Below are 72,089 nucleotides of genomic sequence, written 5' to 3' on the forward strand. Positions count from 1 at the left end.
GGGACCTCAACTCCCAAAATCAATTCCAACCTGCCTTTTGAGGTCATAAACTTTGTGTTTAAATTTCATTGATTTCTATTTACTCATACTAAAGTTATTGTGTGAAAACCAAGAATAATGCTTATTTGGGCCCTTTTTTGGCTCCTTATTCCTAAACTGTTGGAACCAAAACTCCCAAAATCAATCCCAACCTTCCTTTCGTGGTCATAAACCTTGTGTCAAAATTTCATAGATTTCTATTTACTTAAACTAAAGTTATAGTGCGAAAATCAAGAACATGCTTATTTGGGCCCTTTTTGGCCCCTAATTCCTAAAATGTTGGGACCAAAACTCCCAAAATCAATCCCAACCTTCCTTTTGTGGTCATAAACCTTGTGTTAAAATTTCATAGATTTCTATTCACTTTTACTAAAGTTAGAGTGCGAAAACTAAAAGTATTCGGACGACGACGACGACGACGACGCCAACATGATACCAATATACGACCAAAAAATTTTCAATTTTTGCGGTCGTATAAAAAAAGACAAACCCGGAACACTGAAGTACAAACAATAGACCATCAACTCTGAAAACTAAAAGGAAAATAGAAACATGGATAACGAAAAACATCCAGAGGATACACCAGAGAGTGAAGAGAACTTGCTTCTTGCAAGACAATTTGATATGAAAACAATCTTTTGTGTTTTTTTTTTTGAAATTTTTTACATGAGGCATTTGCCTCATTTGCCTCAATGTAGTTACGGCCCTGCAAAGTGTACATCTACTTTTATTTTATAGTGTGCATGGCATCAGAGACATATAATTGTATTATATGTCTCTGGTGGCATCAATGGCTACAAAGTATCAAGGTTTGAAAATAAAATTAATTACAGGATAAAAGTACCCTCTTAGTTTTAATCAAAACAATGCCACTCCCAAATCAATCCATGACATAAACAAATTAATAAACAAGTCAAAAAGAAAAGAAAACTCCCAACAAACAACGTGAAAGTATTTGGCAAACGATACCCCACCCAAAAGAACACCAAAAAAAAAAAAGAAGAAAAAAAAAAAACACAAGGATCATAAAGTTACATAAACAAACGTATATGTATATGGCCTTGAGCAGAGTACAACTGGAGAAAAAAAAATCATGGATAAAAAAAATAATCAAAGAGTATGTTTACAAGTGCGATATTTAAGATCGTCAGTTTTCTTTGACCTGAAGAAATATAAGCAGGGGAAAAAAACGTAAAAAAAACATGCCTACTGAAATATTAAGCTGTAAAACCCAGGATTTGTATACATAAATCCTTGGTGAAACTAACTTTTTACTATCAACAGATATATTGACACAGGTGTCACGGAATAGAAGTTCCTTCGATTCATAATATAATTTCCAAAGGGAAAATATATTCTGGAATATAATGTCCACATGAATAAATATTACAGTATATGTTCCTAACGGAAGGAATGATATTTGTTCCAACAGGAATAGATATTATGACAAATTGAATGTTTATATTAAACAAAGTTTCCATTGGAACTTCTCAGTGTCAGGTGGAACAAATATAGTACGTTGACAACAGAACATGCTTTCTTAAACATAATTATTTATTAAACCACCTTATCACGAATAAAAAAGAAGGTATATTTGCAGAACTGTCATGGAATTCAAGCTAAATATGTGTTGACGTTGTTTCTCTTGAGACTCGGACACTGGAGTCGACTTGATCTGAATATAAGACCAGTGACAACTTATAACTGTGTTATATCAAGGAGTTGTATAGTATTATTTGGGCTATACAAATCATTGGTTATATCAGAGACATATAATAATGCAAAAAATAGAAGTTTTTAACGACCTTGACTGTATCATGTGTCTCTGGTTATATAAAACTACAAAGACAATGGTTCTTCCATGTTTGTTTTTTATTCAAATTGTTTTTGGTTATTATCCATAATATTTCGATATATCAATCCGCATTATTTTCTAAATGTTAATAAAATTATTAAAGTTAAAACTGCATTTTTATTACTATTATATCAGTACAATAAGATTTTCAAATTGCATTTTCATTACAAATTAATTAATAAAGACGTATTAAATGTAATTAGGGACTAGATAAGAACTACTTTTCTTACATCGAGCCGGAAGACTATACGCAACCTATTTGTTGTCCTTGGATACAGGTGCTTGATGTTCTGAGTGAAAGCAAAACGCGGTTTCCCAAAATATTTACTAATCGTTCTACATAACCGTCAAGATACCACGAAAAAAGGAATCCTACATCCGCGTCCGTAGCGGAAAGATGAGTACGGAGGATGCAAAAACCTACCTGTCAAAGCGAGAGATTCCTCGCTTGTTTGAGGTGAGAAACATCTTTCAAGTTTCATTCCAGTTGACATCTGCATCTTTACAGATATTCCTTTATATCTTTGAAATAATGATTAATTTTATATATTTGACAGAAGTTTACTTATGCCAAAAGAAACAGTCAGATGTCTCTAATTTGTATAAACCTAAAACATGTGTAAAAATAAACCTGCTACATGTATATAGTCTATACATTTGATCATATGATATGAGAAACCTGATGAGTTCCCATAGATTTTTGTTTGTTTCATTTGTCTGCTGTGAAGTTACCTTTTGTATATGACTCGTCAATTGCTGCTTATATACAATTTTACAGTCTTATAAATTATATTTCAATATACATGACCCTTGTACATTTATACACATTTTTTAAGAACTGGGAGTAGTTTACTGTTATAATTCGTAGTTAATCTTTTATTTACTTGTATGTTCTCACACACCCACATATATATATGGCTGATGTAGGGTTGCTGACCTGTTTAAGATTTTCAGGGCCAATTAACATATGCAGACAAGAGCATCAACGTATCTTCCATTTGAGTTCATTTTCGGAGCTGATAATGATCATTGTTATACAATGAAATTGTCTATACTGCACGGTTTCATTCTAATGTACTATATATTGCTTCTGTTGTGGTTTAAAATTAGTTCTTATTTCACACAAGAGCAACAGAATGGTTGATGGCAACTGGAGAATGATCTGCTACCCTTCTTGGGCTAATGTTTTTGATCCTTTAGTTTTTTTTTTATCAATCTAATATGGAATGTTTTGAAGGCACTGTTTGAATTTGGTCTAAGTATTGTCTGTTTTTCTGAGAAATAATTTTTTACCTGTCTCTTTGTTGTTGTCCCTTGGAGGCTCTTTTATATATACCCTTGCTGGAAATTCTTAGCTACAATGTACCATGTAAAAATATTCTGATTAAGATCAGCCAGTGGTCATACATTGTACATTTTTACAATAGGCATGGATATTTCTAGCAATCCTTACGTTTTGAATTAGGACCCATTGACACTGTCAGAACCAATTTAAAATCAACCATAGTAATTTAGTTACAATGTACCTAAGATTTTAATACCCAAATGACCTAATTTAAAAACAAAATGAAATAAAATTTAAAAATCCAGAAATAGCATCAGACATGTCAAATAAGACCTACTCCAAAACATTTGTATACATCCCTTTATACTGGAATTTGTGTAAAGGAGATTAAAAAAAAACAACCAAAGAATATTACCATCATATGCTCATTTTTCCTTTTGTGTCTGAAATATCCTGAACAATGGAACATACTTGCAGAGTATCATATACATCAGATGATCTATTTGTGGTACATGTGCAATCATGTCAAGTATAAGATGTTGATAATTTTCATTTTAAACAGAAATGCATGATGTACATGTAATACAGTATATTTGAATGTGCTCAGTGAAATAATACTTTTACTGGACCTATAACAGATAAATTGTAATATTGAAGATAAAGGTACATGTAGACCACATATAGCTGTCACATACTGCACATTTGCTTTCAAATCTGCCATTCTGAATATCCACATGATTTCAAGATGAAAATGTAGGATGTTCTAGAAACAGTAGCCAGATTACTATCAAATCTTTGGTACTTCAGTTCAATTTGTTACATTTATATGGTACTGTCCATGTATAGGAATTACTAAATTGTTTGAAAAAACTTTTTTTTTTTTTTGCAGAGTTTGATGACTGGTCTGATGTACCACAGACCAACAGATCACATAGCTTATCTGATAGACTGTCTAGCTAAAGTCAGTGACAAAGGTCAAGAAAACTTGGCATGGAATTCATTCGTAGAAGCAAAGAGAGCAAAGACTCCACTGCCCCCTATAACTCCAGATAATGGAAAGCGTCCAAAATCCAGGTCAAAAACACCAGCAAAAATAGGTAATAGGATATTAAATATCTGTTAGTTTTACATGTACTAAGTTTCTAATTAGATTGTAATGAAAAGTTTTTAGTGTCAATTTTAAAGATCTATAACACATGTAGTTTCACATTGTTTTAAGTGTAATTAACCATGTAGAATTAAAGTATTGTATAGTATACACTTAAGAAATAAAATTCTGGTTGCTAGAGTTTTTAATAAAAAATTAAAATGGCAATTGTCTTTTTGATTTTATTATTAAGAGCAATGGAATTAACTTCATGCTATAATTTTATTACAAGTCAATTTTGTTTGTCAGGTCAAGACTACTTTTGGGTCGAAAGATCTGGCAAGTCTATAATAGGTACATGGTATGGAGTTATCTTCCCTAATCAATGAGTGAGAGTTGTCTCCCATTTATGATATAACAAATTGTAGAGACTTATCAGCCTTTTTTGATTCACATCATGTTTACTAACGGATGTAATGCTATCATTGGCTTTGATGTGACTTCAGCAGTTAATTTTACTCTTTCACATAAGTAACAGCTGACGATCATACCATTTACTCTGTTTAAAATAATGGTTTTTCAAAAAAATAAAATTTTACCAAACAGGCAAAGTATCATTAAGAGACTAACATTTCACCTAGCATTCACAATTTGACTTTGTGTACAAACATCTTGTTTTAATAAAAATATTAATGTCTTAGTTGTATTTGAATGTTTGTCTTTACAGGTTGGATAAAATTTTGATAAACCACATTGATTAAAGTTCTCTTGTGTAATATCCCATCATTTCTATTGAAATTAACATAAATGGTACCATTTTTTCTGCACCAGATGCACAATTTCAACAATCAATGTCTCTTCAGTGAGACTCGAGGCCAAAATTAGAACAATGCTGTAATCATTTTCCATTACATTATTAGAGAAACAGATTCTGTTGATTCAATACCCTATGTTTAAAATAATCATCCACTCTCAGTAAAAAAAAAAAAAATGCCATGTAAACCCCAAATATTAGATGTTGAAAATTTAATAATCCCTAGTGGATAAATGTATCATAATCAAGAGGGTAACTAGGCAAATTTTATATATATTGTTCAATCTCCATTAATTGATTTCCAGACTCCGAGAGAAGTAGCACACCAGTGGACAGACAAAGGTCTATCACACCAATTGATAGAAAAGGGTCTGTAACCCCAGTTGAAAGACAAAGGTCTTTAACACCTATAGATAGGAAAGGGTCTGTTACCCCAAGTGATAGTAAAAGGAAACAGGGTAAAACATTGCACAATTGCCTCAAAGTTATTTCTTAAGCTTTCATCTTATATATTTACATCTGTTTTCTTCCTGTCATTACATGCATTATGGTATTATGGAACAGCAATTAAATTTAAACCAAAAAGTAACATTTATTTGTCACATGTGGTCTTAGAATATCATAAATCATTTTTTTTACACTGAATGCCCTGAAAAGTAAAGTCAAAAGTTTTCATATAACTTTCATTTATTATATAACTGGAAAGGGATTACATTTTATGATTTATAAATAATATTTATTGGTGGAAATCCATGGTGGAAATATATAAAGTATGTTTCCTATTGGAATTTTGAAAACAAGGAAATCCATGAAACAAACAAAATTAAAAACCACAACAAAAATTTCTGCTTTCATCATGTTATATTTCTTTACTAAAAAATCAACTCTAATTTATATTTCTAAGTGTAATGTCAGTAAAGCTTTCTATTATATATTAGACATTATTAGGAATTACGTTTAGTATAATATATAAGAAAACATATGAATTTCTTTAAAATAGTCAAGATCGTGATATATATTTGGGCAAATGTGAAATCGTTCAGACCATGTTTAATTTACTGTATGATAAAGACTCATGGATTTTTTATTATTACAAATTGTCAGAAATGTTGAAATTGTCATTCAAGGTTTTCCATTGAAGATACAATATTATTTAAATATAGTATTTTCAAAGTCCATGCAAACACCAAAAAGTTATCTTCCATTTTTTGGATTTTCAAGGATAGGCTAATTTCAATATTATCTTAATTGTTTGATTTTACAAACATACTTTATTCAGTATGTTTGAAGACCTAACTTGGTGACCTTCTGCTGTTGTCTGTTCTATGGTCGGCTTGTTGTCTCTTTGACACATTCCCCATTTCCATTCTCAATTTTATTATTTAAAAGCACATATGCACATGATTGAATTGACATTAACTCACTTTTGCACACTTTGTACATACATTTCAATAGGAAAATATCTATATTGTTTTGCAATACTATCTTCTGTTATAGATATTTTATACAAATATGTACTTCTCTATGAATGTATAACTTGGTTCAAATTTTAATACAAAAAAAAAAATAATCATTACAAAAAATCCATGATAATTCAGTTTCATCCTTAAAATTTGTCTGTTTGTTGTAACATATTTTGTTAATAATATTTTATACTTTATACAAAAATGAGCTGGATATGCTATCAGTGGCGGATCCAGCCATTTAAAAAAGGGGGGTTCCCAACCCAGGACAAAGGGGGGGGTTCCAACTATATGTTCCGATTCAAATGCATTGATCAGCCAAAAAAAGGGGGGTTCCAACCCCAGGAACCCTTCTAGATCCGCCAATGGCTATATGTTGTTTTTTTCCCCTTTTTTCATCAGTTGATAACTTTGCACCAAAAATAGAAATTTTATCAAAATACAGATTTTTCATAATGCATGTTTAATTTTTGTCTTTCAAATTTATGTTTTTTTTCAGGATTGAAAAATTAATGTATCCTAAAAATCAATCATCTGCTTTTTTGTCTTCTAAAAATAAAATTTGTATGGTGTGAGGATGGTAGTTGACAGGAAAAAAAATATTTCAAATATTTGAAAATTGCATATCTATTTTAAACTTTATAATTATAATATATGAAAATCCTAGGAGTAAAAAAAGCATTTACTTCAAGTTAAAAAATGTGAGATTTTAATTTTTTAGAGAGCAATACATTATTAAGCAAATAAATCCACAGAAAAACCCTGTTTATTGGGTAGTGGTATTATATTTCATTGATTGCATGCATTTTAATGAAAACAGAGTTATAAACACAAAATTCATAATTATGAATAAACAAGAATACTAGTTCAAGCAAGAATTATAAAATGATTTTGAATTTCAGAATCACCTGTTCCATTGGAGGAGAAGAGAGGAACACCACTGCCACCTATTGCAGATCCAGCTGATTCTGCTAAAATAAACGACAAAGTCACATCAGACACAAAGGCTAAAACTGTGAACAAGGCTGACATTCCTGATGTTCCTATTGTATTTATCATGGGTGAGTCTTACAATGTCAAGGACATAGCCTTCAATTTGTGTTCATCATTCATACTTGTAAGTACCCATGACTGGAAAAGGTTGATGAAGGGATAAATATTTTCTGTAATTTATTAAAGTTTTTAAAAGCATTATTTCCTTTGGCTGTCATCCATGATCTAGAAAAGTTTTGTGTCTCAGGATTCTTTATTAACCTTTGGCAGATATTAAATAAAAATGAATCTTAAATTGTCCTTTAATGAACTTTCTTGTAAAAGATTCACTAACATTTAAAATCAATTAATTATACAGGAGGTCCTGGTTCAGGAAAACTGACACAAGTAAACAGCTTACTGAAGTTAGCAGAAGGATGGGTTCATTTGTCTATGGGTGATATCTTACGGAATGAGATTGCACAGAAAGGCAAAGCTGAGGATAAATGGAGTATGATTGGAGATCTTGTATCAAAAGGAGAAATGGCACCAGAGGTGAGATATTACATCAGTAAAAGACTTATATGCAAGAAATATTTTCCACTTGATTCATCATTATACAACCACACGTGCAGATCTATACTTTAAAAATAAACCTACAAAGGTATTTTCAAACTTGTTTATTGGTATAATTCCAATAAACCAGCTAAATTAGTTTATCTTTTACCTGAAATATAAAGTTTAAACATAATTTCATGGATCATATTCTTTTTTTACTTTGACAGGAAGTTACTGGAGAACTACTTTTGGATTCATTCAAACAACACAAGAATGCCAAGGGATTCATACTAGAAGGATATCCAAGAGATATGGAACAAGTCCAAGAGTATATGAAAGTGGTATGTTATTATTCAACTGAAGATGTTCCTAACTGTTTTGAAGCCTATAGCAACATATCACTGATCCAATGAACCAAACAAATCTATTACAAATCAAGATAGCATAACCAAACAGGGAGCTTTAAATCTCAACTATTTTATTATTTTTAACACAAAGTAAAATACGATAAAGAGAATGCTTTAATCTCATAGTTTTGCAGTTTTATTGAGTGTGTGATGTTTAATTTTACATATATATATAATTATATATTGTGTATATGAATACATGTACAAAACCAATGTTTTTATATATTCAGATTGGCAAGGTGAATGCAGTTTTCTTTTTGGATTGTGAGGAATATTATTGCACACAAAGACTTCTACAAAGAGGACAAAAGACAGACAGAATTGATGATAACTTGGGGGCCATCTCAAAGAGGATTACATTCTTTAAAGACAACACATTACCTGTGGTCAAATACTATGATGACATGGGAAGAGTGTTTGTGGTAAGATCTACTATTAAAATTTTCTCCATTGCAACATTCAGACTCTGTAACTGGGGTTGAAAATAGCTTCTTGCTTAAAGGATTCCTCGAAATCAGCATACATTTAGCCATATTTTTTTTTCTGTATTTTCATCTTTACATGTAATACTATGTATTTTGATGAAAAAAGATGAAGGTGACACATAGGGGGCAAAAGCAAAACTTTAAGACAGTAAAAGTCCAGTAAAAGTAGACCTGTGCAAGACACGCATCAGGACACAATATTCATACTGCACAGTAGCCAAATATTGAGCATAATGAATCCAACACAAAACCTGGGTTGAAATCAGATGCTCCGTAAGATAAGCCAGTTCCTGATCCACTATTGGTATCAACTGTGTTATTACCTGTAGGCAAAACTTCAAAATTTGTCAGAATATCTCACATACTGGTAGTTGAAAACCAACATAAATGTTCACCCTGGTTGAATATATATGCATTTTAATTATTTAAATAATTTGAATAAGTGCAGTGCAACTATAATTTTGTGTTTGAAATCAGAGAATGCCATAATGTATTTATATATTCTATTGCTTTTTAACAGGTGAATGGGGACAGAGACACAAAGGAGATTGCATTTGAAGTAGGAAATTTGTTCAAATTCCTTAAAAAGAACAATTTTGGTAAGAATTTCAAATACATGTAGCCTATAAAATGGTTTAAATTCTGATACAAAACAGTTTTCTTGAAGCATTAAAGATAAGATTCCTGTTACAATTGCTCATAAAGAACAATTTTGATCAGTACTTTTTAACCGGACTTTTGTGACAAAAATGTCGGTTATTGATTTGGGGATGTATGGCGGTCGGGCAGGCGGCAATCAAATGTTGTCAGTGCATTAACTCATGAACCGTTCAACCAAAGCTTTTAAAATTTTAATATGTTGTTACTGACAACTAAACGAAGGTCAAGTTCAATAATGGCGATTTTGACTTTATCGTTCAGGAGTTAGGCTTAAATTAAAATATCGTTTGTTTGCAGTTTACCGACCGACCCTTGAAAATCCTCCCGACTGGGAAAATTTTATTGCTTTAAATTTGAAGAAATTTTTTTTAATACCTCTATTGACGCGATCCGGAACTTTGGGTCCTTTCCGGAAATGATTTAAAGTCTGGGTCAATTACGCATTTCAAGTTCGGTTTTTCTTAGCTTCCCGTCAAGCGTTCATGTTACCATTTAATGATAAAGCACATGGAAATTGTTTACAGGTATCCATGAAGTCACGGAGGAGTACTTTACGCTGTCGTCTCGTGTCAATTTTAAGACAAATAACAAACAAAAAAGTTTATTAGTAAACTGTTTATACAGATTCAGGCACATGTAATGATGTGTGATGATATCGTTGACGATGATGCAGCGGATATTCATAACTGACACGATAACCATAATTTCTGTCTCAAACAAATCGGGTACAGAATGTGTGGAGCCTGACTTTATGGAACCAATTTCAGTGGTTAAATAATTCGACAGCAGCTTGAAGTATGGCATATTTTCTACAAATCGTTGTGAAGACGACAGAGATGAAACCACTCCTCCGTGACTTAAATCTTCATGGATATCTGTAAACACGCCTGTACGGAGGAAGGGTTGATTTGAAATGTTAATGGATATAGATCATGCCAAATCAATAAGAAGCAACCCTAACTACACAAAGATGTAGAGAAAATGAATGGTTAGCTTGAAAAATAAATATACTCTCTCTATATTAAATCTATCTTCGATTGCAATGAGTATGCTCCTTTAGGATAAGGGGGGCTGCCCCACTCATTGCAATTATTCTCTTTCTTACAATATTAAATATACCCAAACTGTGTGGCCTGTGTGAATTCAATTAAAACATGTCCTTAGGAGCTATGCTGCCAATTTTTTTTATGCATTAAAAACATTTCAGTACAGACCATTTACTTTTAATGGGGTGCTATATGGATTTCACCCCAAACTTTAGATTTCTTTGGTTTTCATTAAAGCCTGGCAAAAATATAACCTTATCACATATAATTAAATATTGTTAGAAATATGAAAACAGTCGAATGTCTTAATACTTTTTTTTCAAGTTGCCTTTTTTTCAATTGAGGAAGATTCAATGGTTATTTTATTAAAAATACACTCTTTAATACATTGTCTTATAAATCTTTAATATCTACATTTTTCTGATGAAAATACTCTACTCATGAAAACATTCTAGTCAAAAAGCATACATTTCTGAATATATTTCTTTAAAACAGTTCTAGTCATAATGAATGACATTCCTTGTTTATAAGTGTTCCAGTATTCAATAATTATACCATATTTTATGTCATAAATTGGATAATGACACTATGTTAAAGTTTCAGTTTTGGTTAAAAAGTTTTTTATCTGAAAATGCCTGTTCATTTGATGTTGGTTTTCAGCATGTCCAGTGTTTGTTGTTTTAAAATGTTTTTTTTTTTTCTTCACAAGAAACTTGGTTTAGTGTAACTGCTTGTTTAAACTGTATTTTGGCTGATAAAATAAAATATTTTCCCTACCTACCGACCCTTCAGTCTGAAGGTACAGTCGGAAAACTGCAAACAAACATATTTTTAAGGTTGGCCTTATGGTTCTTGAAAGATTGAAAAATGGAGTTTCCAGTTGTGTCCGTGCATTTACGCATGAACTGTTCTACTAAAGCTTCCCAAATTTTAATATGTTGTTACTGATGACAAAATGGAGGTCAAGTTCAATAATGACGATTTTGACTTTTACGGTTCAGGAGTTATGGTTCTTGAAAGATTGAAAAATGTAGTTTCCAGTCGTGTCCGTGCATTTATGCATGAACTGGTCTACCAAAGCTTCCCAAATTTTAATATATTGTTACTGATTACAAAATGGAGGTCAAGTTCAATAATGACGATTTTGACTTTTACCGTTCAGGAGTTATGGTTCTTGAAAGATTGAAAAATGGTGTTTCCAGTCGTGTCCGTGCATTTTCTCATAAATCATTCAACCAAAGCTTTTGAAATTTTTATATGTTGTTACTGATGACAAAATGGAGGTCAAGTTTAATAATGACGATTTTGACTTTTACCGTTCAGGAGTAATGGTTCTTGAAAGATCGTAAAATGGTGTTTCCATTCATGTTGTTGCATTTACTTAAGAACCATTCAATCTAAGCTTTTCAAATTTTAATATGTTGATACTGACTACAAAATGGAGGTCAAATTTGATATTGACGATTTTCACTTTCAGCATTCATCAGTTATGGTTCTTGTGATATTGCCAGGACACAAATAAATGTTAATAAATCCGGTTTGCTGTCGTTGTGACAGCCTCTTGTTTACAATTTAATTGAAGATTGAATCAGAAAGTTAGAATAGACCTTTAAAGACTGAGTGTTTATTAACAAATAAAATGTATTTTAACATTTTTTAAATACACCAATACATTGTAAATTTTGTTGTTGTAGAACTGAAGAATGCTAAACCATTGACTGCTCCACCCCCACAGAAGAAACGAGAACGAAGGCCTTCTACACCTAAACAAAAGGACAGTAAAGACAATAAAGACAGTACAGTCCAACCTGAAGATGTGATAGTACCATTAGCTACACGACCTCCAACAATTGATGTACCAGACACAGGGAGGAAAGATGGATTACCTACATGTCCTATCATTTTAATTGTTGGTAAGTTATCTCCCTTTTTTATTGTTAAGATTATTTCCCTTTTTGTAATATCATTTTTTAAACAGGATATCTTAACTAAAGGTAAACAAACTGCTGTAAGAGGAGTTAGTTATGTCAGCACTGTATAGAATGATGTATTAGTATTACAGCTCATGACATTTTCTAATATTTGATACATTTTTATGTCCTTTAATCTTTATAAAGGTTGGGTCATAAAAAATTCAAAACTAGCCTTCACTCGAATTTGCTGCTAATTTTGACTGTCCTATCTCTCAAAATTGTTGGCAGTTTATACTGTGATTTATGTGTTAGCTCTTTGTTAAATGAGTTTTTCATAATTATAAAATTTAACCAATAAGATGTAACAAATTCTGTATGCAATCAGTTAAAGTCATTATGGAGTTGTTAAATTATATACCTTGCCTTATATTTTTTTACTTTTTGCTGTAACGTTAATATCACTTTTGTATTTCAGGTGGTCCTGGGAGTGGTAAGGGTACACAATGTAAAAAGGTTTGTGAACGATATAAGGAAGTTATCCATCTTTCCATGGGAGACATTTTACGAAACCAAATTGCTACACAAGGATCAGCTGATGAGAAATGGGGTATGATTGGTACTTTAGTGCAGAAAGGTGAAATGGCTCCACAGGTAACTTTTTAAAAAATAATATAGATGTATTAGAAACTTAATTATTTTTTTCATTTTATTTACAAGTCTGTTTTTAGCCCTGCTGATTTTTCTGAAGTATTTGTAAATTGACATGAAGCTAAAAGTAATCAGTCATTTTCCCAAGTATTACATATATTTTGTGAAGTGTTTTTCAAAGCAGTTTGATAACATTGTTTCTCTTATTATCCTTAAGATTTTTTTTTCTTAATAAAACTATAAAAAATAAGTAAAGATTAAATCCTTTGAAAAGATGTTTTTACAATCTATTTGTCAAAAACAACTTATAATAATCTCCTGTAAATTTGCTTTGAAAGAAAAACAAATCATTTTTTGTTTTGAAAACAGGACAAAAACTTTACTTCTTTTTAAATATAAGTTCAATAAATATTTTGGCCAAAAAAACTAATTTTAATAACTTACTGATAATTTTGTCTCAAGGTCTAATGAATGCTGTGATTTGTATTTTTTTTTAGGAAGTAACAGCTGAACTCCTGATAGAACAAATAAAAAAGAACAAAGATGCTGCAGCTTTCATTGTTGAGGGATACCCCAGAGATAAACTACAATTGGAAGAATTTAATAAACATGTAAGTAGGCAGTTGTAAAGGGGAATAACTCTATTATCTTCAAGAAAGCTACTATATGAATCTGAAACATTGAAAGAATGACAAATTCTTTAATTCATAAAGTTTAAAACAATTAATTGAAAAAAAACTTAATTTAATTGTAAACTTTTCTTTAATACTTGTAGTTTATGACTTTCAATAAATCAATGTGCATGTGTTGGGCTTGGAAGGAAACTGACAAATTTGTTCATATAGTTAATGTATCTCCACCAATTATAACTATCCATTAAGTTATGTTATGAATTGTATACAAACTTATAATGTAACACATACTATTTGACACATCTATTTTTAGATTGGTGGATTAAATTTTGCAATATTATTAGACTGTGAAGAATATTACATGCAGAAACGGTTACTTGACCGAGGAAACGCCAGCGGTCGTATTGATGACAACTTAAATGCCATACAAAGTAGGCTAACATTCTTCAAGAATAACACATTACCAATATTAAAACATTTAGATGACCAAGGAAAACTTGTAGCAGTAAGTATTAGATTGAAATAAACAATTAATTTTCCCATAGGCGACAATGATAGCCTTTTGTGAGATACAGAATTAAGAAAGTTGATTTTTTTTAACGAAACCTTGCTAGAATTACAGAAAAGCTATTCGGACAGTATTTTTTGGTCCAAAAAAGATAGGTTTGCATTGCTTTTCTTAACGTATTTCGTACTTATCTCCCATGCCTATCAATTTTGCACTTACATGCAAATATGTGTCTCATTCTAGTGTTGAAAAGATATCTCATTTCCTTAAGGGCTAAGGAAAAAAAATTGTTTGGCCTTCGATATAATGCAGAATGCACTTAGTCCCTTGTGATAAAAAAATACGGCTGCACATATCAACCAATCAGAATTACCCATACTTTTAATGCTGAATGCTCATAAAATGGCTGCGCCAATACAATCTTATGGTGTATTGTAACCATTATTAGTAAACATGAGTCAAGGGAGATAACTCTACAGTTATATTGGTAAAGAAGAAAAGAGGTAAACATAAATGAGAGACCAATCTGAAGAAATACTTTGAAATAATCAATAAAGGAAACTAACGCTTTTATTGAAGATTTTCTTTATGGCAGTTGCTCGATTAAAATTAAATCATTCTCTCATAGTATGCTTTCTGAAAAAATTTATTACATAACTATTTCAAGAAATTTTCAAATGTATTACATGTATTTTATAATTTAATTGTTAAAAACACACCTAAAAATTGTCTCTTTGCTGATTAGCCTAGGCCTCAGGATCATGAACATATCTTGTAAGTTTCTCGTATTCAAATTTTGACAGGAAAAAAAATAGAATAAAAATTGATTGCAAGGAACTTTTAGTCTCCTTGAAATCCATGGAACAAAAATTAATTTAGTGTAGCCTTAATCCTGAAAAATATTCCATATGACAATTTGTAGGATGTCAAATCATAACATCCAGAGGTTGAGATAAAAACCAATTCACAACACTGTTCAGCATACAATCAGAAAAAAACCATCCATGCATCATAAAATTAAAAGAGTAAATCCCCATCTGAAGTATGCAGTGTTACATGATGCCAACATCAGGCCTGGGGCCATTACATTGCAATGTACTGCATTACATTACAATTACTTTGTGATTCTTTCATTACAATTACAATTTCTTCTTATAAAATATCATCATGTGTCATATCAACTTCTTTCTAATACAAAATAATGTTGGGCCAACAGTATTTTGTATTAGAAAGAAGTTGATATGACACATTATGATATTTTATTAGATGTAACGAGAAAAACCTTAAATTTATTGATTTTTTGAATTATTTTAGATTGATGGAGACAGAGACTTGGATGAAATATTCTTCAACATCAGTCAAGTTTTAGATTTTGCATTTTTTGGCAGAAAGGTAAGTTGTGAAATGTAAAGCCAACTTTTTCTTAGTTTGTTTTCTTTTTGTTGGAAGTTTTTAAAGAGTTAGAGATTAAAATTTAAAAAAAAACAAGTAAAATCAGGATTTTTATGCCCCCCGACATAGCAGAGGGGGCATTAAGTTTTACCCTTGTCCATCTGTAGGTCCGTACATTCACCTCTACCAAATGTTATGAAACTTATAAGCTATGCATATTGTCACATAATACAGATCAAGTTTGAAATTTGGTGGCATCACTTATACCGATCTTGAGTTATGCCCCTTTCTAGATATAAAAATTGGTGAAGTTTTTTTTTATATTTTAGAAGAAGGATTTGTAAGGGGACATTTGAGTTTTTGCCATATGTACCAGTTTGTCAAAAATCAATATTTCATTCAAATAAAACTGTCTATACTGATGTGTATTTTTTTTATAAACTTTATTTTAACATTGCATAAAACTGTATAATATGTTTTAATTTTTTTAATATTTGGTGGTAGGTTTTGAAAATTTAATGAGGTAAAACAGACATTGTTATAATAACCATGTATTTAAAAAGAAAAGTTAGATTTTTATCCAGTTTTGCCCTTGATTTTTCTGTTCACTGCTCTCACTCAATTGTTTCATTTCAGATTATTTTTCCTAGTTATTTCTTATTAAGATTTAAGTGACTCTGAAATTAAACTGGAAATTTAAACAGTCATTTAAATAATTTAAAAAGAATCTAAATTGAAATTAAAATTTGTCAATAAAAATCTTTTTGACCAAAGTTCATAAGATTTTAATTCAATTCTTAGAATGACACTGTAGAATCATTGCCTAAGATATACAGTTATTTCTTATATATAAAATTATTTCCTCATGAAACCTTCATACATTTCCCAGTAAAACAATGCTACATAAACATCACACTTATATTGATACATAATAATATACAGTGGGGATCAGAAAAGGAGAATCTTTTGCCTAATGTACACAAATATTTTCTTATCTATTTCTATAACTGCAATGAATTAATAAAATTGAAATACATTTTTTTGTTTTAATTAAATAACAAAATCTATATTAATCTAACAAAGATTTTTTAATCTGATTTTTCTCTAGGTATGCCCCTTTATAGCACATTGCATGCTTTTTATCACATTTGATCTGTAAATTATGATAAGGGTCCCCTTTTAGCTCACTGTTATAAGATCACCTGAAGAATTCTGTGAGATATTTACTTTCTGAAGACTTAAAATATTTACTTCTGAAAATGAATGTAAGTTAATATTATAATTATTATTTATTAATTTGTTTTATATCTTGAAGATTTTTAATTTTTGTTGAAATGTGAATGTTTCAAATCATATTAAAAGCATAAGGGAACACAAATTTAGACTAAAAATGTATTAGATTGTCCATGAATGTATCATTAATTTTGTTTACAAATTAACTATTAAATGATTGAGTTATCTCCCTTTAATTATATTATTTTAATTTCATGAATTTCAATTATTCATGACCTTAATGCTTTTAAAAGACTGATAGCACTTGGTAGCATTCTGTTTTTATTAAATAATATTTGATTTCAAACTTTCTCAAGAAGCTATAGTCATGTTTGCTAAATGTGATTTCTGAATAATTTAGTATAATATAAATCTTGATAAATTTTTATGTAGATATATGATGCAGGCTCTTGAATTAAAATTTGGTTGATGGTTATATTTTCCTGAGGAAATATTAGATCATGAAAAATGATTTGAGTGGTTTGCTGTTGATAAGATCCATCCCCCCCAAAAAATAAAATTGAATTAAAACTAAATAGATGAAAATGAAAATAAACTCACTAAAATAAAACCCCATACACATTTGAATAAGTTGGTTTTATTTTTTTTCAAAATGAAAATAAATTATGATTGTGTGTTTTTTTTTATTTTCAGCCACAGCCACCAGGAGCTGGTAAGTGTAATTATGTATTCATAAGATAATGCTGATTGGAATATTTTAGATTATATGTGTAAATCACTGATCACTTACTGATCTGTAAATTAATAATAAACTGCCATTGTTTACATGATCCATATAGCACAGTGAATTAGCGATTAACAGGCTAATTGTAAATAATGTGATTATCCATAGGTTTATAACAACCAATCTGTTTGTGGGCCAATATGAAGTTGTGAAGGTGATATGTTGTCAATCGCAGAAAGGGAAATAATCCATCTATATACTATCACAAAATTCACAAATTAGAGAGGTGTGTGTGGAATGAGTTACTTGGAATGAAAATTTTTTTTCAAGCATGCAAACGGCTTTCCTAAGACGGTATATTTATTTTTACTTAAAACACTTCCATGAAATCTATATTCTGATTTTAATCATTTTTTTTTACCAAAAAAAAAAAATGACATAAATTATTAAATCTGATGTCAGTGGAATATTGTATATTTGAAAATCTTTTATAGATAAAGCAAATTTAATAAAAAAAAAAAAGGAAAATGATAACAATATTTTAAAAATTTAGATATACAAATTAATATATCAAATTCACAGAAAAAAAGAAATATCAAACATTTATAGATATCATGTCATGAAATTAGTTTATTGTCCCAATAAAGTCTTAAAATTATAATGACATAATTTGTGGTAATATCTCTAAATGATTTGTTCTTTTGTCATATCTTCTCATAAATCATATATATTTTACTTTACTCACTAAATTGGTGGAAAATCACATATGATGTTAAGTTTTCATGAGGCCAAATCTTGGTCTATACTAACACCTTCACCTTTCTGTGTGATCATGAATCATCTTGCTTATGCACTGTGAACTGTATATGAGTAAATCACTACACGTACTAAGTATATAGCAGGCACTTTCAATTTCTCTAAAAAAGTAAGTGTAAAAATGAAAATTTTGATGGTCATATCGCTGAAGAGAGTAAATAGTTAAATAGCATTTCTTTAAAGCTAAAACCACCCAGCAGATTTGTAATTGCAATTATTCATTTGAAAAAAACCCTGTTAGTTTAGTTTTTTGCTGGATTTTGTTACTGATAGAAGACACAGAAGAAGAAATGCAATCTAGGTAATTGTGCACCTAAATTTTAAAAGGCCTTTTCTGAAAATAAAATATTGTTTCTCAAATGACCAGCAGAATTTTCATTTTTTAAAGTTTTTGTATGAAATCCATTTTTTTTGCAAAACTTTTCTGTTTTCTTTTCTCATCATAAAGCTCTTAAAAAACTAATCATTTTACATGTATAGTCATGAGTCAAAGTGGCTGAAGAGAAGCAATGCTTGACTTTCAGAAATGCCTGTCAAACTTTCTTTCTGCTTGTAGAAATTTTATAATGGAAAATCAGTTATTCTAAAATTAGAACACTGAAATGTCTAACTAGTAGATGCTTTAATTAAATTAGTTATTTGAAAAATAAAATGTAGAAACATGTCAGCTGTTAGACCATGTTTATTTCATTTGAGCCCTGCCTTTTAAGCATGACCTTTTTATCCTTTGACATAAGCATGACCTTGGAATGACCTTGCATGTTTGTTTAATTGCAGAAGTTGCTGAAGAAGTGATAGAGAAAGATATTGCACCAGAAAGCTCGACAACAACAGGTGACAAAGTCGCAAATCCATCACATACGGAAAAATTAGATGCAGCGGGTACCTAGCGGATAAACTTTTTCACAATGATTTAGATTAGCAGTAGATAGATAATATGTGTACGGATTTTCAAAAGCTCAGCCAGGATCACAATTAACCATGGAACATTGACATAAATTTTTAATGTTTCAAAACTTTGTCTATGTATCTCACATAAAAATAGGGAAATTGTCGTATATTGGTTCTATTCTTTAAAAAAAACCTTACAATTTATAATAAGTTATACTTATTCACACAGGACTAGAGACTTATTCTCTTAAAATATTTGTATTATAAGGGTCATTGAATATAAGAACTTATTTTTTAATGCTGGATATATGTTTGCCAGTTAACAGAAATGTTCATAAAGATTTTTTTCAAAAGATTAACATTTGATTCAAATTATTAAATCAGAGGATTTTATTTGCAACACACAGATTATGTTCATCTCTTATAACTATGAAACACCAATAGCTATCTTAAATGTAGATAAAAGGAGTTGTAGAGTATATCTCAATTTGACAGCAACACTTTGATAAGAAAAATACAAAAGACATCTGAAAGGTTAATTTACAGGTCTTCAATAATAGATATGCAAGAGTCTCAACAATATGTTTTGATCTACAGTCTAGAAAAGTTGCTAACAATTTGTTAGATCTATCAAAGGTTAGTCTTCAATCTCAATTTTCTATGGGACACAAAGATGCAATTATTTTGTGATAAAAACAACTTTTTAATTCTAATATTGACACTTGCTAAAATTGATGTCTCATTTTCCATATTTCTCACAATACATGTCTGTTTGATGAAAATGTGTATTCTCTATTTGTGGTTATAAGAATAATAACATTCAGGAATATATGTTTGTTAGTGGTCTGATACAAATATTGTGTAATACTCACTCTTGTGAAATACCCCCAACAATTATATGAAATATAAGTTCAGTGATACTATTGAAAGTACTCTAATTGCATGATATTTATGCAGCTTTGCTGTTGTTTTGAAAGAAAAAAAATACTTTTATAAATACATTTGTACCTCAAATGAAATAAGATCTTAAATAAGTTATTTGTTTTTATCACAACTATGGTTTAATTGTTAGATTCGTTATTCTATTGAATTGCAATTCTATAATAATAGTGAATTTGATACCTTTTTTTTTTAAATTGATGTTCTTGAAGAGATATTTTGTTATATATCTAGAGGGAAAAGAGAGTAGCATCTTTGAAAAAAAGAACCTTAATTTGCCATGTCAATTTTTAAATAACAACATATCTTCAACCTATCAAGGCTTGCATTTATAAGGCAGCAGTTTTTGTGTTATATTTGCCTGTCCAGTTCCACGTTTTTGTGTCTTGTCAATTACACATTGTAAAATCTAACTGTTTTGCTTGTATTACATATTTGAATCTCATTTCCCAAACAGTGTACACATTTTCACTATTTTATGATAATCAGAACATTTGTTTTCAATACATTTATACTAAGATACCTAAGTCTTTGGTTTCTTTAAATATCTGCTTTTTCCTTATGCTTATATTGGCTAGAAAAACAATAATTTATATATGGTCATAATAGTTTCAATATGATGGCTTTGACTTTTGTCATATTGACTCAAATTTATGAAAGTGCTCACTTTTAATTTGCTCATACAAATGTATAAGATTTATTTTAATCCCAGATTTCTATACTAAGATCAGATTCAATTTTATTTTTATAAACTGCTATGCCAAATTATTGCAAATCTGCATCATTTCAATCAATTTTTATAACTAAGCAATTTCATAAACACATATCTTTATACTTATATAAGACCGGTATTATATGCAATCAACTTGGATCAGCAAGGCATGTTGAAAAGGACTCTGGCATATAAACTTGTGAATGGTTTTCAGTTGAAGTTTCATAACATTTTACAAATAATATGAGTATGCTGTTCTTCACAGTACATTGTTCAAACTGGAAGAGTAATAGAGAATGACCATAATAAAAAAAGAAGGGATATGTATGTTAAGGTGGTACCCAACACTTTCACTAAAATAAATTTGGCTCGTTTAATTTTCATAAAACTTTGACAAATTATTTACTTTGACCCTTTTACAAAAATATCAAAAAATCAAAAAATTTGAACCAAGCGTTTTATCAGAAAAAACTAGCAGTTTAACAAACACTATTTTTGATCGTTGTGAAGCTTTATATTGCCTTCACAAAGCAACATAATTAAAACGTTAAGCTGATATTACAGAGTTATCTCCCTGTAGTGTTAGGTACCATCTTAAACCAAAACTCTTTTTGAGACAAATATTTTTATTTCATTGTTGATTTATGAAATGTTAAAATGGGTAAAAACCAAGTTAGAAACCATTTTTATTTTATCTCTCTTTAATATGTATGTGATATTCTTAGTGCTGTGATATTCATTTTATTTTTTAAATCTTTATTATATTTAGCGGCAGAAACATACATTATTTGTCTTAAAAGAACTGTGATTTATATTTTAATTCTTCAATTAATTGTCTTGCATATTTAAACACACCCATAACATAGTAATGGCTGCAGATGTAACATTGAAGATGAAATTCATTTCTTGACATTTTTTTAAGGCCTTTAATTAAGATTTTTTTGGGAGATAGATAATTTTTTATCAGCTCACGACATTTTCATTTTAAATGTCTTAATTTTGTATAACATTTTTATTGTAAAATTAACCAAAAAATTAATTTCAAACATTCTTGGAATATGATATCGGGATTCGATGGCTGTTAAAGCTTTTATTAATTGCCAATGAGAACATTTAAACTCTTTTGTTCAGACTCTTTGAGGTAATTTGCAATTACCAATGAAAAGAAAATAAAAAACTTCTATATATAGAACACAGTTGTAAGACCTTGAATGGACATCTCTTTGTGTATACTTTTTCATTATTGCAAGTATAAAAGCCAGTAACTCAATTGTTTTAAATTTTTGTCTTGTTAAAAGTTGTTTACATTAAATCAGAATGAACTTCTTCCAGTGAAATGGTTTTGTTTAATGAACAGTTTATGTCTGTTACAATGTATGGGACATGTTCCAAGTCATTTTCAAAGGGAGGTAATCATATTACTAAGGAAGTTAATCTTATAAACAATCAATCTTTTATCATCTTTAGGCTATATTGCTTTGTATAAAATTAATATATGTGTCAATTCTATTGTTCATATGCTATGTTGCAATTTTTTTTATAATATTATTGTTTTATTTCTATAAATAGAATATATATGATTATTGTTAAAATGGAGACATCTTTCATGAACTTTATAAATAAAACTAAGAAAATAATTGTGTATTTTAGAAGCCATAAACTGTGTTTGTTGTCGCATGGTTGTCTGTATTATAGAAGGTTTTTGGTTCTATCCATGGCTAGATCAAACTAAATCCAAGAAACTTGGTTTCTGCTGCTTCTCCAAGCATTAAACAGTAGTAATTAAAAAAATATAAAAAAAAAAGATGTGGTATGATTGCCAATGAGACAACTATCCACAAAAGACCAAAATGACACAGACATTAACAAGACTTTAAAGGCAAAAGTCTGAATGAAAGTGTCTGTTGGGGTTGTGGGAAGCAGTTTGTTTTAACAATGACTTGATCAAACTTGGTATCTGTTGCTTCTCTGCACAGCACATCATTAAGGTGCAGCACATTGATCATTAAGCAGTTACAGAAAAGACTGATAAACCCACAGATTCAAAATACATTTTATCTGTAGAGGTTGACCAGGTCTTTGTCAGGACTTTGGGCTTGTGAGCAACTGATTCAGTATGTTAGACTAGTACACAAAAGAGTGTATTTATTTAACCTTGTATGTCGCTGTGCTGGATATGCATGCAATAATTCCAGCATGACATTAATCAAGCAGCTGCATGTAATAATGTTTTTTCATTTGAATAATTTAAATCACAGACTATGATGTATTTGTGATTAAAATAAACGTATTTGGGTAGGCAAATCTACATATAATGCTTTCTTTATATAAATGATGGTCGAAGGCCTTCACAGGGAAGACATATATAAATGATCAGTATGGATATCTTGAATGCATATATCTGTTCAGCTTATATTCATTATCCATAAAGTTTATCTTGTCACTGTGGCTTATGTGTACATGTTTAATGATAATATTGGGTCACTTTGACCCATATTCTATGCATGAATGACTGGTGATTGTTTATTTGATGGTCAGACCTGAGCTAACAATGAAGTTACAAAAGGTAGAGAAATGACATTTGATTCAGGAGCATAAGTGACTCTAAAACCATATCAATACTTTAAACAACATTAAGGTCTTAGATATCATATTTTAAGACTAACTTTACCTTATGCTCATCATTAAGTATTTCCTCAGAAACATGCCAATCTCTGTATAATCTAGCTAAATCCTTTGGTACTATACTTGTGTTTTAATTCTCAACTCCTTTTATGGCTACAAAAAATAGTGTTCCATTCCTCGAACATATTTTTTGTTCATCATTGATGTCTTGGTCAAGCAGCCATGCTTTAAAAAATTTGCCCTTTCCTAACCATTCATATTGATTTTGTCCATCACTGATGTGTTGTGTTATGCTGCTTTTGTACAATACAGATATATTAAGCAAAAATAGGTTACCATGACTTACATTTCATACTTAAGTGCCTCAGTATGCTTAAAGGGGCACTAGCTGTGTTTAAATTCGTGTTCACCATTTAACTCAAATTCTCATATTTGATTTATAACATTGTAAATCATTTATCCAAATTATAAAATGTCTACAATAAACAATTCACAAGGCATGGGATCAATTATATGAAGCTTTGTTTCGTGTGTGTTTTAGTCTAGACACCATCTAATTAACTATCGAGTTGACAACCCACGACCTCTGATGACCATATAAGAGATATAAACATAAATATAGATATGAATAGATAGCGAAATCATGCAATTGGATTTTTTCTAGGTCTGTTTAATTACATTTTATAGATTAAAGATATATGTTAATCATCGTTTTTACCTGTATATGAATGATTTTTTGAGGATCAATTCAGACAATCAAATGATTTACCATTGTTTCACTTTCAATGTTGACATTCTTTTTCTTGAAATAACTTTTACACACACTATTAATGTCTTATCCATCTTTAGCTTAGGGGTTATAATGAAGTTCACATGAACAATGATGAATACAGATTCAATGAGGTCAAATTAGTCACTTGCAAGTGAATAATTTATCATCAATGTTTCTTAGCTTATTTTGACAAAATTGAACAATACTGGCTGCTAAAAGCGAATTATTATTTCACTTTTTTAATTTCTTTATTGATTGAACAAAAAAAAATCATAATTTGAATTTTTTATATCTCATAACAAGTGCAGCTTGATGCTTTGAGGTTTAGATAATTTGTTCATTTACTTCGGTAAATTCAATGGTTTGCCACAGTATTTTCAAACATGCAGTCCTGTTCAGTTTTGTGTTGAGGTTATTTCTCAGAAACTACGGGTATTTTATCATTAATATTTGGCTTCTACAGATTTTTTCTAGATTTGTTACATTGGGTCACTTTTTTTAAAAATTGGATGACTTGGATGAAGTAAGTTTTTCATTTGATCCACCTAAAAGGGATTTGATAAATAATAATCTTATTTAACAAAAGTGTATAGCAAAAATATTTGTAGATAACCAGTGCTTAGTTGACAGTTATAAATAAAACCCCTTACTGTGCCTCATTTAACTCATTTATTTAAAATATATGCCAACTGTAAATTTAAAGTTAATGGAAAATTAATTCTATCTATTATGTTTACCTTTCCTTAGATTTTTTGTTTTTTTTTTATCTGAGTTGCCGTTTATAATTCTGTTGGTAAAAGACTAAATATTAAAAAAAAATAAACTGTCAGAATAGGTAAAAGATAAAACTATTCAAGAAAAATTAAAATGTCAGCATAAATATTTTAAGTTTCAATTTACATTATATTGAACGATAATTACTTCTGTCTGAGACTTTTATGTACACTGGGCCCCTGGCTAATATGCCATAATGGGCATATAATGGTAGCTCATCTTTCTATGTTATAAAAAGATGGAGACATTCACATTATAATTTATAAAGTGATATAAAATAACCAACAAAGAAAGTATAATACTAAGGAAAGCAATACAATATAAGGGAATGTAAAGGAGAATAGAAACCATTAGATCTAGACTTTCATACTAAATTATGTTTTTCAAAAGCATGAATGTCATATTTAAAATAAGGTTAAGAAAACACTGCTATAAAAAGTAAAATGAAAGCTTTTTAAGGACATATATGCAATATGGGTTTTGCTCTTTATCCTCATACTTGCTCTTAGGTGCAAAGTTGTCTGATTGGAATTCATACCTCATCTCCTGTTTTATATCAAAAATTTTATTAGTTCTACATTGTGAATTAAATTAAGTCATGAACCTTGGCTTGAATGTCTGATCTAAAAAAAAAAACCTGATTAAAACTAAGCATCACAAAAACTTGAGCACAAAGCTAATCAATTTCAAAGCAGTGAAATGAGTTTCTGGCATCTACATTTGAAAATGCCTGTACCAAGTAAGGGATATGACAGTTGTTGTCCATTCGTTTGATGTGTTTTATCCTTTGATTTTGCCATTTGATTAGGCACTTTCAGTTTTAAATTTTCCTCGGAGTTCAGTATTTTTATGATTTTACTTTTTGATATTCATTGTGGATGTCCATTGTCATTTTGTTTAACAAAATTTTCTCATATAACTACTGAACTGATTGTAACATATTTAAACTAGCTGTTATTTTCAGTAAAGTGGTCAACTTCAAAATTGTGTTTGAAGGCCTCAAATACCTATTATTATGTAGAAAATTACTGTTAATAGTAAAATATGGGCAAAATGCAGGTCTTCCTATTTTCACACAAGATGATCACCATTTATACTATTAGTAGAAGTTTACGTATAATAAATAAAACAAAAAATATATTTGATTACTATTGTTTGCTTTTATCAAAGAACAAGCTTATTTAAGTTCATTGACAACCAAGATGACCATCTAAAAACTTGTGTAGAAATAAAATAGATGAAATCCAGCATATTAGACAATCACAATTTTAACAATCCTAAATGAAATGTTTGTAAAAGATGGTTCTATTTAATATGTCTGATTCCCTATCCACAAAAGCTTACATATTTTTCAGTTAAAGAAGAAGGCAAAAAAATAGTCAAATGCCAAATGTAACCCATCTTAGAAGGAATGTATTCAGGTTGTCTTATATACCTAAGACTATATCTTTTTCCTAGCAATCAACTGCTTAAAAATGATGTCTGATGCATGTACATGGCAAGTTTTCTGCAAATACTTAAATAACTATGTGATAAATCACTGGCAATTTAAGACTGATGTACTTTTGAAACTGCAAAGATTTTTAGTATTCCTCCACAATTAAGAAAATGAAAAAAATGTATATATTTATGTGTAATGGGAGATAATTCTTATTATAATTACAGAAGAAGCTTTAAAGAGCACCAAAGTGGTTTTTGTTCTAGGTAAGTCAGAGTTATTTCCCTTTTGTGATGAAGAATAATTTCAAGCAAATTTCAGTACACCATTTTTGTTTATCTGTTAATTCATAAATTAATGTTTAAGATAGTATTCAGAATAACTGATAACTGAAAAATTAATAGACAGATAATGTGGATACATATAAGTTACTTAGATTGATTGATTGATTGATTGATTGATTGAAAAATCCTAAAATTTCAAAGTGAATGAGACTTAGGATGCATGCATGGAATACCATAACAAATGTCTAAACAGGCACATGGATTGAAGTAGGTTGATGTTGTAATATGAATGATTTTGTATTGCCTCAATAAATATGGTTCATTCAAATTGTGACTTTTACTAAGACGAGCTCACTCTTGGTAGTATTTGATTATTGTTGACAAAAATAATAAGATAAGGTATATGATAACCAATGAGTCAACTCTCCACCAAAGACCAAATGAGTTGGGAGGTTAGCATATATAGGTCAATTTATGATCTTTAACAATGAGAAAACCCAAGCTACATAGCAGCTAGGCTATAAAATGCACTGAAATGTCAAAGAATTCTAAGGAGAAAATTAATGGCCTGATTTATGTATAAAACAATTAACAAAAAACTAAAATGATATACACCAACCAATGACAACCACTAATTACAGGCTCCTGACTTGGGACAGGCACAAAATATGAAGGGGTTAAAGATGTTTGGCAGTCAGGGTTGGAGGTGGGGATGCATGGGACACCAACCATCCACCTAACCATCAAAACATTATTATTTGCACATGTATAACTGCTTTTAAATCTGACTCACTTAATTCTTTTTTAAAGGCGGTCCTGGCAGTGGCAAGGGTACTCAGTGTAAGAAAATTGTTGAGAAATTTGGCTATACCCATCTTTCAACTGGTGACCTCCTTAGGGCAGAGGTCGCATCAGGGTCAGCACAAGGGAAGAAACTTACAGAAATAATGGAGAAAGGAGAACTGGTACCCTTGGTAAGATTTTATGTCTCAGATATGAAAATCATATTGCAATCATAAAAGTAACCATATTAACTACATCCTATTTATTAGGTCATAGGAGATGGCACAAAGTACTGTCACTCTCCTATGCATACAAATGACTAAAACAGTTCTACAATTATATTGGTAAAATGTCAGACAGCTTCACATGAGTGTTGGCAAAGTCTTCAAAATTGAAATTAACAATTTAACAAATTTTTCCATATGGTCATTTTAGAAATGCTTTGAGTTGACAAGTCATGAATATAATGGTGTATTGATCACGTTTGCAAAGAAACTAACATTTCCCTCACAAAAAAGTTAAAAAAAATTAGAAAGGGCACTTTTTTACCCCCCAAATTTTTATCATATTTTTTTAGTTTTCTTCTTTAATCAATTGAACATTCTTTTAAACAGGAATATCAATAATTTCAGAGCATATTAAAGTTTTCTACAAAGGCCCACTCAAAGATAATTGATCCCCAAAAGCTCAAGTGTTTCAATATCTTACCACAAAAAGATTGAAATTGAAGAAACAAATAACCTTTGCAAATAAAGATAAATAAAGAAGTCAAATAAGATTTTAAAAATTCAATTTTCAGGAGGTTTACTAGAATCATAGAAATGTTTGATTGTTTACTTCATTGAAACATTTTGATGTTTTCATTTAAAGGAAACAGTCCTTACGTTGTTGAAGGATAATATGATTGCCAGAGCTCCAACCAGTCGAGGATTTCTCATTGATGGATATCCTAGAGAAATGGAACAAGGAGTTAGATTTGACGATGAGGTACTACATATGAAAAAGAAGATGTGGTATGATTGCCAAAGAGACAACTCTCCAGAAGAGACCAAAAAAACACAGAAATTAACAACTATAGGTCACTGTAAGGCCTTCAACAATGAGCAAAGCCCATACCGCATAGTCAGCTATAAAAGGCCCTGAAATGACAATGTAAAATAATTCAAACGAGAAAACTAACAGCCTAGTTAGTAAACAAATTATAAAAAAACATTGAAGAGTATAAGAAGAAATAGTATACTTAGAAGATATTATGCAGAAATTAAATTTGATTACTTGTACATTTTCAACAAATAATATAGTTTATATTTATGCAGTACATTAAATACTTTTAATCATTATATACATAATTAAAATAAACACTGCTTTTGGGACATGGTAATCTTTGAAGACATTTCTTCTTCAGAACAATTGTTGAGGGTAATTTAATAGTTCTGTACCACATAAGGCCCTCTAAAGAGAATTGTGCAAAATATAGATATAATATTGGCTAGTGGCAATTAAAAAACAAAAAGGTATATTATAAGTGTTTACAAACAATCTTTCCTTTCTTATCTTTTTTTTAGGTTAGAGAAAGTGACTTTTTATTGTATTTGACTGTTTCCGAGGAGACAATGACCTCTAGACTTCTGGGAAGAGCACAGACAAGTGGACGTGTTGATGATAACGAAGAAACAATTAAACAAAGACTGAAGACTTTCAGTGAAAACAAAAATGCTATTATTGAATACTACAGCAAGGAAAATAAAGTGGAAAGGGTACTTTTCTTTTGGTATTTATATAGAAATCCAAATTCTGGGACAATTTTAACAGTTACTTTATACCTTTAGTGATTTCACGAATAATCTTACAACAAAAAAAATATTCTTTTAGTATTAAAGGTAACCTGGCCGGTTTCAAGAATTTTTAAAGGGAGAAAACTCTAACATTACATCAGTTGTTAAGATAATCAGAACTTGTTATACTGATATATATAAAAAGTGGGAAGTTTTGATGCATTTATATTCCTATATGGTGGCTAGTTATCCTGAAGCTTCATATATTTTCTTTTCTTGCAGATAACGGCAGAGAAATCAGTAGATGAAGTTTTTGCAGAGGTTGTGAGAGCATTTGAAGATAGAGGGATTACAGCCAGTAAGAGTTATCTACCATTTATACATTGATGTGAATTATTATAACATTGGTTGCTATGAATTACATTGATTTCCCATCAAAATAAAACAAATAATTTCACATGTGAAATAAACATGGTTATTTCATACCTCTGACATCATGCAGGGTTAGAGGGTTGCTGCTCTCAAGAATGCTATTAAACCAAGAGTTGGTTGACCGTTATGGTATAATCACAGATGGTATTGGATATGTTCCTTATGTCGTAACTACTTCCACTTCCCTTTTTACTACAAATGTGACCTACCGAATTAGACTATTTACTGGGTTTGTAATAACATGAGCAACACGACCAGTACCACATGTGGAGCAGGATCTGCTTACCCTTCCGGAGCACTTGAGATCACCCCCAGTTCTTGGTTGGGTTTGTGTTGCTTAGCCTTTAGTCTTCTATGTTGTGTCTTGTGTACTGTTTGTCTTTTTATTTTTATGCCTCATTTATGGGCATTATGTTTTCTGGTCTGTGCGTCCGTTGTCTGTTCGTTTGTCCATCCGTTCGTTCGTCTGTTCATCTGTTCGTCCGTCCCTCTTCAGGTTAAAGTTTTTGGTTGAGGTAGTTTTTAATGAAGTTGAAGTCCAATCAACTTGAAACTTAGTACACATGTTCCTTATAATATGATCTTTTTAATTTTAATGCCAAATTAGAGATTTCCCCCTATTTTCACGGTCCATTCAACATAGAAAATGATAGTGCAGATGGGGCATCCATATACTAGGGACACATTCTTGTTTAGTCTTGGCGTTGTCAGTTTATTTTCAATCTATGAGTTTGACTGTCTGTCTGGTATCTTTCGCCCCTCATTTTACAACAATAGCAGTGTTGTCAATAATGTCAGATCAAAACAAAATGTGAATGCATTGAAAAAGATATAGTTCCTTATATTTTCTTCGTTAATTTCATAAAAAAAACATTTGCCAATGTAATAAAAAGAATAACTAATCAAAGAATTCATGGAAAAATATTTAAGTCGTGACCGAACAACACTGATAATTACATGCATTCGTGAATTAATGTATTTTTCAGTCACACCTTGAATATTTTTCTCTATTTGAATTCTTTGATTAGTTATTCTATAATCATTGTCTTAGAGTATAATGTAACATTTTTTCATGCCATTCTTTACTGTATTTTGAGTACGTTGCAATTAATCCCTTGTCAAATGGCATAAATAACAGCATCTAAAATGGAATCAAAAACATATACCATCCCCTAATATAAAACTTGACTTCATTTCAGCAATCAGCTAGAATTCTTAAGTGTCTAACCTTTACAAATTTATATTCTGTGTCATTTTATGCATGGCATTAGTTTTATACTTGTTCAATGTACAATCAATTAAGCATTATAGAATTTATAGTGATATTTATGATTACAAGATGAAATCAAAGATGGCCTTCAAGGTTTTATCAATTCTAGATAATTAAAAAATGTTCTGAAAATTCATACTAAGAAAAATGATTTCATTTGATTTTTTTTACATAATGCTAGATAAAATAAACATGCAAAAATACACTGAAAACCTAATTTTAATGCATATAAAATCTGATTTAAATTGCTGATTTGCTGATTTGACAAAATATACTGGTTATCTTTGTTTCTTGTTATTATTCTTCCACATAAACATTAAAGGAACATTTACTTATCATTGTATATTTTTTCAAACTAGCATGTTGTCAAATTGTAAATTTTTTATTGGATTATTTCCCTTTGATAATATTAATCAACCAAGTCAATCCATTATGTAAAAATGCTGCTCTGTTTGCCAGACAAAATGTGAAGTATTTGAGTTATTTTATACATTTTATATTTAAAAAAAAACCAACTGGTTATCACAAAGGAAATCTGGGTGAAATTTCTTCCTAATAAAGTTTATGTTACGTCCCCTAATGAGTACACACACATTGTCATTTCAAATGTACTTTTGTAAAAAATATATCCCTTATTTCACCATTAAATAGGAATTTAAAACTACTAAATTTGATTTAAGGCTGTTGTAAAGATATAGAGACCAATAATGTGAAAAAAAATTCCAATGTTAAACTTTTAAAAATGATGAATTGCCACAAAATTGATTATGTATATAATGAATGAAAAGGGAGGAGTTGCAAAATTCATAAATTGGACTAAAAAAGGGGGAGGGATAATAAAATACATGTACTTCTATCAAGAAATTGTGTCATGAACAAGTATGGGGAATTTGCTACAGTAGACACATATTTGACAAAAAGCCAAGAAAACTAATATAACAGCTTAAGTTGCGTATTTCCTATATCATGTTGTAAATTGTTTGTAACATGATGTAATATAATTGATGATAGTAACAAATTTACACTAATCAAGATCTTAGTAATTATTGCTGAGGGGGGGGTGAATAATTAGATAATAGGTCATCAGGTCATAACTCGAGGGGGTGGTCTTAGCTTTCCTTTTTTGTGAAGTATTTTTCACATATTGTAATAGGATGGCACATTGCTATATAAGCAAAAATATTCAGAAACTTATATAAACCAGAAAATCTAGCAAACCCATGGTAACATTTTCCTGTCTAAACCAGATATAAGTGGAAGCATGTTCATATATCTAAAACAAAAATTACTGCATGGTAGCACTTTCTTGTCTAAATCAGACATAAGTGGAAGCACATTCATACATTGTATATCTAAAACAGAAATAGCTGGTAGCACTTTCTTGTTTAAACCAGCAATAAGTCAAGGCACTTTCCTATATAAGACAGAAATTACTGGTAGCACTTTCCTGTCTAAACCAGAAATTATTTCAATTCTTATTAGGTGGCTAGAATTTCCAGTATTTTTCTTTTACAAAAGAAACAATTAATTTTTTATGCAATATTCCTGCAACTTCTTCAAAAAGTGTTTAAATGTTATTAAGAACTATTCCAAAAAGTAAGGAATAGAAATCAATAGTCTTAGTGAAACAATTTTTTCTCAGAATTTTTGGTTTCTAACAAAATTTTATTTTTTAAAGCTCTCAATAAAGTTATTCAACGCCCTCAAGCAAAGTTGATCTTAGAAGGATTTGGATATTATCTTTTGGTACTTTTTTATCATTTAGAACTTCATCTGATTTTGTTCATTTTCATCCTTGGCTTTCAAATATTTGATTTTGAATGTTCCTGATGAAGTTGTATCCAGAAATTTGCCTCAGACGCATAAAATTTATAAAATGTGAACTTGTTTTTATTTTTACCGAAAAATTGACTACATGGACAAGAAAATGTTTAACACATGAATAGTTTCTGGTGCTTTGATCATGTCAATGTTGTAGTTATCTCTATTCTACCCTTCTACCAGTGCTTTAAAAAGGGTCAGAAAGGTTTTAAAAAAAATGGCCATGAGTGTGTTTTTACACAGCTGGTTTAGACAACCTGTCCCCCTAAAAAAGTTCACACAAACCATCAAGTAACCACTCAAAAACTATTTTTCCTGAATTCACTAAAACCCATAAAATTCATAATTCTATAGTAAATTTTTATGTTTTAGTTCAAGTTGTACCCATTATACAAATATATAAGAAACTCTTTTATATCTGTCTTTACACACCCCTAGATAAAATGAAATGAAAAATGTTAAAAATTACAATTTTCTATCTTTTCTGATTTTCATAGTTTTTTAGTTACCTTATATGATTAGTTGTACAATGTATAACTTTTGAACTTTCAGTGCAAAAACGTCCAAAAGTAAAGTTTGTTTTGAGTAAGTTTACAAGATTTTGACTACGCAATCTCTGCTTTACAATAAGTGATATAGTAAAACCATATTTAAATATCTGATAAGAAGTTTTTTAATGTTATTTTATTTATGTTTAAAAATATATGTTTCTTTATTTAAAATGTTTTAGTACTGCTTGATTCATTAATATCTCTGGCTACCAAAGAGTATAAAAGGGGTGAATAAAATCAGCAGTGAAGATTTTTAGTAATATTTTTGATTATATCAAGCTGAAATTTCTGTAAAAATAAGGCAATGAAATGTAAAACTTCAAAACTCATTTAGTTTGATATTTATAGGTTTTCAATAAAATATTTTATTGGGTATGCCTTTATCATTAAATGTCTAAGATTTTTAACATTTTTTACCAACCATTGGCAGATCCAATAAGCTTTCAATTTAAGGATGTTTCAGATAATAATTATAGGTTTTACTATGATTGAATTTGACAGTGTCACTCTGCATCTAACCAGAAGTCAATAATTAGGCAATGGTTACACATAGTGAACTTCTATTTAAACCAACACTTTGACACACTTTGTAAAGTAATATATTCACTTTCACTCTAATAGTCAAATGCAGTTTTGCAATTTTTGTCCATGGAATCTTTTTTAAATGGTTCTAACTGTTACAAATTTAGATTTGGTAAAGTAATGAATATGGACCCTTTTATCTACAAAAAAAACCCATGTCCATAGGTGTTTATTAATCAATTTATTAATGAAAAAATTAATTGATTCCTTTATCTATATTTTCTTTTCATCATTGATCTTATTTTATTATTTGTGTGTGTGTGTGCACATTTTCTTTTTTTTATATCCCTTTTCACTGTTGAAATAAAATTCAAAGGAGCAACATAGTCATTACAAAACTGCAACTGTTTGTAGATTTTGTAACTGAAAAAGATTTACATTAGCTTATCTGTTTTCTCAGTTCTTAAATTGTGTTGTGTGCAGGATAGGGTATACAACATGCTAGAATTAATGATGCTTTTACATATGAAATTTTGAGTTGCTAATGTTATATATTCTAGGTGTATCAAATTTGCATTGATCTCAAAATTTCCTAAAGCAGGTACTTTATATATCACCTGATCCAGTAATGTTTTAAACAATTTCTTGTAACCAAAACAACTGACAAAATATTTTCTGGTTTGTAGTAAAGCACTTTGTTTTTGTTGTTGCATTATTACCATAGCAACAGAAAATATAAAACAAGTTATTATACTGAAAAAATGCATGACTCACAATTTTCATAGACAGGATTGTTCTATTTGTAGATGAAGGGTGAACAGGTTGTACTATAACTATAGGTTAGTGTTACAGGGTGAAGGTCATTAACTCCACCTTCCCTCTCAGTTAGAATAGATTGATCATCTTCAGGACAATCATGGGGTGTATTGGTGTGTATTGATCTGTTAAGGTCTAATTATTGATCTCTAATCAGCTGATTTATTGGAATTTATTGATTCTATTTTTATCTTCTTTAGCTTCCAAGCAGAAAGAGAAGTCCACAGGTGGATTAAAGGATGCTAAAGTTCTATTCATTATTGGTAAGTGTATATATATATATATTCAAGGGGAGAGATTAAAATATCAGGAATATTTTCTTGGATTATTGACAAAATAAATTGCATTTCAAAGTAACTTGAAGTATATGAACTAAAGTGAAAAAAATGTAAAATGTTCAAAGCAATTTGTGAAATTATTGATAGAAAATCAGAATTTAACAACTACTGTGGAGGGTTAAAATTCTTTACATTTATTAAGTGTCCATTTGAGCAATTACCATCATTGATTATCAATACAAATAACTTTAAACTGGTTATCCTAAAAGTAATAAGATATTTATATTTCGCATTAATGGTTGTAAGTTATCTGTAAACAACATTTTGTGTGTGCCTATAAATAGTCAGTAATAATATTCATCATCTAAAAATAACTTGATAAATACTATTACCTGTAGCTGTAAGGGACATTTGTCAACTCATCAGATCTTTATTATAAAGTTGAAGCCTTCCTATATTTATAAGTTTTTAAATCTCTGTCTAAATGCTATTTATCTCTTATTTAAGAGATATAAAATCTATTGCCTCTGGAAAAAGAATTTTCCTCAACTTTCACATTGTACTATTTGATGATTATAAACATGATAAAGAGTTGCATGGTAAGTTGGATTCATTCATTGTTTTGTTGGGTATCATTTTTTGTGGATTATCCAAAAGTTACCCCTTTTCAGCCATTTTGAAAAGGGGTGGTTCCAAACCCAGGAGTAAAAGGGGAGGTGTCCAACTGAAAGTTCCCATTCAATTACATTGATTATCAAAAAAAAAGGGGGGGGGTTGGGTTGGGTTCCAACCCTACAGAACCCTGCCACTGGATTGGCCACTGAATAATGCATCCACAGTAATTTACATAATAAAGAGCTAGGGACATGTTGCTTTACTCATTTAAATAATATATTTTAGAAAATTAGGATAATCATTCAATCATGCTTATATTATTATAGACAATACTTTATTAATAAACCTCAGACACATAGGTGTACATGATGTTGTCTTGTATATGAATGTTGTATTTCCCACAAGCTGTTAAGCAGCTATCAATTAACCTATCAATCAAATGTTCTTTTTAATTTTTCAACATGAGTAATGTTCATGATGTTACTTCATACCCTAAGAACATGAAGTAAGATAAAAGTTATAGAGAACATTGCTAATAAGTTCTTAACTTTGCTACCAGGAAAAAAATTACAGAACGTGAGATATCCAATTTGTACACCTAACATATTGAACCCAGTTAAGAAAGTGGTTATAAAATTGAACTCATTGAAGCACCACTTAATAGATAGACAAGTTTAGATTGATAGATTAGGGGAGATCATTGTCCTGCAACTTTTATGTCATTAAGACACCATTATGTAACATTCTTCACTGGTTATTCCCTTCTGAGAGTACATTTTTAAGATTTAACTTTATACAAGGAATTATTTGATTCTGGAACAATATAATTGCATATGACCACCTTCAGGTGTTATCAAGTCCTTGGTTGGGTTGTCATGGTTGTTGTCTCTTTGACATATTCCAAATTTTCATTCTCAATTTTATTGAATTCCAATAAATTGATAAGAAATTTTTTAATGAAAACTCATAGATGATATACTTATTCCAGTAAGTCTGTACACCTGACTATAATTAAGCTCAATTCCAGTTACAATTATCCTAGACTGTATGACACAAATCAATGGTTTGGAGTCTTACATTTCAATTTAGCAGATGGTAATATCTTATTACTATTTTGATCCTTTAATCCAAATACCTGATGTCTAACTTTCTACAGGTACATAGTTTGTTTCTCACATTATTATATCTTATATTAACAGGGTACACATACACCTTTTTGCTCACCTGTCTGTTTTTAAATGACTGCTGTCATCTTTATTTAATATATTATATAAGAATTGGGAATCACTTAAGCATGATTAGAGCAGGCCCAAACTTAAGGCAGTGGGCCTTCCTTATGAAAACTTTTGGATCAACACTGAATTAGACAACTCTGCCAGAGTACAAATGAAGTGCCGTAGTAGTAAGCAATTATAGGCTACAGAGCAGCCTTTAATAATGAGAAAAACACATACCATAAAACCAGCTAAAAATCCCTGTGAGGGTTTAACGTACACTCTCCTAACCTTCATTTTGACCTTGGACAGTTTTATAGCAACACAACATAAGAACAAACTGTAAAAATTTGTTGCAATTGTCTTAAACTAAAAAAAAATTGATATGAGGCACAAACATAACTATCATATAAATAAAAGACACATTATTATGAGCATCAAAATAAGAGTACAATTACCTACTGAAAGCTAGTTAAAAGCCAATAACAATGATCCCAAATCATGTACTAGTAAAGACTGACAACTTTCAAAATGAAGTCATCTTCATGTGGCTCTGAATTGAATTTATAGAATAGAACCAAAAGGGCGAAAAAATAGAAAAAAGGGACCAAAAAAAATAGAGAAAAAAAGGGAATACAAAAAAGAACAGAGAATTATGAAGTGCAGGCCATAATAAATAATAGGTTTGTTTGCCCAAACATCTGATACTTCAATTTCTTTTTTTGAAAAAAAAAAAAATGCCTACCTACCTACCCACTGTCTCAACCTTTGGGTAGGGTTTTGGCAAACCAAAATATTTTTAAGTGTGGCTTAATGAACAGAGAACAATAGTCAGACAAATAAAGAAAACAGAAACTAGCTTTAGTTGAGACATCCTAAAAAATAACTATTACAAAAGTAAATAATGGTAAAGAATTATGTTATAAAATAATAGTGAAGATGAAAAATCAGCAGGAATGCCAAATGCTAAGATGTAAATTGTGTGATAAATAGATAAATGAACTGCTGGTTTCCTGGTCTTGACATTTATGACATAACTATTTTGTTATTGTTTAAGTTGTACACTTTTGTAACTTTTAGCAAACACAGTTTGTCAAATCCAACTGCATTTGATACAATGCCAGATTCCTTTAGTAACCCTCATCAGAATTTGATGGATAAAACAATACAAAAAAAAGATCACAATCAATAATAAATTTAACCCTCATCTGTTTTAATGTCAGATGTCATTGTTTTATTATCTGCTGACAGTCAGATAGTTTTGCTCATTCATTACAAAATATGTAGCAGCTTTTTGTTTACTATTTTTTAAAGTCAGATCCAAAAATATCTAGCAAAGTTTTTTGGAATTTTTCACATTGATCAAATTATTGTTAAAGATTATAAAGCAGTTGATGATATCAATACTGATTGTCCATCAACACATTAGCCAAAAATAAGACAACAGCACCAAAAATAGCCGTCTAGAAATCAGCATCTGGTCTTCCATATTATAGGCTAGTGTAACCCATGTGTTATTAGCTCTAAATTCCTTGAGTCAAAATCAAAGTTGTGAAAAAATTAAGAAAGACAACCATATATCTACCATTAACACTTAACTTTTCCTAAAAAACTTTTGACCATGTTAATATATGATTATGTTAAACTAGTTTTTCGAGGACTCAATACATTTTTTTTAAAGGAATGAAGAAATACATACAAAACATTTTTTATTACCTAGGTGGGCCAGGCAGTGGTAAAGGTACACAATGCGCGAAGATCGTTGAGAAGTACGGCTTCTGTCACTTGTCGTCAGGAGATTTACTACGAGCTGAGGTCCAGTCAGAATCTGATCGAGGAAAGCGTCTCAATGAAATAATGGAGAAAGGTGAACTGGTTCCCTTAGTAAGTGACTTTTAGATGGTAATGTTGATTAAAATTAAAATGCACTTATCACCCTAATTGTAATAGTTGTGAGTCTGTTTATGTACAACAGAAAGTTTTGAGGCAAAATAATTTTTGCATTACTTCCTTTCTATTACTGTGGATGCATCATTATTCATGGGATATTAATTTTCATGAATTTCTTTGTTAAAGATAAACCTTGAATGAGCAGACTTCGACAAAACCACAAATCAAATATCTAAGAAACTAAAATGCAAGTTGTCCTCAATCCATGAACTTGATGATACAGTAAAACCTGTATAAACCGGCCGGCTACGGGACTATGAAAAAGGGCCGGTTTGGACGGTGAGCCGGTTTATTCAGGTTTCCGTTTTGACCGGAAGTTAATGACTTGTGACGTCCAATATTTTGCATGTAAAAGTTCTCTCTGATTGTAAATTGTATCTGATAAATTTTAAAATACTTTGTTTTTCATTGTTTGCATTTGCTTAATGATGCTCGCGTTTTTTGGATTGTCAGACGAGAGTTTCGATTTACTTCCATGATCATTAATTTGAAATGTTGGAATGGCCGATTAAAAAGCCAGAATATTATCAAACGTAATTTCATCACTATCGAAACGTTGACGTACAGCTTACAATACCCATTGATTGTTGTTATCCGGGTGTTTTTCATTATCAAGGTCATTTGTTTAGGGGTTCATATACTCTTAATTACATTAATTATTACCTGTCAAAACCGGTTTGTCTAATTAATTTCAATGATCGATATGCAATCAAAACATATGAGTATTTGAACTTCATAATTAGGCCGGAATTCGAGTACACAGGGTCCGGTTTACAAATGGTATTTTAACAAAAACTTTGAAGGGGAAAAATTTGGACTTTCATTTTCGGCTGGAATAGACAGGAAATCATGGGATATTAATTTTCATGAATTTCTTTGTTAAAGATAAACCTTGAATGAGCAGACTTCGACAAAACCACAAATCAAATATCTAAGAAAATGCAAGTTGTCCTCAATCCATGAACTTGATGATATATCCTGATTGATTGTTGGTGTTCTAATGGCAGTATTAAGCAACAGCCATTTTTATTGGTGGAGAAAGCCGGAATGCCAGAAGAAAACCACAGACCTTCCATAGGAAAACTGACAATCCTATTCAATTAAGAATTGAGTCAAGTGCACTCGCATGAGCAGGGTTTGATCTTACAACCTCAGTGTTGACTGGCAAGTGATTACAGTAGAACTACTTAAACCACTTGGCCACTGAGGCCCCATGAACTTGATGAAAATACCTTCGTAAATGAATCCACAGTACTGGTACTCTAAAGTATGCAGGAAAAGATTTTCTGCTTCTTCGCATAATCACATATTGATAATGATTCTAAAGATTTTGTACTGTGAAATAAAATTTCCTCTAAAAGTTGGCAGGAAATGTTTGATTGTTTAATGATTGTTAAATTTTTGAAATGTCAAGCCGTTAGTAATGATCCCTTAAACTTCACAGAAATTGGCAGGCTTTTAAAAGTTTTACTGTGTGCCTTGAAAATTGAAAAATCATATTATGATATTTCAAATTTCAAGGCACACAGAGTAATCAGAGGCAAAAAATAAAAGATTTGTATTCTGGGACAAGCCAGAGAAAAAAATCTTGCAACATATATTTTCAAATGTTTGATTGTTTAATGTTCGTTTAATTTTTGAAATGTCAAGCTGTTAGAGTGGTAATGATACCTTTAACTTCACAGAAGTTGGCAGTCTTTTCAAAGTGATGATATTTGAATTTTCAAGGCACTCAGAGTAATCAGAAATTTCCTGTTGCATAAATTGTGAAGAAAAATGTTTGGGTGATTGATGTCAGAATAAAGTACCTTTAAATACTTAAAGAATATGTTTTTCTGGGACAAGCCGGAGACAAAATCGTGCAGCAGATATTTTCAAATATTTACATATCACAATCACTGATCTGTAGTTGACTGTGATTTTTATAATTTTCTGAGTCATACGTTGTTGATAATGCCAAAAAAGGTAAACATCCTTCAAAACATAGGGTGTACACGAAAATGCAATTTAATGCATATATACCTAGGATATATTTTGTGTACACTTCCCATGGCTTTTGAAGTACCATTGATATAGAAGAGATAACGAAAATAAATCAAAAATGTTAATCTAATTTGAGCTCACCTGGCCTGAATTTAAGTATCTGTTATAACTTTTTTGTTGAGCCTGCAACTTTTGTTGCAGAAAGCTCAACATAGGGATAGTGATCCGGCAGTGGTGCCTGTTGCGGTGGAGGCTACGGCAGCAGGTTTAGCTAACTTCTTAAAAAGCTTTATATTTAGGAAGGTGGAAGACCTGGATGCTTCATACTTTGTATATAGATGCCTCATGTTACGAAATTTCTGTCAGTCACATGTCCAATGTCCTTGACCTCATTTTCATGGTTCAGTGACTACTTGAAAAAAAGATAAGAATTTTTGTAATGTTAAATTCTCTCTTATTATAAGTAATAGGATAACTATATTTTATATGTGCGTACCTTGCAAGGTCCTCATGCCCGTCAGACAGTTTTCACATGACCTAAACCTCATTTCATGGATCAGAGAACAAGGTTAAGTTTTGGTGGTCAAGTCCATATCTCAGATACTATAAGCAATAGGTTTAGTATATTCGATGTATGGAAGGACTGTAAGGTGTACATGTCCAACTGGCAGGTGTCATCTGACCTTGACCTCATTTTCATGGCCCAGTGGTTATAGTTAAGTTTTTGTGATTTGGTCTGTTTTTCTTATACTATATGCAATAGGTCTACTATATTTGGTGTATGGAATGATTGTAAGGTGTACATGTCTTGCTGACAGTTGTCATCTGACCTTGACCTCATTTTCATGGTACAGTGGTCTAAATTAAGTTTTTGAGTTTTGGTCAATTTTTCTAATACTATATACAATAGGTCAACTATATTTGGTGCATTGAAGAATTGTTAGCTGTACATGTCTGCCTGGCATAGTTCATCTGACTGTGACCTCATTTTCATGGTTCATTGATCAATTTTTAGTTTTCTTGGTGAATGTTGAGTTTATGTGAGACTGACAGTTGTAATAAAGCTTTATATTTAGGATTAATCAATGATTAGTAAAGAAGGCGAGACATTTCAGCATGTGCACTCTTGTTTTCTTTTTTTATATGATTTCAAAAAAGAAGAGTCAGGTGAGCGACTCAGCCTCTTGAGAGCCCCTAGTTTAATAAAGCCATACATTGCCATAATGGAGAATCATCAAAAAATATAATTTAATTGTAAATTTGAGATACTGATATTTTGATGAAAAGCAGACATTAATTAGGGATCTGCATTTTAATTGTATATTTAGCTCAAACGTGACATGATTTTTTTACATTGTGCTGATGAAAACAGCATTGTGATTGAAAATGTAAATGACAGTTGTATGCTATCAAAATGATTATATATATATCCATAAAATAATTAGTAAAATAAGTAACAAGTTAACAGTTCCAGTTCAATCGATTTCATCCTTCCATTGGGACTCATCAGGTTAACTTGTTAATTATCTTACTAATTATTTTATTAATATATATATCTGCACATGTGAAAATTATTTTTTACGCCTATATATACATATATACCTTGGAGATATTAAAAGGTAAAGAACACATTTTTATCTGCATTGCCAGAGGTGAGGGCTGAAGCCTATAACTGACTATTTGCGCAAGAAATAAAGATATATAATATATCATTAAAAAAAAAGTAACTGTAAACATTTTGCAGATTTGATGAGTTGCTCTAGACACCTAAACAAATAATAAAAACATGGTACATGAAAAAAAAATCTGATTACATCCAGTCAACATGGTAGAGGGGAGGGTAGGAGGGGTACTGATCCCAATATCCCAGGCTTAAAAACATGAGGTCCCGAGTTTAAATTAATTTAAATTCCAACATCCTGAAATTCGAAAAAAGAATACCTGGAGCCTGAAAGTGTCAATCTCGAAATCCCCAATCCTGGAGTCCCTATAAAGGTCCTATCCCCCTCATGGTAAACTAAGTTTGAATATCTATGTCTCAAAAGAGCTATGTATGGTCTTTTTCAGTCATTTTTTCACTCATTTAAACTTTTCTTCAAATGGAACAAGATTGTAAAAATATTTTGTTTATTGTGTCATTGGGTTGCTGTCTCATTGACTTATGCATTGTACCTCTTATTTCCTTTTGTTAAATGTTAACATATTTTATGAAATCCAGTAGGAAAAACTGCCAATTTGAAAAATAACTATGATGTATGGGAGATAACTCTAGATTTTAACTCAAGAAAAATTATTGATTCTTCAAAAGACTTATACATGTACCAAGTTACAGGGAATAATTCGGAAAAAAATACATACTGACTTCATTGCTTACCTATTTCTTTAATTTATACTGGGTTTACCTTTTCAAACCAGAAGCTCTTACATATCATTCATTTAAGTATAAATTTAGCCCAATCTTTTGCAACAATCGTCTCATTAAGGGTCATGCAGCAGTTTTAGGTCATTCACATGGCCTTGTTTTCAAATACACTGCAGATTCTGTTACACTGATTTAAATTATATTTCAACTCTGTTTTATAATAATTAAATGCATTCAGCACATATTTTTTATTCAGTCTTATTAAAAAACATTTATTTATACAACTTTATCTACCAATCAGTGGAGCACAGGTCTTCACTATCATTCAGAAATCTCTCCCCAAATGTGCTGTCATTGATGACTTATATTTATTTTATGAATTTACCCCCATATTTAAAACCTTCATATACAACTTTGTTAAGCAGAATTACTGTTAAAGGGAGATAATAACATATGAACAGTATGGGAGATAACTATATTTTTTTTGTTTTATTAGGATGAGGTATTAGCTTTACTCAGAGATGCTATGGAGAAAAAAGTCTCAGAGGGAGTCAAATGTTTCCTCATTGATGGATATCCAAGAGAATTGGAACAAGGAGAAAGATTTGAAAAAGAGGTATTGTAGTGTTGTACTTTTGAAAGTTGTGCATTATTTTGGTTTAAGGATGACATGACATAGTTCACTGTAGGGACTGCAATATTGAGAAAAACCCATACTGTATTGTCAGCTATAAAAGGCCCAGAAATGACAATTGGGGAAAAATTCAAACAAGAAAACTAACAGTCTAATTTATAACAATGCAATTACGGAAAATAAATATGGCAGACATGAACCAAATAAAAAAACATTGAATCACAGGCTACTCATAATCTTTGGATAGGTATATTTAAAATGTGGCAATTTACAATTTTTTTAGATGACATAGAATTATGATTGAATTTGATAAGATTATGATAACTGATCAGTAATTGGAATTATTAATGATATTATTTATGTCACTAATTTATCTTATTTGTATTTGTAGGTTGCAGGATGTACTGGTGTACTGTATTTTGAAGTATCAGACGACACTATGACACAAAGATTGTTGGAACGTGGAAAGACAAGTGGCCGTGTAGATGATAACGAAGAGACAATTAAAAAACGTTTAGAAACCTTCCATAACCAAACAAAACCATTGATTGATCATTATAAAGATAAAAGTAACATTGTAAGTTTGTTGCCAGTTTTTTATTTTTGTGATCATGCTCAATTGGGGATACTTATCTTTTTGTGTACTGTAAATGCTTAAACTATTGGGATATTTTTATTGTTTGGAAAATTACAATGGAATAAGTTTCCTAAATTTGTATACAACTTTCTCTGAAATCACACTGAAATCAACTGAAATTACTGGGTACTCCTCTTTAATTAGTTAATTTCCCTTACACAAAATTACAAGGCTACAGCACCTGATTTGGATGAATGGCATTGGTCGACAGTTTTGGCCTAAATTGAGATCTAAAACACTTGAGTGAGAAAGAAACTGACCCATAGTCAATTAAAATATTTTAAAGCAAAATAGAATATAATATTTGATATCTATGAAATATAGTTTAACAACATGGTAAGTTTTATAAAATATTTGTAAAATTTTGCTTGGATTGGTAATGGAAACATCATTTATTAAAACACTCATACACAATGGGAAGAACCACAACACTCATACACAATGGGAAGAACCACAACACACAGACAGAGGTCAAATTTAGGCAGCTAATCATTTACTGTTACAGAGTTATGTCCCCTATTTAATTTGTATAATTGCAAATAAAATTGAGAATGGAAATGGGGAATGTGTCAAAGAGACAACAACCGGACCATGGAGCAGACAACAGTAGAAGGTCACCAACAGGTCTTCAATGCAACGAGAAATTCTAGCATCCGGAGGCGTCCTTCAGCTGGCCCCTAAACAGTTTGAGTTGTAGCGTGTGTTTCCTCACTCAGACACATTTTACTTTTAAAGTTTCTTATCCACCTAAAAATGAATTGAATGGAGAAAACTCAAACAAAAGTAATGATAGAATTGTAAGGAATAAAAAACCTAGTTTTTGATATGTTACACAATATAAATCATTTTTTTTTTCTTTTTCAGATTAAAGCAGAAGGAACAGTAGATGAAATTTTCACAGAAGTTCAGAAATACATGGACTCTAAAAAATGGTAGACATATTAAATCTGGCTCATATATGTTAAAACATTCATTTCATAAATAAGGAAGTAGACAGAAAAAGTTGTATGTTATAACTGGCATTACAAATGTAAAACTAGGACTGGCTTGATTCTGTATACAGTGAGACCAAAGGAACTGAACATTTTGCTCAGAGTAGACATAATATCAGTTTAAGCTGGTTTGATAACTGTATATTATTTATTGTTTTTCCTGGTACATGAGTTTAGTAAAGACAGTTTTTAAGTTTAATATGGAGAATTCAGTTGACTCAGGTTAGCAGCACACTATATTACACTTATCTTAAGGTTGGAAGCAACTAGGGGTAATTTAGTAAGTTTTTACAGTATAAAATTTGTATGTGTTCGCACACTTCATTACTACTAGACTGCTAGAATGGAGTTATTTTAAAATTGTTATGCATTGAAATCAGCAATTGAAATTTTGTTTAAATAAAACGACTTAAAAACCTGTTTTCAAAAGCTCAATGTAAGGAGATATTTTTGTGCTGGATAAAAATTGCTAATATTTGGTACAATTCAAAGCTAGCACGGTTTTGATTTTATGGGTTTTTTTACCTTTTTTTGTAAAATGACATTTACCCATGCTTATTGACTTAAAGTTTGATTTTACAACAATAAACAAAACCTCAAGAATACTGCTGCAAATATAATAAACCCTGCATCAATTCAATCCATGAAAAAAATGTTGATTGCATCAAGATATGCTGTAAGTATTGTATGCAAAAATGCTTTAGACAGAATTGGCGCTAGAAATCATAAAGGATCATACAGCAGGAGGTATTTGCATTGCTTGATATTAAATTAATTTAATTTTTTGCAAAATGATAAACCAATCATCATACAAAACCATGTTTAAGGTAACTCTATCAAACATATATTTAAAAAAAAAATGAAATTAGAAAAAATATTTAAAAAAGTATTACTTGAAATCTTCTTTTTTATTATTTGTTGCAACTTTTTTTTTTATTTAAAAAACCCCTTCATTTGAGTAAATAGTTTTCAAATTTAAAAATTAAAGATAACTTTAATCGATCATAATTGATGTGTAGAAGAACTACTTCCTTCAGTTGGAAAATCTGAATAATCTGTATGCAGGTTAAAAAAGGTTTTAATTGATACAGCTGTTATTCAAATATTACAAGAAAAGGGCATAGATTATCCAAAACCAACCCTTTCTTATTCAATTAATTTCCATTTTCATGTCTTTTTTTGTCGTATTTAATTTATCCATTGCTTTGTTATTTATATAGTACTTATGTCATAATTTTCTGTGATATTTAAAGGCATTTTGTTATTTACTGTTAGATGTTAGTTTTTACTATTTAATAAAATTGTGAGGCTGTCCCATTAAGCTTGTATTTATCTGTATATAGTATTGTGTTACTAAAGATATACTTTCATTGATATTACTTCAGAAGTAATTTCATTGGAATAAAGATGTGTAACCAAAGTGTTATCTGTTGTTGCAAAATATTTGATGATCCACAGTGTTATCTCCCTTGAACCAGGTTCCTTTAAACTTATATATATATTTATTAGGATGTGATGTGAACCTCTGTTTTAAACCAGTTTGTGAAAAATTAGAATCAAAACAATGATGCCCCATCCTTCTCTACCCCCCTAAAAAAAAATCATAAAATAAAATAAAAACTAAAAAAAATAACAAATGTATTAAGCATTATGTTTACCAAACTTTCAAGCATTGCTGAACATGGCAATACATGTTATGATTGTGTGCCCTTTCTGCAACTGGTTCTGCTCCAGAATACTGTAAGAATATCATTTTGACAGTAAACATGGAGAGAAATGGACTTTAAAAAATAAGATGAATAAAAGAAAATGATTGCTAAGTGTCACATAGTAAATATTCCGTTACTTATATTATCATTTATGTAGGATCCTTCTAAACTATAAGAGATACATCTTTTTGAGATCAGAGTAATTTTGTATGACATTACTAAACAATAGTAGCTTCATTATTTACTGAACTTTAATCAAATCATAAAGGAATACTTCAATGTGTATTCACTTTTCAGGTAAATGGGCCAAATATAAATCCCTCAACACACCTAATTATGTAGCTTAAAGATATACATGTAGTATTAACTTGCTTTATTAGTAGGTATCATAAATTATAAGATTTTCGTACAATAAGAAATAAATAAAAAAAAAAAATAAAGATGAGCTTTGCTACAAGTACTAACCTATTTATACATTTTACGAAAAAAATCAATTTTGTCAGGGAAGTCAACTTTTGCATTTGTTTTTTTAATTCAGGGGGTTAGTTAAGCTATTTTAAATTATTATGAATCCACCAACTTTTACACTATTTTTTGCCTCAGTGATAGTTTCATTTTGAGAAACTTGTCAGTACATCCAGTAGCTACAGTTGTGTCTGTGATCTTCTGCATCTTCATTGTTTTTTTCTTTATCTTTATCATTTTCTCTTTAAAGAAATGTTCAGTGATAGAGTTGTGATAATACTATGCATCAAAGTTAACTTAAACATGTTAAAAGGGATTTTGAAAATGTTTCTTTTGTTATTTTCTCACTTTCAATTCTAGAGAGCTGAGAGCTATGTTTCAATCCCAACATTCATATGTATGTATTTTTCGTTTTGTTTATTTTATGTTAATCTGTGAATTTGATATTGATCCTTAGATCTGTTTTTTTTTGTTTATCTTTATTTGTTTGTATACATGCTTTCAATATACACTGCCTAATGAAAGTATCTTATAGTAATATATAATATCTTTAAAATATTTCATATGTTCTTGTTACAGCTAAACTGTTCATTCTATTAGAATAGACTGGATTATCTCCCTTTTTTCTTGTAAGAGATATTTGTATTGATTGGTAAAATTTAGTGTTAAAAAAACAAATAGCTTCTTTTTCTGCTAGAATGATGCACCCTAATTTAAAGAGATTTTTTTTTTAAATATATTAAATGGCACAGTACGATTTAGACTTTGGGAAAATTTCATTCTAAATTAAGATATATTTTAGATAACATAAGCTTGCTTGATGCTTCCTATTGAAATGTACCTCCAAAAAAACCAAAGAAGACAACTCTTGAATTTAGGTGTAAAATGAAATTGAAGATTATATTAGTTTAAATGTCAACCTTTATGGTAACCTAGATAAGATGTTAGAGCATCATATCTTAATATGGCTTATTTGAAATGATCAATTTATCTACTTCATGTATTTTGTAATGCCATTTTTTTTTTTTTACAGCAAATGAAAACATTACTTGTTCATGAATAAAACAATATTTTATTGATATTGCTCAAGTCTTAACTTATTATTTCTGCCTAAATTAGGATTTGATTTAAAGTTCTATATGTCCAGATAAATTTTGGAAATATTTATAGTCAAATTCATTTGCCTTGCACTTAAAGGTAGATATTTTTTTTTTAATGGAAGTTAAAAAAAAAAAAAACTATTATACACAGCTACTTTTGCATAGGTACTATTTTTGTACTAAAAAAATGTAGTACTGGAAATCTTCTTTTAATATTCAGTACTATTTTTTTACTCTAAAATTATTGTAATATTTAGGTACCTGTATTTTACAGTACTTAATTTGAAGTAGATTTACAAATAGAAGCAAACCAAATGCTTATTATGTCAATTTGACGGTGTTTCACGAAATTTTCATTTGATCTTATTGACTTATAATTTTCTCAGCACAGTAGAGTGTTATGCCCATGTTGTCATAGGGATAATAGCGATAAACAAATTATCATTGGTCATCTCAACTCGATTACTTTTCTCACTTTCGACGTACCGGCTCAACCGAGAAAATCAATCTCTTTGAGATGACCAACAATAATCCCTAAGTATTCGACGAGTTTATTTTCCTTATTGTTGTCCATTAATAACACAAAAAATAAAATAATAAGATACAGCTGCATATTTTTCACACACCCCAAGTGACCTATTTGCACTTATGCTGAACAATATGATCAACGTCTTTCAATAACACTTTAAATTATTCAACCTTCCTGGTGAAGACAAAAGCTGAAACAAATTACATTTCCTCTCTGTACTTAGTGAATAATCAAAAGCACATGATACAATTATAACATAAGCTAATCGAATTAAGGACTTTTTAGATGAAAATACAATTTCGTAAATTACTTCGCTAAAATATAACACATTTATTACCCCACACTTCTTGTGCAAAGCTGAGATTTGGAATTTATATGTTGAAAGAAATAAAATGAAATGTAGACTACATATTGATAGGAGCGTGGATGTTCTCTCATTCAGGGTGAGTAATAAATATATATATTATTATTTTGATAATTGAATTAATTTTATGATGTGTCTGACATTATTAAGTTAGATTTGTTACTATGCATCGACAGACTTCAGGACTATGTGATTTGCAAAAAAGTTAAATTTGTACAAACTAAATGCATAAATAAAGGCAACAGTAGTATATCGCTGTTCAAACTCATGGGCAAAAAACAAAAGCGGGGTAACAAACTAAAACTGAGGAAAACGTATTAAATATAAGAGAACAACGACACAACACTACAATGTAACACACACACAGAAACGGACCAAGCATCAGAAAAAATCCACCGAGAATAACAACAATCTTTGCATTCATTACGTTGTACCTTATATTCTATAACTTCCATTTTGAATTTGATGCGACTGTCATACAAGTGAGAGGTTCAGCTAGCTTTAAAACCAGGTTTGATCCACCATTTTCTACATAAGAAATGACTGTACTAAGTCAGGAATATGACAGTTGTTATCTATTCGTTTGATGTGTTTGAGCTTGTGACTTTGCCATTTGATTAGGGACTTTCCTTTTTTTTTAATTTTCCTCAGTGTTCAGTATTTTTGTGATTTTACTTTTTGACCATATGAATAATTAATTACACAGTAACATTTTGGTTTATATCCATTTTTTTTTTGTTTTACTTCGGATGCAAGATTGGTGTAGTTTATGGAGGAGTAATTGTGGGACACCTTATCAAAAGTTTTTGAGGAGTAAAGTTCTGAGCAGATCTGATTGTTTTCCGTTTTTCCAGGTTTTTTTTTTGTGATGTCATCGATATATTCAAGAAGTTGTGTTTCGCATGATTTTTACTCCTTAAGCCGTGTTGTAGTGTGTCTAGGATGTGATTTACCTCTGAAGCCGTGTTGTAGTTGGTATAGGATGTTATTTACCTCTGAATGTTTCATGATGTAACTGGTGACTATATGTTCTATTATTTTGCAGCAGATACATGTTAGGGATATATGCCCGGAGTATATCAGCTGCTATATATTTCTGGCCTTTCTTATATGCTGGAGTGACATTTGCAATTAGTCAGTCATCGGATATCTTTCCTTTCTCCATTGAAAAAATATATATGATGGGTTAAGTTGGGGAAATTTCACTTGCTAGTTCTTTCAAGATCATAAAGATTGCTTGATGTTGTCTGGTCCAACAGCCTTGTTTTTTATTTTTTTCAGTTGTGTTGTCCACTCCATTAGTTGTGATGATTATTTGTGCGCTGTCTGGATAGTTTTCTTGAAGTTCTATAATGAGTTTTTCTTTGAAATATCTCTTTTACTGATGGGGCATGCATACAGCTGAGAAGACTGGTTGAAAGTGATCTTAAAAATGTTTGTTTGCTTTATCTATGGGGTCAGTTTCTAATTGAGTTGTAATCAGAAGTAACGTGATAATATCTCTTCAGTTATTTTCTGATTTTGGGTTTTTGAAAAGAAAGCTATTTTTTTTTTTAGCAATTACAAAAGTGTTTTACTCTATCTGTCTATAGCCTAAAATAAGAATATGCTATATGATTGTCCTATGGAACTTTGTATCTATCAAGAGTTATCGACCAAGAGTCACAATGAAGTAGATTTTAACAGTTATAGGCCACCGCACTGCCATCCAATTAGGAATAAAAACTCATACTCTGTAGTTAGCTACATGTATATAAGGCCTGGACATGACAAATTATGAAACTATCCAAACGAAAAAAAAAGCACACAGTGGGATTAATGACAAAACAATAAACGCAAAACAAATATGACAAACATGAACAAAAAACAACTACTAAATTACTGGCTTCTGATCTGTGGTTGGGTTTAACATATTTTTGGAGCTGTCACTCCCAATTCCCCTTATAACCAGGACCAGGAGCAGTAGTGTAACAGAAAAAAAACATATCAATAAAATTAAAAAAGATATAAAGCTTCAACCTTTGATTCAAACATATTTATTTAAAGTGGATTTGGAAAAAACTTATATCAATCCCTTTCTACTTTGCTGGTGTGCGTGCTGTAGCGTGCTTGTATACATTAGCCTGCTCTTTTTCGAAATCTTCAAGGGTGTATTTTACGTGCAAAAGATATTGCTCTCTCTTAACACTGGTCAGCCATTTATTATTTTTAAGGACTATCATCGTTTCTCAAGACCATACTCGCAAATGGTGTCAAAGGAGAGCCGATAATTCAGTCCCTAAAAATTTCTCTCCGGAAAGGGGATCGAACCAGAAACTTCTGTGTTAGAAGTTTGACGCGCTAACCACTACAACGCGGTACTCTTTCGTCTTTCAACCTCTTCGGGGAAACCTTTTGATTTTTCTCCTTCTACTGTTTTCTTTAATGTCGAGTATAAATATTCTCACCTATACCTTCTTGTCTTTAAGAATCAAATAATCAAAGACTTGTATTCAATGAAATCCTGACTTTGTTTTGATTTCTATTGTGCTCAGTAATAAAGACATTTTAATTAAGTCTTTTCCCCTTGCATTGGCTTTCCGTGAAAAAAAACCCTTCTTGATTTTTTTCTGATCTTTATTGTTTTTTCTCCAGCAACTTTTTTCTTTAATGTCGCTGATTTTTGAATTCGATAGAGATTAACGAATTATCAACTGTATTTTTGTCTTTAATGATCAGATGATAAAAAAAAAAACGCAGACCTTTAATATTCAAAATAAGCTGTTCGGTAAGATGAATTCTTAATTAATCATACATTTTAGACACTTCGGATCTTTGGAATTGAGTTTCCTGATCGGTAAACTTGACATACTGAGGTTTGGGCCAATCACTATTTCAGCGTTCAAAATTTCAATCTTTGCTTGTTTGTGCTATATTGCTTTATTCTAAGGAATGCGACTAAGACAAAATTAGCCGAGAATGTTTTGGATATTTTGACGCAAGGTTGATTCTTGCAATTCAAATCAATGATCTGTTAAATTTTTAGGAGTTATTGCCCTTTTGATTGATTGATTGATTCATTCATTTAATGCTTAAATCTTCGTTTTATTAGTTAATGTATTAGGTAAAGGGAGAATCAAATGACAGTGAACTTGTGTAAACAGGAAGAATAGTCATTTTGGACCCGTTTCATGCAAAATCAAATAAATTGAAATAGAATGTTATCAATCACACGGCAACGGAAGAGACATAATGTTTACGGCATTGTGCAAAGTAATCTTATTTTTACGTTGTTAAAAAAAATATCAAACACTGAATTGAATAATTCAAACAACAAAAAAGAATTAGTTAAATGGCGGGTTTTACAGTGCCTATCCAATAACCTTTGCAGTAGTGAATTACCTATTGCCTGACCAGTTTAAAAAATTGTCAATACAATTTGTCCATTTAAACTGTACAATAGGTATTGTGAGAGCTATTATCAACAGGTGGTCATTTAACTACCTGTAGATTTACCTGGTTTGTTTTTGACAGAGCTAATTTAAATGAATGATAGCTAGCTTGCTTTCCTCATGTCCAATGTCCTGAATGGACTATTCTATTTTGGTATGGGACATTTTACATTTAATTCACTATTCATTTTTTCTTATAAAGATATTTATTGTAAATTTATTTATTTTGCTTACAATCACAAATGAATCATTGCTGGTAAATCCCACTTTCATAATAAAGCACTGAAATTTCTATTCACTAAGCCATTTGTACTTTTTTTGATATATTGAAAATAAATTTTTAATAGTAATTCCAATTGAAGTAGATCCTGAATATTAAATGAAACTTAGCATCACTACTATTCCATTTCAGGAATCGTAATATAACATGAAAATATATCCCATTAGAAAACACCAAGCCACACATAATTCATCTTGTAGAATTATTCACAATTAGATGGGCTATCCAAAAAAATCCATTTCACAAACACTTAATTCCATATCAGGAATCAGAAACTTAAAATACATCCCACATTAAAAACACCATGAAGCAAGCATATATATATCCACTTTTTTTTATAAACTAAATTCACTGATTCAAATTTCCATCTTGACTGTTTAGAGACACAAAAAGAAATGGCTTAAAATGTCCCATATCTAAATAGAATAGTCTATTCAGGACATTGGTCATGATACATGAGGAAAGCAAGCTATAGCTATCGGTCATTTAAATTTTACCTTTTAGGAATAGTGAAGATTTTTTACTGGGTAGTAAAATGACCACCTGTTGATGAGCTCTCACAATACCTATTGCACAATTTAAATGGACAAATTGTGTTGACAATTTTTTATACTGGTCAGGCAATAGGTATTTAAATACCACAAAGGTGATTGATTACTGACAGTAATATCAGTCCCATTGTTGTCTTAAGAAATAAGCAATAACGGTCGTTTCTAAGGGCTTGCTTTCCGACTGACTGTACATCATGAAAACAGTAAATAAATATATATAAAGATATTTTTTTAACAATACATATCTGAATTGTTACTAATAACATTAACGGTACCAATTTTCCTGCACCTGATGCGCATTTCGACAATACATGTCTCTTCAGTGTTGCTCGTGGCCAAAATATTTGAAATCCAAAGCTTATATAAAAGATGAAGAGCTATAATCCAAAAGGTCCAAAAAGTATAGCCAAATCCGTGAAAGGAACCAGAGCTTTGCATGAGGGAGATACATTCCTTAATTTATAATAATTTCTAACATTTTGTAACAGCAAATTTTAATTTGACACGAAATAAATAATGGAATAAACTGTGATACTTCATTTTCAACTAAACGTTAAACTGATAAACTACTAAATGCTAATTTTAAGGGGAATTCAGACTATCAACAATAAGAAAATAGTAGAGGGAACAACAACCGACACTAAATTCATTTGTTATTACATCGCATGTACTTCTAAAGACATATTTCTTAATTTTACGACTTTTTGAATAATAATCGAAATTAATTTTGTTTTTTTGCTTTGATGTATATTTATTGCCAGTCACAAATATTTCACAAGGCAATGCACCAAATGAGTTAAATGAAAGACTGAAGGTTCGGCGTATATTCTAGAACATTTATAGGTTTTATGGGATTGTGCCTTACAAAAGCACACGTCACACTGACCCCTATTATTTCTGGGTTTATATGTGCCTTAACAAAGTCACCTGATTTACACATTAGTTTTGAGATCTTGGTCATATCATCGAAGGTCTTTGGAGGAGAACTCGAAATTGGACTGTAGAAGACACGGGTGTCGGACTCGTTGAAGCAGCCTTCCACAAAAGATTTAACCGTCTGGTTGCCACGTTTAAGAGTTTTAAGAAAGAGAATCCTGAATGTATTTTGTGGCTAGCATCCCTGAAAAAATATAGCAACATTGCAAAAGTAAATGTTACAACCTATTCCGTTCCAACCTTGTGTTCTGTAATAATATCTCAACTGCATGAAGAAAAATATTCAAAAATGCAAAGGTTGGTTATAATTTGAGTGTATTCTGAATTCTTCAAATAATGGCAACATATGTTCTTTAAAACAGAAAAGAACTGTTCAATACTTTCAGCAAATTAACTGTGACAGTCAAATAATGCCTTCCATACATTTAGTTTAATATTATTTAATTTTGCACCAATTGAAGAATGCATTTAAACTAAACAAAAGAGCAATAAGAGCGTCATAGGCCAAACTTAATACTCGAATACCACGATTAAACTGTTTGCCAACCAGAAGCCGATCTACCGTATTAGGACCATAAATTATAGTCAACAAGAAGGTCATAAAGCTCAGCTGATGCCCACAACTTGCCAACTGTTTCTATCAAAACAGGAAAGAGTGCCATGGTTTCCTACAAGTCTTATAATGTGTGATTGAAAAACGTTCGTCATAGACAATTTCACTTGTTGGGCATCAGCATACAACTGATGGTCAAATGTTTGCACAGCATACTGTTGACCGCCGTTTGGACATATCTAAACATTGGTTAATACAGTTGTAAATACTGTTGCCATGTCGCTAGGCTTGGCATTTATAACCGGAGCAAAGGTTACAAACAAAAATTCAGATTTGACCTCTGATAGCCTTTTTTTTATTAAAGCTGGTCCAAAATGGAACAATTTGTTCAAAGCTTTTTCCTGAAAAATAATAAAAAAACTATGTTCTGTCTAGAAAGAAGTCGCAGAAGTTTCCAAGACATGTCAGATATACGTAGGTTTTCGATAAAACAAGACACAATCTTCCTATAGGCATCATAATAACGAGGAGGTCCATATCGTTCTTTTGGCTTGTCGAAAGGTACATGTAAAGATGCCATAAAATTGGTTAAAATTATTCCAACGTCAAAGATTTTTCTAGTCGCCGTTTAACCTTCATGAAACTTATGTAGGCGAATAATGATTCTTGTTGATACTGAAATACAGCTCTAGCCATAGAGTGAAACGTATTTTTACGACTGATTGTCTCAGCATTTATGTCCATATTATCTGCTCCTTCCTGTATAATACGATCACCTTCTAAAAATAGAACAATACCATTGGGTATACAGGACATGTCTTGGAATCTGTCTATTTAAAAATTTTCTAAACTGTTCAGATATCTACGTACTTCAGAGTAAGATGCACAAAAACAATGGGGATTAAGATTTTCAATAAGATTTTTAAGGCCAAACTCATGGTGTAATTGTAATGCCAAACTAAGATTAAATGGGGTATTTTTTGTTTGTTTGAAGCAAGTAGGCATTCGGCTATTGCCAGGACCTTTCGCAGTTAGTCGGCAGGAAGTTCAGAAGCATTACCACAATCTATTCAGAAAAACGAAAACGAGGAGTTCCATATCATATTCATTGAACTATAAGGCAAAGTTGAAAATCCTCTTAAAAGTTAATGTATCAGAAATTATACTGAGTTGGAGTGGCTTCAAAACTTTACGAAAGGAAGTTTTATGACACTTATATTCGAAAAATCATGAAATTATCGATATAATCTAAATTTACAAATATTTTAACAACTCCGTTAAAACAATACAGAGTATGCTTTTGTTAAACTGAGAGCAAATTGACAAACTTAAGGAAGTTTTCAAAGAATTTTAGTTTTATAATATGAATAAACACTTAAGGGGGTTCGCGGGTCTAAATCATTTATATAGGATTTCTCTTTATTTTTCTATAAATGAACTTTATCTTATGGTTAATAGAAAAATAAAATAAAAAAATGGGGTCACCGTTCATTTGCGCTCACAATCTGCCTTCGAAAGAAGCATACATCTTTGCAAAAGTTTTTTTTTCTGTTGAACTAATAGGAGAAATAAAGGTAATATCGAAATAAAAAAATAAATTTATTACAGAAATCGCTCAAATTTTACAATAATTTAGTTTAAGTACAACATATATCGAAATTATATTAAAAAATATAGGTCACTGATGAGTTAAAAGAGATATTTCAATTTTAAAACAAAAAAAAATGGCATTTTTCCACCAAAGGGAGATAATTTGGAACTTTTTAAATGATGTTTACATTTTAAAAGTCATCTGGGGCCAACACGAATTAATTTTTTTGAATATTTTTTGTACCATATGATAAAGTAACAACTACAAAAGGTAATAAATAAAATTTGTAATGAAAAACAAATGTTTATTTTTTTTCTGAAATTTGTATACCCACTGTGTCTAAACCACACCGGCAAAATTTGTTCGGACTCAATGGTATCTAACATCCGGCACAATGACGGAACATTAATAGACAGAAGAAAGCTAGGTTTCTCCTTATTTTCTTATTTTTTTTATGATATCGAAGAATATATATACATATACAACTATTTTCTATTGTGATATGCAATATTTTCTACAACCGTTCTATATTAACGGAGAAATAAGTAAAAATGCATGTCAAAATGACGAATTGAGTGAACCTTGCCTCGAAATTGTTTAATTTCTCGTTAACTTGTTCACATTGTACGGAAAGAATGGTACGAGAAGGTAGATACTGACACGGAGATTGCAAAACTTGTTTTTATGAACTACTCACTACTTGTATTTCTGAGTATGGAACGAAAGAAATGGGTCATGTCAAAATGGAACTGGCCGGTTTCGTCAATGTGTACCACCCGGTTTGGTCTTAGATTTCACAATGCATAACCCGGTTTGGTCAAATAAAAAAAAAAATCATAATCGCATTGCATTATAATTGATCATTTAACTTCAGTGTTAAAAAGGAGTTTTGTGACCGGGTAGTTGGAAAACAAGTTCTTTCACAGGACAACGGCTTATTATTTATATGATTAGTCTCAGATTCAAATAAAAAATAAGCAAACACTAGAATTCCTACTCTCATAGAACACAAATAATTTTAATTTTATTTTGCATTCAAAAATTTTTAACAGCAGAATACATATAAATAAAGGTTATAACGCAAATTGAGGTTAAAGCTCTCAAATATGCGTTTTCTATATGAATTATGGAAAATATGATAAGACAAATGTATATATGAATGCATAATCGACATGGAAAATGAATGTTTATAGGAAGAAAAGGATTACAACTACCATGCATCAAAGGTGGGATCGGGGGAGGGGGTGCAATATATAAGTCTTCTAGATTCGCCACTTATATTATAAAGTGTATACCGAATTAAAATATTGTAAGAAATAAGAAAACAGGGACACCCGCGAAATCGGATTATGTGAGTCTGATTATGTTTATTATAAACATTCTCATTGATATTTTTAAACAAGCGACACTAATTGATTCGAATTCATAGCGTTTTTAACTACATGTATTTGTATAAAGCTGCATATGTCAAAAGGAAGAAGGTTTGACTGTAACATATACAAGTATGAAACACAGATCTAACGATTTTTTTTCCTATTTGTCATATGTCCATTGCCCTTGCCCATGACCTCATTTTTATATTATTTTTCCTTCGGCCACAGACCTTCACCATAAATTGAATTGCGACCATTTAAGCATTTGTGACATGTCAGTGCGTACACTTAAATATAAATAATATGTCTTATTTGTTTTATTGAAAAAAACGCCAGTGAAGCTATGTCCGATCCGGTTCGTGAAATTTGAAATTTTCAGTTGTTACACATTTTTTTTAAATTCAAGAACGGTGTAATTTTGTTTGGAATTCTTTAATTTAATTTTTTTCAATAATAAAATAATAGATAGAAATTATTATTTTCAAACATATAGCAAAAATGACTTAGCAAGATATACAAATAAATCGACTTGGTCGATATCCTAATAAAACTTTTGACCTTTAATTAAGAGGTTTTTTTTCATTTCATTGCGTTTTTACACGCCCGTCAAAATTTTGACAGGACGTATTATTGTATACATCCGTCCGTCCGTCTGTTCTTCCTTCCACCCGTCCGTTCCTCCATCTATCAGTTATTCTGTCCGTCCGTCCGTCCGTCTATCTTTCCGTCCAGCGTAAACATGTCGCACCGTAACTTGAGAACAGCTTATCTAGTTTTCATGAAACTTAACAAAGTTATTTCTTGAAATGGTCAAACGATCTATAAACCTTTTAGTGAAAATCAAATGAAATCTTATTGAGTTACAGAACTTTGTAAGTAAAACAGGAGTGTGTTTTTTTTTAACATGTCGCGCCATATCTCAAAACGATTTATCATTATTGCATCAAACTTTACACACTTCTTAGTAATATAAATCTTAACTTCTGCATACTTTTTGGTGATGTTTTAAATTTTGTTTATTAAGCGTTATTTAGGGTTTTTTTTGTAAAAAAAGGGGGGGGTCACATATTGCGATGTATCTCAAAACCTATATAATAAATATCATAATGTTAATGTTAAAAAAATAATTAGATATCAGCTGAGACTACTATAACACATGTTATAGTAGTCTCAGATATCAGTGTTTGCTAATGAGTATTTATATTCCATTTAAAATTAGTTTGAAGATCAGTGAAATAACGGATACGTCTTTCATTAGGAAAATGTGTAGTACTATAATTACCTATGTAAATAAATGTAAACACGCCAAGTTTACTTTATAATAAATATATATCTAAATTCTTTCGTAAGACAATGTTCAGATCCGTGTTAACGTTGCTTTTCATAAATTGTTGGTTTTAAAAAAATATAAAAAACCGGGTGATATATATAGACGAAACCGGGTGATTGTTAGTAAACAACAATGACGAAACCGGTGTATTTAAATTTGACATGACCCATTTCTTTCGTTCCATACACAGAAATACAAGTATTGAGATGCTCATAATGACTAGTTTTGCAATCTCCGTGTCAGTATCTATCTTCCCGTATCTTTCATTCCGTACAATGTGAACAATTTAACGAGAAATTCAACAATTTCGAGGCAAGGTTCACTCAATTCGTCATTTTGACATGCATTTTTACTTATTTCTTCGTTAATATACAACGGTTGTAGAAAATATTGCATATCACAATAGAAAATAGTTGTATATGTATATATATTCTTCGATATCATTAAAAAATAAGAAAATAAGGAGAAACCTAGCTTTCTTCTGTCTATTGATGTTCCGTCATTGTGCCGGATGTTAGATACCATCGAGTCCGATCAAATTTTGCCGGTGTGGTTTAGACACAGTGATACCCTCGAGCCTCCTTAAACTTTGTTTAAATCATTATGTCAAAAGACCAAAAAAAGTGAAACAATTCAACTTGTTTCTCATGTTGAAATTAAAAAAAAAATCAAATACCTTTTTTCTATCAATTTTATATAAAAAAAAAAAACTGCACACCAGAAAATGTTTACGACCGGGCATAAAAGTTAGCTTAAGCTATTGGCTTTGCAAAAATATCGTTTTTAACCTGCAGTTATGCCGGTCCATTAGAGTCGTAAAATAAGCACCTTTTTCTTGAATTGTCACTCCACTAACGAGTTTTCTATGTTCTGTATCTTTTTCAAATTATGACGACAAGTTTTTGGGTTGAAAGTTGTTTGGACTTGAATCTAAGTGTAAGTTGGATAAAAACAGAAATGTATTGAGTTATTCAACGTATAGAAATCAGAACACGCGGGCACCTTGCGAAATTCTTTAATTTTACTTTCAGATATATTGATGATGTCCTATTACTGAATAACCCATATTTCATTCAGTACTTACATCTCATATATCCCAGTGAACTTGAAATTAAGGATACTACTGATACTAGATGGACTGTTATATACCTTGATCTATATTGACACAGATAGACGACTTCACACGAAAATCTATGACAACTTCGTATGGTGTTTACATTTCTCAGTTGACACGTTATGCTCGTGGATGTATACACTTTAAGGACTTCATATACAGGAGTATGCTCCTCACGCAGAAACTGCTTCCACAAAGTTATGAGGAAGAAAGATAAAATGACACTCCGTAAGTTTTATGGACACCATCACGAATTGGTTGGTCCATACGATCTGTTTGTGTTTAAACTAGATAAGGACATGTTTTCCATGTTCCAGATGATTATGGTTTACCATTTACGTCGTCTTTTTAGTACAGAACATGACCTATTCCCGAATATGACTGTTTTGCTGAGTGTGAATTCGCATTGCTATAAGACGTGTCTCGGTATTTGTTTTTTTTGTATTTAGGAACTAAGTTTTATTTGTAATCAATATTATGGTCGGATATTGTTTTGTGTCTTATCGTTTGTAGTTGTGATTCTATTTTTTATTTTCTATTCGTATGTACAAGTAAATTTTTGTAAACCTAGTTTAGAAACTCAATTTTTTAGAAATTTACCTGTAACGTAGCATTGCTACATTCGTGTGACATACACACATTTCGTAGTTCTATTAAGCTGTTGTGTACGGTCCTAAATTATTATTAGTTATTCGTTGTTATTCTGTGGTTAACATTTGATAACGTACTATTATATTATTTGTTTATGTATTTCTCTGTTTTGGGTGTTCTTGAATTTATTTGTACTATACTCCCGTCATGCAATGTTGTCATTTAGCGGTATATTTAACAAAGTCATAAAGGGCGAGGTTTGGCTAGCCTCAAAACCAGGTTCAACCCAACATTTTGTTCTCAGGAATATTGCAGTTGTTATCTAATAGATCGTTTTCATGTATACTGCATTGTCGTTTGTTTTTTGTTGCACTCCAGTGTTCTGTTGTTTCGTTGTTTTCCTCTGATAGTTGATGTGTTTCCCTCGATTTTAGTTTGTAGCACGAATTTGTTTTCTCTCAATCGATTTATGACCTTTGAACAGTGGTATACTACTCGGCAAACCTTCCTTAACTCAATTTCTAAGAAAGATTGATGTTTTTCTTACATTAGCCCCATATATTCGAGATTTATACGTATATATTACTTGTTTTGGTAGATTGGATATGCTGTACTCAGAGTTTCCCGCTTTGAATAACAGGGGCGGATGCAGGAATTTTCGAAAGGGGGGGTGCTAACCCAGGGCACCCAGGGCAAAAGGGGGGGGGGTGCAAAACATATGTCCCGATACAAATGCATTGATCGGCAAAAATAAAGGGGGGTGCGCACCCCCGGAACCCCCCCCCCCCTGGATCCGCCACTGAGCTATTAACGTCATTCATCAGTCACTTTTCTTTTGTTGCGTGAGACATTTTCTAGGTTGACGTCAACATTTTCGAAAACCTTTGTGATGACCAGTAATGGGGGACAAATAGCGATAACTTAAAGGTGTATTGTTAACTACTAGTATATTGTACTTTATCGAATCAACGCATCATTCCTAGTGACATTTCAACATTAAAAGACATTGATGTCTAGTTGACAATCACACACTTTTTTTAAATACAAAAAATAGTTGTAACAAGTATTTGATTTTATTAAGGTTAAATTTATTATATCGTAGGAAATTTATTCAGTCACATTTCAAAAATTAAAAATTTTCCATTTTTGAATATTTGACGAAACATGCAATATATAATTTATATCCAAAAAATTATATTTCCTTTTAAGCAGCTCGTTACAGTAAATGAAAACAACTTGTTAAAAAGTTAGAATTGATACCAATATAAAAAATACTTATATATTTAATGAGTAGATATTTCGAGCATATTAACTTTTCTATGACTTCATATTCAACAGCTAATAGTAAAAGAGCAAGATTCGTTAATACAAACCCGTTTTTTAAGCTTATATTTGTCCAGTCTACGATAAGGGCTTGATACGCTTCTTGTTAAAATGAGAGAAAAAAAGTTTTGAACTCCGGAATTCTTGATTAATGACAATGGCCTTAATTGAAATAAATCAAAACAAAATATATTATTTGCCGAATCAACAAAGGCGAAAATACTTCCGTTTTATTGATCGCATTTCATGATTTATTCATGTTTTATTGAATACAGAAATTAGTTTGCACACAGTTGGGAATATTACTTTGCTACAATGTGCAACAATTCTATACGGACTTCTTTGACATTTTCTGTTGATAACATATAATTGAGGGATCAAGCATCAACTGAATACACATATACTGTGTACGAAAATTTCTGAAGCGATCTCAAGGTAAGCGTCCTTTTCAAATCGTTGGCAACCAAACATTCATAATTTATATTAAATGTTTGAAAGAAACTTTAAAATGGTTAAAAGTTGTGGAAAAATATTATATCAATATGCTGAACTCTGGCGTAACATAATGTTTTCAAATTAACGGCCAGCAGTCTAGCTGCGAAAACGATGATTTTTGATATTTGCGGACCATCTATGGCAAAAAAAAAAAAAAAATCAAAGGCCAATAGAGCTACGTTTTCGCAGCTACCAGCAGTCTAGAAGATATTTTATTGTTCATGATTGTTGAAGCTTTAAAAACTGTGCCATGTGAAAAAAATAAAACCTTTTTAAAACGTCAAAAAATTTAGAAGTCAGGAGACTGTAATTAAGTGGTTGTCGTTTGTGGCGCCATATTTATTTATCGTTTATTGTTTTGTACATAAATCAGGTCAGTAGTGTTCTGTATAAATTGTTTTATATTCGTTATATGTTAGGGGTTTTGTTCATTGTTGAAGGTGGCATAGACTTGTAGCTGTTAACTGTTAAGAGATTTAGTTTTTGATGAAGAGTTGTCCTATTTGCAATCATAGGAATCAGTGTAAACTTTGAATAAAATGCAAAACAAAACTTAAAAGAAAATTGCGATCGTCAGAATTTACAAAAAATACCAATTTTAATCCTCATTTTCTCGATAAAAAAAAGCACGGCAACAGATGTTTTTGTGATTTTATCTCTAATCGCATCTTCCATCATCATTTATCTTTCATCTATTAAACTGACATTATAATGGGGAAACTGTATCTACTTCAAAAAGATTACTTACAATAAATGATTCAAATTGTCATAATTTCGATGGAAAATAATGCAAATAACAAATCTGAGGAGGTTGATGGGATGTACAAGATAGACAATAATATCTAATAATGGGGAAAATTTCGAATCGTGAAAACGGGCATGCAATCTCGTTTTAATTGTTTTACATTTGTCATTTTGGGGGTTTCAATAGCTGACTATACGGCAATGGCTTTGCTCATTGTTCAAGGCTGTACGGCGACCTATAGTTGTTAATTTCTGTGTCATTAGCAATTCAAACACATATTTATTTAATTTTGATATATATCAGGGCTATATGAAAAAAAGATATTTGAACTTTATAAGCATATTATTTCAGTTATCATTGATAAAAATCTAAAATGATTTAATATAGAAATACAGCATATTCCTGTATCAATTTTATTTACATACAGTCTTAAAAGAATATTATTTCTTTTGGAAAAAAATTAATTTCTGGATAATTTTGAAAATTACATATTATTCATTAAATGAAAAAAAAAGAAAGAAAAAAAGAGCTTTAATTTGAAAAAAATGAAGTAGCTCTGATTAGTTCATTTCAAATTATGAAATAAAAATAATCTGCTGTGTAACATGATTATAATCATCACACTTATAAACATTCTGATATCACTGCTTGCCAAAAAAAGACATAAGTTTTGATTATTCATAAAGATATGTTATTCCTTTTACTTATTAAAGATAAATGCCAATGACATTTCAAATTCCATCATTCGAATATTTGAATTACTAAATATTTCTCCTTCTAACGAATCTTTCTTTCAAATTCACCACGAACAGCAGGAGATTAAAAAAAAACTAATTTCGATCTCCAAAAATTGAAACAATCTCAGAGACACAATGATGGAAGAGTTCTTCGGACTTTAAGGGCTATACCAGGATTATATTTCCATTTTTGCCAACCCTTAACATTGATAAATCTGGTAAGGATTAAAGGTAAACTTATATGAGTAAAAAGCGCAGATTTTTGCTCAAATACTAAATATTTCTGCTTCTAACGAATCTTTCTTCCAAATTCACCACGAACAGCAGGAGATTAAAAAAACTGATTTCGATCTCCAAAAATTGAAACAATCTCAGAGACACAATGATGGAAGAGTTCTTCGGAGTTTAAGGACTATACCAGGATTATATTTCAATTTTTGCCAACGCTTAACATTGGTAAATCTGGTAAGGATTAACGGTAAACTAATATGAGTAAAAAGCGCAGATTTTTGCTTAATTTGGTTTAGGTGTATCAAAGTTTTAAAGCACAAATGTCCATATTCTTTGAGCACAATTATCCTAGCTGTTGTGTTAAAAGTTTGTTATTTAAGAATTGAATGCTTCTTTTTGTAACTTTATTGGGGTGTAAAAACGTTGACCGAAGTACATTTTGTATGAAGCGCGGAAGCGCTTCATTCTAAAAATGTGTGCACGGTTTGTCACAAAACTCCTGTCTATAGATTAACTGGTCTTTAATAAGCGAACCGGTTAAACCCCGCCCAGTCAAGTGAAATGAATCAAGTAATAAACTCATCACTCATCAGCATATTGAAAATAATATAGTACCGGCAACACTATAGCTATTGACCAAATATAAAGTCAATCTATTCCTCAATTTTTGATAATTATTCTCTATTTATTTAACCCCATCTATACCTCATGATTATCATGCCTGATAAAATATGAAAAGTGGCCCAATAGTTAATATAGTATTTTTTTTTTATCTATATCTGTAAGTTGCAAGGACATGATAAAAAATTTAGATATGATGACTGTCAACAGTTTTATTTATGCTTGCTACTACAACATGTCCTTAGTCTGAAGAGGCCAACCATTAACAATAACACATTTCTTTTTATGATAGCATGTAAATAGTATGACGTCCATTATCACTGAACTAGTATACATATTCGTGTAGGGACCATCTGAAGGACTCCTCCGAGTGCGGGAGTTTGTCGCTGCATTGAAGACCCATTGGTTGCTTTCGGCTGTTGTCTGCGCTATGGGTGGGTTGTTGTCTCCTTGACACATTCCCCATTTCCATTCTCAATTTTATCATGTAAATTTACAACACGCAGCAGTAAGCTTGACAATGATATTGATCAAAATAAAATCATGTACTTAATTTAAGTAATTCATCATAACTTTTAAAATGACAGCCGGCAGAATATTCGGAAATCATTTCATACCTTTCCCCGTGTTATTCAAATTGAATAAATAAACGCGATGATAAGAAAAAAGACATAATGAATATCGATCTGATATTATGGACGAAACGATACACAGAACAATTTGCATCAAATGCGTATGAATATATTTTCACTTATTAACGATATAAAGTACTTTTAAACCGCAACACATTCATGTGATAGTCTCAAGTCTGACACCTTGTTTAACAGAACAACTGGGTTAAAAGTTACGTTCGAAAAATTTATACAAGATAAATACATTCTTTAAAGAAAACTTATTAATTCTGAAGTCTTTTCATCAAAATTTACGAGATCTACAGTGAGGGGAAAAGGAGTCGTTGATGAAATTACTTCACATCCACCATTTACTTATCCAAGGCATATATAACCTTATTTGGTATACTACTGTTGCCTTTATTGACCTGCTAAAATAAAAAAAAAAAAAAAAAAAAATATAATGTCACTTAGGCCGTGTTCACACCAGATACCATAAACAGTAAACATGTGTACCATTAATTTAATGTAATGTACACTGGTTTCACATTAAATTTGTTTACATTTTTACACCTGGTTTAATTACCTGTACACGAGATTTGTTCACCCTTGTAAAGTATAATTATGTCATTTAAATGCTCATTACATATAACTAACTCAAATGTGTAGGCAACTTTTCTGGCAGTTATGAATAAACTCATCATAGATACCAGGATTAAATTTTGTAATTACGCCAGACGTGTGTTTCGTCTTCAAAAGAGTCATCAGTGACGCTCGAACCAAAAAAAAAGTTAAAAAGCCAGTTTGATTATTGCAGTGAAAAGTAAAAAAAAGGATTATGCAATATGCTTAGGGAGCTTCCATTTGATTTATACGGAAGAGGGGGGGAGGGGCAGCTAGTATGAATTTTGAAAACAAAGGACAGGAGTTTTGAGTAAAAAAAAAGTATAGGATGAGTCACTCTGTCAAAAAAGGCAGGTTGACAGTTTATGTAAAAAAAAATTTGTCAGGATAAACTAATTAAAAAAGAGGCCAGGACCGAATAGAATGAAAAAAGGCAGGACAGAGATGACGACAAAAACAATGCAGGACAACATTTTTCATTCTAGCATCCTCGCCTCCAATCCAACCGAACCCCGATAAAAGTCAAATGGTAGCTCCTCGGTATATCTGGGCGTCACTGGTAAGTCTTGTTTGGACGAGGCGCGTTTTTGTAATGAATTTTAAACCTGATGCCTTTTGTTATCTATTATTCATGTGTTTCTATGCCTAATACGTTCTGCTATTTATTTGTATTGTAGTCCTGTGTTATTATGTTGTCATTTTAATGTTATATTTAACAATGCCATCAAAGTGCGAGGTTTGGCATGCCACAAAACCAGGTTCAACCCACCATTTTTTTCTTTAAAAATGTCCTGTACCAAGTCAGGAAAATGGCCATTGTTATATCATAGTTCGTTTCTGTGTGTGTAACATTTTTTACGTTGTGTTTCCGTTGTGTCGTTTGTTTTCTCCTATTTTTGAGTGTGAATTCACATTACTATAAGACGTGTCACGGTACTTTTCTATCCCAAATTCATGTATTTGGTTTTGATGTTATATTGGTTATTCTCATCGGATGTTGTCTAATGCTTAGTCCGTTGCTGTGTGTGTTACATTTTAATGTTGTGTCGTTGTTCTCCTCTAATATTTAATGCGTTTCCCTCAGTTTTAGTTTGTTACCCCGATTTTGTTTTTTGTCCATAGAGTTTTGAACAGCGGTATACTACTGTTGCCTTTATTCCTCTAGCATACAAATATACAAACAAATTTTGCATAAATATAGCATAGACGCAATATTTGAAAAAAAAATATTATAACGAGCTGATAATTTTATGCAACACATTTGTGTTTTTTTTTGTGGTGTTTTCTGTTTTAAAGAATTTTTTGATAGCCCTATTGTATCTTTTACTTTTTTATGTGGTACAGGTTTATGACATATTACTTCTATTTTCAGATTTAACATGAATAGTTATAACAAAACGACAAAAATACTGTTGATATCAACTTATTTTGTCCTCTCAATATATTGTATGGAACTTTCTAATGTTATAGATGCATACAAAGCTAGGTGTGGTAATACACTTTGTGAACTGCAAATTTCAGATTGGACGAACGGAAAACTACGAGACTATTGTCCGAAATGTAGCTGTGAGATAACATGTATATTTTCTAGGAACTGTTGCCCAGATATATACTTTCGTTTTCCACAATCATGTATAGAAACTAGTCTTGTGAAATTTAACCCTGATCATGACGAAAAAAGAGCAGTTTCGATGATCAGTCATTGTCCTGTGTCCTCGGATAATGTCACAAAAACGAAGTGCGAAATATCAAGCAGTCTCGAACAAAAGCTTCAAAGCACCCCCGTTTATTCGTCCATAAGCGGACTTTCTTATAGAAATTTTCATTGTTCAGCATGTCATAATGAATCAACAGAAAATATCATCCATTGGAAAATTGAAATTGAATGTGCAAACTTTGCAGATTTCAATTTTCTATCTTCCTATTCCGAAATAATTGACTATGTCAGAGAGAAAGAATGTGATATTTTTTATTCAAGCTCAGAAATTAATGGAGTTCATATAAACACATGCGATGATAAATATTTGTTAGATGGTGGTTTAATAAGTAAATGTAACGTTTCGGGAACATGGATACTATTTGATGCCAGTATAGACTATGCATGCCGAATGTATGACAATAGATTTCATTCCTTCAAAAATGTATTTTGCCATCTCTGTAACCCACCAATTGATGTAGGTGGTGTCATTTCGAAATGTAATTCAACAGGTTTATGGGACGTTTTCAACAGCGATTTAGAAAAGGCATGCTTAAACAACATACAGTCTCCACTGACAACACCGTTCAGAAATATTTACTGTTTTTTATGTAATTCAAACAACAAGACTAAAACAGACAACATGCATTTCAAGGAGTTAGAGTTTACTCTCGAGGAATGGTTAGAAAATCAAAGAGAATTCGTGCTCGAGTTTAAAACCATTCATGTCAACCTTGAATCGATTTTTGAGAGTGGATCAAAGTATCTAAAAGATACAAAACCTGACATAATAGCAACGACAAAACTAGATGTAATCAAAAACAATTACTTCCACACGTTGAACAGAACAAATATTATGGTACATTACTTTGCATTCACTGGTTCCCCTTTATTTTGTCAAAACTATTCCATGTTTCCTATGACGCAAAATTGCGACTGTAGCGACAGTTGTTTTTTTCAAGACGGATGTTGCGTAGACAAATTGATCCAAAAATCAACTTCATGCACTGATCCACAATATTCTTACGGTGAGACTGGGTACGTAGTTTTTGATACATGCACTAAATCCATGAATGATCTTGTTGAAAAGTTGTGTAGAATTAACGACATTGAAAAATTCTTTACCTTTCAACCAGTAGAAATACAAATTGCTGAAGGATCTAATCATTATAAAAACGTATTCTGCGCTATATGTAGTGACGTACTTGGTCAATCCATTTTCAAAATTACTGATTTTACCTCTTTGAAATTTTGGGATCTAGTCGTTCGCTGTAATATGTACTTGCCGCCATTTTTCTTCTTGTCATTTGAAAAATATTTCCGGTTTCTACGAGAAAACGGATGTGATATAAAATACGGTCCGTCCGATTATACCATGAGATGTGAAGAAAAAGAATACAAACAATGCAATGTTACCGGGCACTGGATGCATAGGGATCTAGATATAAAGTTTGTCTGTGAAAATATAACCACGTCGAAGAGTGCATTTTGTTCCATTTGTAATCCGAAACACAAGCAAACAATAGAATATTCTGAATGCAACGTGACAGGTTTATGGGAAAACTATGACATAGAAACAGAGAAATACTGTTTAAATATGCCAAGAATTGATTACCTAGCACCATACAAAAACAAATTTTGTAAGATATGTAACGGAGTATTAGTATATGAAAACCAGTCGGGTTCAGGATCTGGAGCTAGTGTCGCATTTGGTCTTCCTTTTAGCCCCGAAACACCATCATATAGGATCATATTTGAATTTTCTAACAACAAACAACCTTCAAAACATAACATAGAGGCACCTAGATGTAACTCAAGTCAGGTTGTATTTCTTGTAAGTAACATTGATCCTAATCTTTATTACGTAAATATAAAACTTTCTACCTATTTAATGTGACATTACTAACATTACCTAGATGTTTGATACGGTGTCAATTAAGATAGAGCTAAAAAAGGACCATATTATTTTGTCTGAAAAGGGATGCCTTTGGTGTCTAATTTTAAGAATTAAAAACAGGTATAGGTTATATTGTTATTGGACTATTATAATTGTATAAAAAAAAATACCGCATGCAAGTCTAAAATTATCATATCTGAAAGACACTAGTAAAAATATAAATATTTAATTTATTATTAAACCAAATAAATAAAACCTTCTTTTACCAAAAATTTTGTCTAATTTCCGAGCAAAAAAAGTCACGCATTTCTACACGACGGGTGCCACATGTGGAGCAGTATCTGCTAACCCTTTCGGAGCATCTGAGATCACCCCTAGTTTTTGGTGAGGTTCTTGTTGTTTATTCTTTAGTTTTCTATGTTGTGTCATGTGTACTACTGTTTGTCTTTTTCATTTATAGCCATGGCGTTGCCAGTTTATTTTCGATTAATGAGTTTGACTGTCCATTTGGTATCTTTCGTCCCTCTTAAATTCTTATTTGGCACATTTATTCTTCCACTTATAGAGTTATATGTTGGATATGAAAATAAAACTGAACTATCACGACTTGCTTAACGAAGGTTGTTTGCTCTTTTGTAAAATGATAACAAGATTTTTTTAAAAGACTGTTATAAAGGAGGGACGAAAGATACCAGAGGGACAGTCAAACTCATAGATCGAAAACAAACTGACAACTCCATGGCTAAAAATAAAAAGACAAACAAACAAATTATATTAATACAGAAGACGCAACATAGAAAATTAAAAACTAATCAACACGAACCCTACCAAAAACTGGGGTGATCTTAGGTGCTCCAGAAGGGTAAGCAGATCCTGCTCTATATGTGGCACCCGTCGTGTTTATAGATAGTATATAAACAATGAAACTCTAAAAGCCGAGAAATGAAAGTTTGGTATTCTAGTTTTGAGATAAAGCAATAGAAGTTTTGGCCGAAAATGATTCTCCGTAGAAAATATAACAAGATTTTCTTTGATTTCGAACAATGGCTTTCCGGGTTAGAATAAGGGTTAAACTATATGTAGCAACACTAAGACAAGAAATAGTGGTTAGCAAGACTATTTTTGTTGGCACTACATAAACAAACAAGAATGTGTCCATAGTACACGGATGCCCCACTCCCACTATCATTTCCATGTTCAGTGGACCGTGAAATTGGGGTCAAAACTTTAATTTGGAATCATTAAAGATCATATCATGGGGAACATGTGTATTAAGTTTCAAGTTGATTGGACTTCAGCTTCATCAAAAACTACCTCGACCAAAAACTTTAACCGGACGGACGAACGGACGAACAGACGGACGGACGGACGAACGGAGGCACAGACGGACGGACGGACGGACGGAGGCACAGACCAGAAAACATAATGCCCCTCTACTATCGTAGGTGGGGCATAAAAAACAGGATATATCATAGTAATTACTCTTTAGTACTCGCTTTGAATAGACTATTACATTTCTACGCATGCCTGGTTGAAAATACAACATTAATTAGTGTAATACAAATTAGTCAATGTTAATACCGTA

At 30.9% G+C, this 72,089-nt stretch overlaps 1 protein-coding gene across 4 annotated transcripts; it reads left to right on the forward strand.

Moving 5' to 3' along the window:
* The first annotated feature begins 2,142 nt into the window (after positions 1–2,142).
* On the forward strand, positions 2,143–48,865 carry LOC143062851 (uncharacterized). Of its 4 annotated transcripts, none has more exons than XM_076234662.1 (25): positions 2,143–2,351; positions 4,069–4,276; positions 4,576–4,620; positions 7,446–7,604; positions 7,895–8,070; positions 8,301–8,414; positions 8,711–8,902; positions 9,486–9,564; positions 12,366–12,584; positions 13,060–13,235; positions 13,730–13,843; positions 14,178–14,369; positions 15,687–15,764; positions 17,691–17,709; positions 26,916–26,954; positions 27,783–27,946; positions 28,626–28,742; positions 29,321–29,512; positions 29,813–29,888; positions 33,606–33,638; positions 35,143–35,205; positions 38,770–38,933; positions 43,841–43,960; positions 44,370–44,555; positions 45,480–48,865. In XM_076234662.1, the coding sequence occupies exons 1-25, from the start codon at positions 2,292–2,294 to the stop codon at positions 45,549–45,551; spliced, it is 3,057 nt and encodes a 1,018-aa protein (XP_076090777.1). In that variant the 5' UTR covers positions 2,143–2,291; the 3' UTR covers positions 45,552–48,865. The 4 variants fall into 4 exon arrangements, with proteins under 4 accessions (XP_076090777.1, XP_076090775.1, XP_076090776.1 ...); XM_076234660.1 differs by lacking the exon at positions 4,576–4,620 and adding an exon at positions 5,386–5,538; XM_076234661.1 differs by lacking the exons at positions 4,576–4,620; positions 33,606–33,638 and adding an exon at positions 5,386–5,538.
* The last annotated feature ends 23,224 nt before the right edge of the window (positions 48,866–72,089 follow it).

Source organism: Mytilus galloprovincialis, chromosome 2 (genome assembly GCF_965363235.1).
Source record: "Mytilus galloprovincialis chromosome 2, xbMytGall1.hap1.1, whole genome shotgun sequence".
NCBI lineage: Eukaryota > Metazoa > Mollusca > Bivalvia > Mytilida > Mytilidae > Mytilus > Mytilus galloprovincialis.

Coding starts and splice junctions, on each gene's coding strand:
- LOC143062851 (XM_076234660.1), top strand. CDS start 2,292: ATGAGTACGGAGGATGCAAAAACCTACCTGTCAAAGCGAGAGATTCCT. Junction 13,844..14,177: donor TGGAAGAATTTAATAAACAT/GTAAGTAGGCAG, acceptor ATCTATTTTTAG/ATTGGTGGATTAAATTTTGC. Junction 27,947..28,625: donor AAGGAGAACTGGTACCCTTG/GTAAGATTTTAT, acceptor TTTCATTTAAAG/GAAACAGTCCTTACGTTGTT.